Here is a 72,089-nt window from a genome sequence, read left to right as displayed (position 1 = left end):
AAAAAAAAACTAAAAAATTGGAAAAATCTAGAATTTAAATAATTTTTACATGTTAAATAGTAAACTTTTGATTTAGCACTAAAGTCTCTTGTTTTAAGGGCATAGGGGGTAAAACACTTTTTTCACAATTTGATCTCATTTTATATAGTTTTTACTAAGCTACAAGATGCTTTTTACAAATTGAAAATAGTTTTTGAAATATAGCTGGTCAAAGTCGGTGGCAACATTAGGTTCCTTATGGGAGGCTCAAACTAAAACAGCAAATAACTAGAAATCACTAAAAATCTATCTTCTCCTACATTTCTAGATATATTTATAAAATTCTGTCGGAAATAATTTAAATAAATCAAAAAATAATTATTTTATATAAAAAATAAACAAAAAAACAGTTTTTTTTTCTTTTGTAAAACTTTTATTTTTTAATAATTTAAAAATTCTTTTCGACAGAATTTCTAAATATTGCAGGAAACATCTCCTGAAAATTTGAGGTAGTTATCTCAAAAAATGAAGAAAATAGATTTTAAGTGACTCTATTGTTGCCTCTGACTTTGACCTGCTATATCTCAAAAATTATTTTGAATTTTTAAAATTTCTAAAAAGCATCTTATAGCTACAAAAACTACATAAAATATGATCAAATTGTTAAAGTGTTTTACTCCCCTATGCCCTTAATAAACAACACATGTAAAGAAAATTTTTCAACTTTGTTGTTATACTTAAAACACTTTGTATCCTTAAACTTAATTTTAATCTAAAAATAGACCCAAAAATGTGTACTTTCAAAACCCTGGAAGAAATTTCTCAACAAAAACCAATGAAAACCCAGTTAAGGCTTGAAAACAAACCAGGTGTTTTTTAGCTTGAAAGCAATTTGTGCAAAAAAATAAATTTTAATTTTTTTTAGATAAACTTTTAATTAACAGTAACACTTATTTTGAATGATCAGATCATTACGTTACATGACTAAGAATTATAGATAATATTTTAATGATGATTGGTTAGTAGATGATCTTAAAACAGATTGAAAGGAAAAAGTTCCTAACCTTTTTTTCTGTTGACCTAAGCTTTATTCCTCAACAGATCCATAAGTTCTAACTGTTTCTAATAGTAAGTATAATTTTTTCATGGCATTCAGAAAGATTTGAAAATATTATTGTCAATTTGATTTATATATTTTTTTCCTTGGTTTTTTTTTGTAAAATTTATGTGTAAATCTTGCTTAAAAACATCCTTGAGTTTTTGAAAAAAGTAATTAAATTCATTTTATTTTATAAAGTATCAAAAATTTTAAGTTTTCAAATAACCTATACCATTGTCAGGAACTTGATACCATATCTTAGAAAAATGGTAAAATAATAACCACATATGAAGGTATTTTTGTGTAGTTTATCATGTGTTAAATTATGGCGTTTTTTGCTAAGTTTTTATCTGGAAAAAGGACCTAAATTTCTAAAATACTTTGAACAGACATAAAAAGAAAGCTGTTGTGGAAACAAAAATCCAAGTGTTATTCATCAATTTCAATTTTTTTTATTGTCAGTTGTATAGTTTATTGAACAAACAAAAAAAAAAAACAAAAAATTGCTTAAAACTTTGTGGTTCAAGGACCTGGAAACACAAAAAGGCCTCTTGATCATCATGGTATCTGTCAATACATTGTGCATAGAATTCATAATTTTAAAACTCTACATCCTGTAGTAACTATCCTAGTGACTTATTGTCTTTTTCAAATACCGTAATATTTAAACAAAGCTTGTAATTAAGGTAATAAGTAGAACAACTCAATTTGCACCAAAACTAGTCACAAGTAATACAGTGAATTAGTACATACAATATTTAAAGCATTTTTATACTTAGTAAAATGAGTAATAATTTCAAACATATAAATGTTTATCTATTGTAGTTGATAACTAATTTAATCTTAGTGCAAATTAAACCACAAGTTAGTTTTTATTTGTTTTAGTACAACCAGTCTGGTAACTAGCTGTACAGTTTATCCTGTTCTCTGTGTCTTAATTATATGTGAGATACTTTTTGGCTGTTTTATAATACTAACATGTATTTGATAAATATTATTTGTTTTTTATATTTAAAATTAAAGAGGTTAGTTTAACTTAATTTGATGATCTTGAGTGTTGCATCAAACTTACTGAGTATAAGGCAAAAAGTAAGGTTCAAGACATCATCTATCAAAAAAAAACATTGTCTATTATACAAAATAATTAGAATGTGAACTTATAATAGTTTTAAAAAAGTTCTAAATTTTTAATTTTTTATTTTTAATTTAAAAAAAGTTTTCTACACAAAAGAATAGACTATAAACTTTTTTTTATGAATTAAAAAGAAAAAAAAATATATATTTCCTATTAATTTTTAGATCAAAACATCATGTTTTTAGTAAATAACCTTAAAACATGATTGCCATTTAAACTAGAATAACTAGAAACTAAAACATTTAGGAAAAAAAAACAGGAAAGCTTAGAAATCTTTAAAAAACCAGGATAAAATCCAGCTTTGAGTAGTTTTACATGTAAAATAATAAATTTTAGATTAGATAAGAAGTACACAAAAACAAAAAGCTAAGAACTTAATATTTATAAAACACATACGAAGTAGGCTTGAATTATCTTGCTTTGCAGTATCTTTTTTGTAATAAGATAATTTAATTTTCTACTAAAATTAAAAAAAACTAGAAAAATTGTACTTTCAAACAAAGACTTTAAAGAGAATCAGAAAGCATAGAATAAATTAAAAAAACCAGCAGTCATTCTGCTATTTCAGTTTCAAATTTTCAAAACTTTGTATTTAAATTAAATATAAATATAAAAACAAATTGTACAGTAATCTTCCTTTATTGTACCAACTTATGTTTCTGTGTGTTAACGAATCAACACACTTCAACTGGGTTGTTAATGGAAAGAATAACTAGTTACATATGTTGATACAATAAAGGAAGATTACTGTACAATTTGTTTTTATTTATAATCCACTGAAGTTATTTCACTAGGATCTTTTGTTAGCAAACGATTAAACCTATATTTTGAACAGTTAAATATAAATATATAATTTTTGGATCTAAAACTTTCAAAAAAAAAAATTAAAAAAAAAAAATTAAAAAAAAAAGATTAATTTAAAGAAAAGCATAAAACAGTGTAAATTTTAATTAAGTTTGTTAAAAAATGTAGAATTTGTTTAGAGATTAGACAGTCTTAATTTAAATATTTTAGTTTGTTCTTTCATACAAAAGCTATTGAACATAGTAATTTTGATGACCTATATTTCACAAATTTTTTTTTTGAACTTAGTTAAATTGTATAATGTACCTGGTAGCTGAGATAAAAGTGTGCAAAATAGTAAATAAGTAATAAAATTGTAAAAAGAAAGTACAACTTCACTATGGCTATAATAAACTTTTAAATATACTTCAAGATTTAAAAACTTCATAATGTATGCCAATACTAGTAGTCTTTCCATAAAAAACTATCAGGTTTTAACGTTTTCTTACATTATTTTTAGTTTTTACTTTAAAATTTACAGACATAAATCTAATTTAAGGATGATGTTATTATTGCTTCAACTTAAAACATGACCAGTATTTATTCAAACTTAGATCATAAAGACTTAAAAAAATTCTATTTAACAATAGTTTTTCAAACATATTTTTTTAAGATCACAACATAAATTGTTACTTAAAAATGTTCTTTAAATAGTTCAATTATGTTGACAGTTTTGGCAATAAAAAAAAAATTAAAACTTTTTTTCAGAATACAGCTTAAATTGTCATACAAAGTTGAAAATGGGTCAAAGCGCGGGCAAGCTAATGAAGAAGGGATACGATTACATGAGCAGCAGAAGCAACACAAGCACGTCTGCAGCTACTTCATCCACTAGTTTGCAGAACTCCAAGTTCAAACTGGCCGGTACTCCTTTTGTACTGACTAGAAGCAGGTTATTTTAGTTTATTACAAGGAATTTATTATAACATCAAATATGTTTAAATATTTATTAAAATGAAACTTTTTAATTCAAACTGGCCAACTTTTGTACTGACTAGAAGCAGGTTTGTTAATTTTATTATAATTTTTTTTGTAATAACAAGTATTGTTTAAAAAGTTCATAAAAAATATATGTTTTTATTCAAATTGGCCAGAACACCATTTTATTAGCCAGAAGCAGGTATCTCAAGTTTATTATATAAAACTTATTATAGTATAAAAAATAGAAAATTTAAAAACAATGTAACTAAGGTATGATTATTTAATAAACAATAATAACTTGATATTTTTTTTAGTTGGCAGTTAAAACTACTTTTGAAAGCTTTTGTACTATTTTGTTTTGATTAGAATCAGGTTTATTATAAGAATATTTTATAATAGTTTTTTATGAGAAACCTACTTGAAGATACTTTACTGAAATTGTATAACTTGATAAAACTTTTAGTTTAAATTCAACCTATTTTAAAAAAACTGAATAACACAACAATAACTTTCAACTGTCATAAGATTCTTTAAATTGTTGTATAAGTAGATAACAAAATATAATAAACTATTCAACTTCACAAATTATAATTGAAAAAAATCAATAGTTTTTTATGACATAATTTTGTATATGTGAAGACATTTCAGTACAAAAATCTTAACTCTTTTAAAAAATGAATCAATCTTTCAAAGTTTCAGCAATGTACCGTAAAAAAGCTATGAAGTTACAACTGTTAAACATATTTTTAATATCAAAAACAGTTCTAAATGGTAAAGATTGTGAATGTAAATGATTGATTAAACAGCGTAGAGCTGGTGATAAAAATGTTGTATGTAGGCTCTCACAACTTTTTACCAAATTTTATTTTTTCATTTTATCATGGTTTGAGCATTTTATTTAAAAACTTTACAGTAAATATCTTCTTTGTATCTGCAACTTAATTTATTTATTTGTATTTTCCATCACAGTGTTGTGAATTTTTCTTTGTTCTTTATTTCTACCTGCAGTTTCTAATAATCCTTTTTATTCTTCCATTTTATTTTGAACAATTTATTAAAGCCTTTTGTTAAAATTAAGTTTATTTTTAAAATCTGTTAAGTAATGAATGTATATTATGATTAACTTCTGCTATATAAAAGTTTTCAAGTGCTTAAACTTTTAATTTACTGAAATTATAGATTTACTTGTAGGGTATAAAAATAAAAAATAAAATAATAACTTCTTTTATATTTATAATAATTAGTCTGCAAATCAAAAGTCTATCGTAATATATGAAAAATAAAAAAACATTTAAAAAAGTTTTGTGAACTATATAGGTACTCAAACAGATTTTTTCATCAAATAAATCTTAATTTTTTGATGTAAATTAAAATTTATTTCCTAATAGATATTTTTTTGAAGATAACTTGTAGAACAAGGTTTCTTACAGTTGTCACCAAAGTTCATCGATTTTAAAACAAATGTTAAGTAGTTTCATTTCGTAAGTAATATCTATTAGGAACAGGGTTGCCACTTTACTTGGAAACCTGGAAAAACCTTGAAAAACCTGGAATTTGACAATTTAGGCAAAAATAACCTGGAAAAACCTGGAAGTTAAGAAATTTTGAGAAAATCTGGAATTTTCATCAAAAAACCTGGAAAAACCTTGAATTTTTTTTAATTTTAACATTTTCAGTAGTAAAATTTCGATTTAACACAAAAAATCTGTCATTTGATTAATATTTTTTGTCATCATAAAAAAAATTTTTATTAAAAAACACATTTAAAGTAACTTTTCAGTATCTTTTTGATATTTCTATACTATATAACACAGTTTCTTATATAATTATTAACTTAAAACTAAAAATAGACCCAAAAATGTATACTTTTAAAAACCTGGAAGAAATTTCAAAAACCTGGACAAAATTTGTAAAAAACGAGTGGCAACCCTGTAGGAAATAAATTTAAATTTACATAAAAAAATTAAGATTTATTTGATCAAAAAAATCTGTTTGAGTACCTATATAGTTCACAAAACGTTTTTAAATGTTTTTATATTTTTCATATCATCGATTTCAAAACAAATGTGAAGTAGTTTCATCTCGTACATGCTTACTTTTCCATGCTTTGTTGTTGAAGTAGACATCTTTGTATACCATTTTAAAACAAACAGCTTTATATTTATTTTCAGCTCGTTATACTTTGACGAGGACGGAGATTTGGCTCACGAGTTTTACAGGGAAACTTTGAGCAAAAATTCAAAAAGCAAATACGTCCTCAAGAGAATCAGGAAAGGGTTGAGGCATCAGGTATTTGTTATTAGATAAAAACAAAACATTTTAACATAAAAATTTAAATATTTTTAATGTTTGGGTTGAAAAAAAATGTTAAGGAGATAGTAATATAGTTATTTTAAGTTTTAAAAATACTATAGTAATATTTCAACTGTTTTACCAAAAAAATTCAATAGTTTGATAATTTAACAATTTGTAAGTGTTTATATTTTTATACTTATGTGGTTTAATTTCTTAAATTTTTAAAAAGTTGATAAAATTGGTTTTATTTGTACTACTTTTAATTATAAGTTTCTTTCTTAACAAATAAGAGTAGAAAATAAAGTTTAATACAATTTTTAAAAACTCACTTTTTTATACTTTAATAAAAGCAAATTAATAACTTTTTAAACTTTTAAAGTGTACTTTCTTAAACTACTCTTATGACTTACTGATATGTGATGTAGATAATTTTCACAATTAATTATTGAATTCTCATTTAGATAATATTCTTTGGTTAATAAAAACTGTACACAATACTTTTTAAATTTTTTATAATACTATTATTTTCTAATTTTTTTAAGAAGTTTGTTTGTACTTTAAACTTTAGTTATTATTGTTTTGGTATTTATATACTTGTTTTCTTTACAAAACAAATATTTGTTAGATAGATAATTCTTAAAATTATCAGAGTATAAGAATTTCAAAGTATTTTTTTCTTGTTTGACCTAAAAATTAAACTTATTAAATTTATCGAGTTTATTAATTTATTATATCATTGATAGAAACAAACTTAAATATTATCGTTAATTATTGTCAAAAATGTATAATTAGTGATTCAATTTAACATAAAAAAACTTTTAACACTAAATTTTAAGCAAACTCCTTTTTTTTGTCAATTTTTTAATTTAAACTTTGTTTTAAGCATACAGTAAGAATATTTTAGTTTTAAGTGTCTCAAATCTTTCCTTGGTTTTGTGTTGTTCTTCGTAATTTTTTTGTCTTTATCAAAATCGTTTGAAATAAAAAAGTTTTTTTTATTTAACAAAAAATCTACGAATTTATTAGTATTCGTTAAATTGCCTAAAGTACTTTCAAATTCTTCTTCAGTAGGTAATTAGAACTGATCAATTCAAAATTTTCTTGCATATAAAAGTTAAAAAAAAAGGATATTATGACGTAACTATAAATCAAGTTTTAAGGTAAACTTTGTTTTAAAAGCCTGTTTTTTAAAAGTTTTTCAAATAGTAAATCTTATTAGTATCTCTAGTTTAAACTCGCAAAAACTAAATGAAATAAAATAAAAAATAATAAATTATTAATAAATAGTTTTTTGATTATACATTTCTAAATATCTTAACAAGTTAAGGTAATACGCACTACTACTTTTATCGACTTATTTATTATGATTATTTACTCTATTTATTTTTGATCTTTTAACTTCAACCAAAATAAGCTCAATTACTATTTTTATTACTATTTTTATTATGATTTTACATTTTAAAATATTATAAAACATTAAATCAAACACATCAAAGTTTAACAATTTAATTTCATTTAGTCCTTTGTCTTTGATTTTATTTTATTTCGTATTTTTTATTTTATTTCACTTAGTTTTTGCGAGTTTAAACTAGTGATACTAATAAGATTTACTATTTGAAAAACTTTTAAAAGACAGGCTTTTAAAACAAAGTTTACCTTAAAACTTGTTTTATAGTTACATCATAATATCCTTTTTTTTAAACTTTTATATGCAAGAAAATTTTGAATTAATCAGTTCTAATTGCCTACTGAAGAAGAATTTGAAAGTACTTCAGGCAATATAACGAATACTAATAAATTTGTAGATTTTTTTGTTAAATAAAAAAAACTTTTTTATTTTAAGCATACTTAAGCTATATTAACTATGTCAATTTCTATTCAAGGTTAGTGAAAAAAACTAGGATTTTTTAGTTTTACGCCTCTAGTTTTTAAATGTCATAATTTTGTTTAAACTATGTAGATTACCCATGCCTTAAATTGATTTTCTTAAAGTTGCGCTGGTTGCAGAAAGTAAGTTAAGAAAAGTTTAAAACCGTTGAAAGTTGCTTACAAACAAAAAAGGAAGCAGGTCAGACACAAATGAGATATTTTTGTTTAAAAGTTCACACATGCGTTTTCACTTGTTTCAAAACAGTTCTGCTAGCAATTTTTTACGCCCTCGCGAATGTTTGATACTTGTATTTTAAATTTTATATATTCACCAAATCTTTTAACAATACCACATTCTAGTATACCAAAATAGTTATTACGAATAGTTTGGGATATTTATTTATACAAAAATAGATGAATTATAAGTTTAAAATAAGTGTTAAAAAGTTACCACTAACATAAACCTTCTTTTTTGTTTTTCAGGGTGAAGTAAAATTGGAAATACCCCGGATAAACAACAATTTTCCAGTTGTTTTGTACGAGGGTTGAAAATAAAACAACAAATGCATGTTACATGAAATAAAAGTACGGGGGCAGAGGTTGAAGATTATTTATTGTGATTTAAAAAATATTTATTGTTGTAAGTTTTATAACTATGAAGTAAACTTCTTTTTCGTTTGATAAAACTTTAGTATTTTTTTCTACTAATTAAGAATTGGACCTGTTAAATCTCACTATTTATTTGACTTGTTCATTTTATCTACTGTATATTTATAGCATTATGTTTTATTTGGTCAGAAATTAAATTTAAAAATCTAAATGAAGATTAGTATTGGTTTTGAATCTCACATCAACTGGATTTTAAAAATATGATGTTTTACAAAATAAGCTGTACGTCACATTTTATTTTTAGTTGCTGATTATTGATTTTAGTATTAAGCTGAGTTGAAATTATACTTTTACGTCAAATTTTTTTTTTAATATTAGTTTTAAGAACAAATTCCTATTTAAATTGTGCGAATGAACATTTAATAAAAAAAAGTTCAAATGTAATTAATGCATTATTACTGCTTATTATAAGTTCCAATCTACAATATAATTTGATGTAGTTAAAAATTAGTGTAGTTAAAAACATGTTTTATTAAGGACTTTAAAATGATGTTTTGTATAACTTTTTTAGTTCAAAATTAAATTTTATGCATTCTGATATTCACTTTAAATTTTTTTTTTTCATAATGGCTTTTACTTTTTAAGTATAAATCTTTTTCATTGTATAATGACGAAAATTTATAAATATTTTTTTTTAAGTTACTTGTGCTTTATATCATCATAACTGTTAGAATTTTTTTGATTTTTAAGACAAGTATATTATTTGCTTGAAGATATAATACATTATTGAAAAGTTAATATACAAATTAAAAACTTTTTTTAATCTTAATTATAAAAAGTAACTACTTTTATATTTAAAAAGATTTGTAATAATTAAGTGTAAAGTTTAACATTGAATAAAAATTGTAAAAATTATTATAAACTTCGGAATTAAACTATTTTTGTCTTATAGTAGGCTTCCAATCTGTAATTGACTTTTTTGGTGACTAGAAGAACAACTTATAGTTATGAAATGTTGTAGAAAGAAGGGTTTCTTTTTTTCAAAACTTTTTTCTGCTCTAATTAAAATATTATGTTAGTTTTAATGCGACCATTTTTTTATGTACAAAACTTACTCGAATACTTCTTAATTTACGTCCTAATTAAAGCTTGCAACAATAACACAAAAACACTTGTTATATGTCAATCCTTTTTATCTTATTTCTCCAATATGGTGTACTTTCAATTGATAATATCATAAGTTATTGAAAAATTCAAAAATTTGTTTTATACTTATAAAATTGCCATTTACTTACGAAGGAAAAAAGAAAACAGAAATATTGATTTAAAGGCTCAACATTTAAAAAAAAATGTTTTTGTAAGCAGTATTTTGAATAATATAAAGCATTAATTATTAATTTGTTTTAGACACTATACCATACGGAAGAAAAGTGATCAAGAATTAGATATAGATAAGGATTTTAAGTATTTATTTGAATTTTTCCAAGATTTTTTTTTACAAAAGAGTATTTGGTAAATTTTGAACAGACGAATAGCAAAATATTTTTGCACAACTTCTGAAATAATTGAACAACAGAGTAAACCAGTTTTGAAAACATGAAATTTGGTTCTACCCAGCAACAAAGAATAAAACTTTGTTTTCAATTTCTGTTCAGCTAAATAGTTTTCTTATATTAAATACCGCTTGACCCACCCAACACAGTTAAAAATTTAAAATTGAGTCAACTCTGGTAAATTTTAATGGCATACTTACAAGTGCGCTCAATTCCCACTAAATATATTTTTATTTATTTACATTATCACTGTTGCCCCTTGGTTGGTAAGCGACTCTCGGATTTGATTGGGTGGCAACTGATTGGGTGGCAACTGATCGGGGGTAGGAACTGAGCGGTTCCCATTTCAACTTACTTTAAGTAAAACTTAAACTTTAAAAAAACTTCAGTTTTATTAAAACTTCAGTTTTGATAACTTCCTTGTAAACATACAACGACAACTCTAAAATAAAGAAAAGTTTGAGAATTTTTTTATTAATTTCAACACGTAACTGTTATTTATTTAATTTTTTAAAGTGTATTTATAGCTTAACTATTTAGTTCAAATTGTTAATTTTTTACTTATTTAAGATTTATTCGATTGGTGCTGGAGCCCTTAGAAAAAGGGAAAGTTTTGACTTATTTTTGATTTAAGATGTCTCAAAAACAACATACATTTTACTACTTAGTTTTTAAAATATTCGTGTGTTGATAAACTTAATATCTATATTAGTTAATGTTCTAGTTTTTATAGAAAGTTAAAATTTTTGAAATTTTTTCATCTTTTAGTTTTCCAGTTTTGATTAGTTTTGGTTTTCCAGATAAGCCCTTTTTGCAGGGTCAAAAATATTTTAAGAACATTCAAAAACTTTAAACAATTTAGAATTTTTATTAAGTATATTATGATGGATAGAACGACATAGTTAATATTTTTTGACATATGGTACCACAATTTTAAAATGCCTTATGTAAAAGTGTAGCTTTTCTTTTTGATTAGTAACGCAAATAAAGTTTTATACAGGTTTATGGCAAGTTTTTACAATTTAAATATAAAAAATAAAATAAAAATGTTTATTCAAACCCGTTGTAGCAATATGTAATAAAAATTAGCCTGAACATTGAGAAAATAAAATCACTGCTATTTTTCAGTTAAAATAAACCAAAACTGATTTTTTTTAAGTTGTACGATATTAAACAGTAGAAGTGTTTGACCATTAAAACTTATATACTTTTATAACATTTCTTATCAGAAACATTTATAATTAAAAAAATATTTTGAAAATAAAGTATTGCAAGTACTTTTAATTAAAGCAAGAAACATTGATACAAAATACACTACTTGGGTATAGTATACCAACATTTGAGTGCTAACAGTGAATATATATTAATACCTTAGTGAAAAGTAAACCAAACAGTTTATACTTTTAATTTGTTCGTGTTTATTCTTTATAATTTTATAAATATATTTATCTTGTTCAAGTATTTTTAATTATTTATATTTGTTTAAACACTTTTCTAAACATATACAAACGTTACCTCTATGCTACTTAAACTTTTTATTGATGAATTTTAAAAGTACTGTAAAGTGTCAAATGTAACAAATAAAAGTTAAACTCAGGCTTTGCAACTTTTTAGATAAAATATTTGATTATGTCTCTATCTTAATGTATTGTATTAAATAGTACTCTACTTACTAAATACTTGAGTTGCTATTTAAAAATTTTATACCAAAAGTACATAAAATTTTTTTTTTTTCACGCTAGACGTAAAAAACAATGTAAATAAAGTTAAAAAAACCCGCTTTACAAAACAGTATACTTTAATTTTAACCAAATAAACGGTATGCAAAATTATTTTTTTTCTAAAACCACAAAAGCACGATACTAACATAAAGCTTCTAAAGTAAAATTATTAGGATGGTAAAACTAAAACGTTACAAGTTTAATCTGTGAAGATTAAAAACGACTATTGAACCAGTAAAAAAAAAAACTCTAGGAAAACCATCAGCAGTTTGTCTCTACCTAATCCCAACTTTCGCAGAAGAAAACGTCGGGGCGCTCAGGAGTGGAAACCCAAAGCAGGCCGATTCTTTCGTGGTGTTTGTGCGGGTACGCCCTGACCCTCATGTAGTCATGATTATGCGGGTGACCGGGCCACCACTTGAAGTCCAACGGCGGGTCGATGGCCGACCCGTCGACGCGAAACCACGCCCCGGAGACCCTTTTAAATCCGACCGAGTAATCACTCTGCAAGTCGTGGTCCAAAGCCAGTTTTCTTCTGGCCGCGAAAGTCTCCAGCCCGTGGTTGGCCAGGCTGCCGTTGTACTTTTCGCGGCAGTACTCGTGCGCCCTGGGCCAGGACATGCTTTCGGCCACGTGGTGGTAGGTCGGCGCCTTGCACACGTCATCGAGGTTGACGTCACCGTTTTCGCACGTGACGCTCGATTTCACAAAGTAGCCAGCGTCGCACGTGACCACCGCTGCTTCCCCGTGGCTCAGAGGCAGGTTCAATGAGCCCTTGAAGTTTTCGTTTTCAACAGAAGTGCAGTCCTTGTAGCAAACGAGAGGTTCTTCTTCGAACGGGGGTGTGAATTCGCTGCCGTTGCAAGTTCTTTCGAGCTGATCGCTGGTGGTGTACCCTGCATCGCACGAGTAAGCAACCGGGCTGCCAGATTTCACGTGGGTTCCGTGGGCAGCGCTCGAAGATGCGTGGTTGATCCTCGTTACCAGGCAACCTGGTTGGCATGAAAACGGGTAGAGGGCGAACGAAGGTATCAAGTTGCCCATCACACACTTTTTAGTACTTACGTTTTCGGAAAAATAACCGCTGTCGCATTTATACCTCACATATTCGTTATGACGTATAAAAGAAGAAGAATTATGACGCGCGTTCTTTATCTCTTCTATGATGCAGCTCGAAAGTTGTTGGAAAAGTTTTTCAAACTCTTTCGCTTTCGCCAGACAGTCCTCGACCATTAAATTCGTCCCCGGTTCCCCTTTCTGTCCAGGCTCGCCCTTTGGTCCCTTTTTCCCGACGCTGACTGGCTTGTTTTCAATTCTTACGGGGTCCTGGTTTCCATGACAACGAAGCTCGGTGGTGGTATGGAGCTGACATTGGTTTTCTGATTGAAGTGTTGTGGATTTGGCAGTGCTGAAGAAAATAGAGGCCAGAAAAATTAAATTGAACTTGATATTACTTGACATTATTAAAATTTTATCTGCAAATGTTTTGTATGAGATTAATTACAAATAAAATTTACATACCAGTTAAATTGAAGATTTTTAGTTAGTCCGACACTGTAAAGCCTGTTGTATTGTATCAAAAACAAAGAAATTTTCGTACTGCAAATAAGTTGAAACTTTATAGTTCATAAACACCAAATCAGTTTACATTATTTTTAACGAATTAAAAAAAATACTAAAAACAAACGAGACTAGTATGAATGCTAATCTAAATTAAAGATATTTAATACACGCAAAATTTGCATTAGAAAATTACTTTGTTTGAAAGTTTAAACAAAAGTAAAACAAAAGTTCGTAGAAAAATCTTACACAATCTTGCTTATCTAAAGCTCATTCAAAAATAATTTATATATATCGGAAACAATTAGACTTTACAAGGGTAATTTTGTTTGAAAACTAATATTACTTTTATAATAAACTTCTTCGTAGTGTTTAGAGTCTTATCTAATAAATCATAGCTGGTTTATTATTTATATATTATTAGTTATATAATAGTACAATGAAAAAATGTCTGATAAAAGTATTCTTAAAGACAAAAGGAATATAGTTAGCTTATTTATAAGTATCTTTAGAAATATTATAAATAAAACTTTAAAAAAAGTAAGTTACAGTTGCTAACCACATGTAAGACAACTTGCAGTTTTTTTTTTACCGTTTTTGATTATTAGTACCTTTAAAGATCTAACAGCTAATGATATTCACAAAACTTTTTAGTTATTTTGAATATTGTTGAATCTAGTTTATAAACAGCTTGTGTTACAAAAAAAAGTTATGAACCTTTATTGGTTTTTTTTTTTAATTTCTCGAGCAGAAATGACAACCTTACTATACTAGAAGACCATTTTTTAGATCTTTAGAAAACTAAATAACAACTTATTAAACTTCTTTTGAAGATTAACTTTATAATAATACTACTTCTGGCTAACTGGATTTAATAAAAAAAAATTAAATGCGTTTTAATCTAACTTAAACTAACTAAATAACTTTTCTGTCAAATTTTCTAAACAGTCACTATCAAACTGTTTCGATATTTTTTCTTTTCTCTTTTTAAACTTGTTTCTAAAAAGTGAGTAAGCTATTGACAGATATTATTTACTAAACTTACTGTTTAAGTACTTGTACTCACAATACCTTTTCAATGGTGGAAATAGTTATTTTTTTCTAATGAAAATAAACAAAATAGCTTTTATCTTAATTACTAACTTTAAATGTTGTATTTAATTTTCAAGTAAGTAAACTAATTATTCAAATCAGAAAACTTTCAACAGTTGAGAACACACAAGACACTACTTATTTCATCAAAAACTTATTATTTTTAGTTTATAAAATGAGCAAAAGTTTTTAGACGTAAAAATTAAAAGATATTATGAAAAAGTATTTTCAAATTAACTTCAAAATGTACGTTTACTTAACTTCGAACCAAAACAGTTAAAAGCAAAAAAAATATTAAAAGAAATTATAATTTAACAAGTTTATCTAGCTTTAAAGTACATTAAAGTTTTATCATATTTTTAAGATCTTTACTTTACATAAAATAAATCTTAAAAAAGTGAGTTTTGATTCTGACTTTTACTAGAACCAATAACCAGAAACTAAAAATCTGATTTGACTTATAATCTATTCCGTAAAACATTTAATTTTTAAGATCCAGTTTACGTAGCATTTAAATTTAAAAGCATTATTAGTTTAATATCTTAAATTTCGATTTAAAAATACCAAGGTAATACATTTTACGCTAAAAATGAAATACAGTTGTTTATAGCAAAAAACATTTAGGCTTAAACATAAAAATTTATAAAGTTATTAAGCCTAATAAGAAAGAAACTATTGTCTCGGATACTGTTGTTGATGGTGGTGTGGTAAAGTTTATTATTTGTTAAATTAATTAAGTAGTCTATTTTTACGCAACTTAAAATAATTTTAAAACAATAAAAACTCAATGCTACAACTGATTGTTTCGGCTCTCTGATTTGAAAAATGCTTACGTACAAAATAAACTCCGTCTTTTTTGTTATATTCATTGTTGCATTGAAAAAAGCATTTATTACGACTTAAACAAAAACCAGCTTTTTTTACAAAAGTTTTACAAACATTAAAGCTTAATAAAAAAGATTATTTCGCAATTAACTAACTTGATTTAAAAAAATCTTACTACAATGAAGTAACTTTTCCCATGAACAAAGTTTGTTTTTTGTACCATGAACACAAATGGAATTAAACTCTAAAATGACGTGGCTTGTATTTAAAGTTAGACAAAGCATATTCTACTTTCTTTTCTTCAGCAGCTTCAGTTCCTTCTCCACTTGCCTCACCGAAAGCTTTTAAAACTACTTCCGACACATGAAGCCTACCATCTGGTTGCAAAGCATCTTTAGACATTGCGCTGAAATCTGCGTTTTCTTCTTCTAAAGCGTCTTTTGTCCCCAACGAACGTAAAATGTCTTTCAAGTTCACTTGGTATTCAATTCTGAGTTTCGGCATCTTTAAAACACATTCTTCTTCAAAATTCGTCTTTCAGATACATATTGAGTTGTGACGTCATCCAAGCCGTACCTGTCATTGGCCAGTATTATCAGCAGGCGAAAGTCTCGTTGCTCGAAAGGCACCACCCAGCATTCAGCAACAATGGCCTGGTGCGAGCAAGTGTTCATTGAGTCATCATTTCAACCGTGCAAGTTTTTTCTTTGTAATAAAACATAAAACGAACCTTCGTAAGTGTGTGAGGATTGAACTTTTCGCGCCAATAACCTTTCAAGAAGATGCAGCTGAGTAGAAGACATGCTGATTCAGGGTTCAAAGTGGTTAATAAATCTTTAATTTTCCCGCCTGTGGAACTTTCAAACAAATTGTTAATAGTCATTTTGGACTTTTCTGTTTCTTTCTTATAATTTAAACTTTAGCTAATAGACTTAAAAGGTCTTTTTATGAAACTTTTGAAAGTATTTTTGAAAGCGGTTGATGGAAAGATTAAACTGGTAGTTTTTAAAACTTCAGTTACCTAATTTAAAAAATCATTCAGTGCTTTCAGCTTCCCAACAAAATCTTCATCTTTAACTCTTTTATTTTCTCTGTAAGCTGCTGTTTGTTGTTCCATTACAACATACAAGTAGCATAGAAAGAGCAAGCGAAATGCTCAGTGGTGAAAAGAAAATATTTTTATTTTCGTCAGTGCTTTCACAAAACGTCTTGAAGAGGTTTACATCAAATGTGAATATATAAAACATTCTTCTTCCTGAAACAACTATTTTTTAGAATATACATCACTAAAAAATGTGTTTTTGTTAATTATAACAACCTTAACATTACTTTAATAAAAACTTAATCTTAATGTGAGCAGCTGAAAAAAGTAACAATTAGTTCAAACTTTAGTTATATTTTAGTAATAAGAAACAGACAAACTTATTAAAAGTACAAAAGTTTATTTCGTTTTCTTCAAAACTTAAAATAATAATTAAAAAAAGCAATACTGGTATGATTAAAAACATTTTAATCAAGATAAATACGTTTAAAACACGCCTGTTAAATGCTTAAAATTGCTTTCAAAAATTCTCGCTAATCGTATTTTTGAAAAAAATTTAAGATAAACTGTTTAGAAAATGTATGCAAGTGTGGACTGTGAGCACTTTATAAACACTTTAAAAACCCTATAATATACACAAAATGTCTAACAATTCACTCGATATTTATATCTAAGTTGTAGTAAAAATTAAGTGAACGTAAAAGTATTGATTTATACATTTTAAAAATAACCTAATAAAATTTTTTACTAAAAAAACTGTTATTAGTTTTAAAGTTTAAAAAACACGACATTTGATTCAACTTAACATAATCTAAAATTTTTCTAGTAGTTTTTTTATAAAACAAAAGTTTTACATTACACATAATGTGGTTTAAATATACACAAAATAAAATAAAAAGTATAAAAATACACGCGTGTATATTAAAAGATTAAGTAAGTATAAAGTGTCAAAAATTGTTTAATTAACTTATACTTTTGGGAAAATATAATTTAACATTAAAAAAAAGATTAAATTTATAAACTCAATGTAACATACAATTTTTGGTAAAGCTTTAGCAACAATTAAAATTTCAAAAAATAAAATTTTAGCAATTAAAATTAAAAAAAAAATTAAGCAATTAAAACTTCAACAAGTAAAACTTCAGCAATTAAAACTTCAGCAATTAAAATTTCAACGATTAGAATTTTACCAATTAAAATTTCAACAATTACAATTTCACCAATTAAATTTTCAACAATTAAAATTTTAGCAATTAAAACTTCAATAATTAAAACTTCAACAATAAAAATTTCAACAACTAAAACTTCAGCAGGTCCAAAAGTTCTTTCTCCTCCTGACTAAAGTTCCTGCTTCGTTCCAGTTGAAATATTTTCTGCACGTCCTCCTCGTACCTGTCCAGCACCTTGTCCTGGGGATTCCCCTTCTCTTCACGGGGGTTCCCTTCCTGATGATCCTTCTTCATGTCGGTGATGATCAGGTTGACCAGTCCCGCCAGCTGCTCCTCCAAGTCCTCGTCCTGGGGATTTCCCTTCTCTTCATGGTCTTCCTCCTCGTCCCCGTGCTCCTGAGTTTGATCTTCAACGTTTGACGGTTCCGTCGTTCCTGCTCCAGTTTCTCGTGATCGGGTGGTGTGCTCCGTCGCAACAGAAGTTTTGTTACCACTGACAAGATCTGTTTGAGCTTCAAGCAAACTGTTAACTGTTGCCACCTCGAAGCTTGATTCGTTCCTCGGATATTCTGAGCTGCCTGCCAACGACGTGTTCGTAACACTTCCCATGGTGTAAGACTCCGTCGTCGGGTAAGCTTGTAAACCATCAGCAGTACTGGTATACCGGCTTTGTGGTTTTGTTGGTTCAGAAGCAATCGTAGAAACATCAGAGTGTTCTTTTTCATCAGCCTTTTCAACTTTATCAGAACTAACTTCCGAGATTACGGCGTAATCATTATTGCTTCCTTGGTCTGAAATGTCCGAGCACTCTTCATTTGTTTTTTCAGTTAAGCTCAAGCTAGAACTGAAGATTGTTTGAAGTTTTTCCAAAGCTTTCTGCGTCACGTGACAAAACTGGTTCCACGAATTTTGTTGTTCCAAACTCAGAGTATTAAGCTTTAGAGCATTTTCTGTAAAAGTAAAAGTTTTGAATTTTGTTTCAGTTATGGTTTTTAACACTATTTTACTAAGCTGAGATAGGGAAAATTGTAAGAAATTTGTGGTAAATATCAAGAAACGTTTCACAAAATAAATTAACAGCTTATATTTATTAAAAATAGATACAGAGCTTTTCATAAAATTAGATTCAACTAAAAATATGATATAGTTCAAGGTTTACGAAACAAAACTATAAGTAATTTCTAAAATGAAAAGTTATAGCTACAAGATTAAGTTGAAAATTATTTCTTATGGTACAAGAAACATGTTAAAAAGTTCTAACTTAGCTTTATTTTATTTAAACTGCAACATAATGTTTGTTTAAATTTTATTCTTACAAACTGTTTGTTTCCTGCAATAACTTTGAATTGTTTATTTTGATCCAACAGAAATACAGTGGAATTAAATTGCTCATATCACAAAAATGTTACAATATTTTAACTTAAATTCATCCATACTAACCGTTCATGCTTATTGAGTTTGGTAAAATCATGGAAAATTGACTTAGATCTAGAACCGATTCATTCAAGAACACAATATTTTGCCCGACTACCTTACTAACTTCTTCGGTACTGATTTCACCGTTTTTGTTAAGGTCCACCACGGTGAACAAGAAACTATCAGCAAACTGCTCATTTTCTCCAAGAACTCTATAAGTTTAAAATGATTAGCTTCTTATTCAGTGTATTAGTTGTTGTTTATTTGATTGTGTAAAAACTTTAAAAACTATATTGAGTAAAATTCAACTTTCAGTGATGAGTTGAATGATATGTAATTAAATTTACTGAATCACAACTTCGAATTGAAATACCGTATTAAGCTCTTAAAAAAAGAAATTATGAATAGGAATCTTTTTTAAGTAAAAAACAAGAAGCTACAAACTTATTCACCTTTCTCTTAGACTATCATATTCATCTTGACAATTTTTGTTTTGAATAAAACTTTCGACTAAGTTTTGAACAACTGTAGAAAGAATTCTTGTGAAAACTCCGAAGCTTTTTAACATTTCATTGCTTTTTAAGCTCATTATTGAAGATTCTAAATCTGTTAATTTTTAAATTTGTTCCTTCACCATTTTTGTTTGTATTGAAGAAAACTCTACTTATTTCAATTTTTAACCTGATACTAGCAATTTTTTTATCCCACCGTAAAATTCCTTTTCATCTAAAACTTCGTTAGCACCATCGTTGAAATACTTGAACAAACTTGGGATATCCTGCTTAAATGATTCTGCATTCTGTTGAATGTACAAGTAAGAGTCAAATACTTAAGCTGTAGTTTACTTAAATCATTGTAACAGTTCTAAAACCTACATTCACTATAAAAGCATTTTAAAAACTAAAGTTTTTTTATTTCTTTTTTAGGAATAAAAGTTTCCTCAACAAAGTTGCTCTTGACTTAGAAATTTGAGCTTAATAATTTTCAAGATGCTTAAAAAAAAATGTCCTTAACTCTAGAATTTTAGGTACACTGCGAAAATTACAACAATTTTAACATTAAGCGTAAAAAATAAGGTAATAAACTTTCTCAAACTCCGAATTGTTTCCAAACAGCATTAAAAGTTCAGACTCTTCAAACTTTCCATTGCTGTTTTTATCAAGTGTCGAAAACATTGCTTTCATTAAGTCTTTTACGTTGTCTTTCCTGTAAAAGTCTAAAAAAAAAATTTTTAGTAAAATAATCACAGATAAATTTAATAATTTTCAACACACCTTGTTTCAGTAGAGACTGAAGACTGTTTTTGATCGATGAGACACCGCTTGATACGTCTGTGTTTTTTAAATTAAGTTTTTAAAGTTATGAATAATATATTGTAAAACTATTTAGATAAAGTCAAACGTTTTTGTATTGTTTTATCTGTAGTGTTACTAGAGTTTTAACAGCAATTATTATCCCATTCAACAAAGATGTTAATAAAGTAACATTAATGTAAAAAGTTCAAAAATTCTTTACTTTATCTTATGTTTTATTTTAACAATATTTTTTTTATTATAAAGTTAGCTTTTTATTTTTTAAGCTTTATATATATATATACTATACTTTACATAATATATATACTCTTATAGATTTTTTAAACACATACTATTATTAGTATTGAACACGATAAAATATAAACGCTCAAGTATTTTGGTCAAAAGACCTGGTGTATACAAAGACCTTTCGGTCATTGAGCTACACACCTAAATAATATAGTCAATTTCTTGTATAAACAGAAATAACTTTGTTGGTTGTTACTAAACTAATTTTAATAAACTATTAAGTTGCTCTCTAATTATGTTTTAAACGAGTTCAAAATAAAATAAGCTTTTCAACGCACCCTTTATATTTTCTGAAAAACTTTCCAGCTTGGACAATGACAACTCACACAAGAAAAAACTTAGAGCCTTATCTTCGTTAAAGTCATCTGTAAATTAAGATTTGTTTGCTAATTTAGTATAAATTATTTATACTAAACATATTTCAAGCATTTTTTAACAAATCGACTGAACTTACTGTTGCTGAGCAAACTCTTGAAGAATTTTGTGAAACTATCAAAGTCCATTTCACTTTCGTCTGAGTTAATTAGTTGCAGCAGTTTATCGTAAATATTAATTGAATTTAGTGAGGCCCAATCTGAAAAAATACTTTTGAAACAATTTAGTGGAATAAAACATAAAAAGAGGTTATAATAAAAACATATATAAATATACATTTTTAGAAACTTAAGATATTTAAAATGTTTTGTTTTATATCAACACATTTTTCAATTTGAACAGTTCATAAATTGGTTTTATTTTAAGCTGATAAATTGCAGCACACTTTTATGAACATCTTTTTAATTTTTTCAATAAAGCTACAATTTGTTTATATAATAAATTATATTTCGAACGAAAGTACAAACTATTATTTTAAATTATAATTTTAGCTGTTTCCGTATGTTTACAAATAAAATAAGTTTGAAAGTTACAAATTCATTTTAATGTAATCTGATGTATAACACATACCGTGAAAATTTTCATCTTTTTCCAAACAAACAATAATCTCAGCAGCTGCTACAAATCCATCATGGTTTAGATCGAAATCATAAAATATATAATTCCACAAGGTGTTCACTATATCAGTACTTTCTTCTGCTATATATATATTTAATTTTGTTTTATTAACTTTTGTAACTTATGTAACTGAAATATATTATTCTAAAAATTGTTTAATATATCAGTACTTGCTTCTGCTGTATACACATTTGATATAATATGATATAACTATACATATAAAACTTTTTTTGATTAAAATGTTTATTTAAATAATTTAATATTTCAACAACTTACACACTAAAAATCCTATTGAGCTAGAGAATTTGTTTTTACACTGATTGTAGTCTTCTGATTCTGTAAAAGTACACTAGAATGTTACATAACTAACCATGGGTATCATAAATAAATAAGTTATATTTATATACACAAAGTTGTACACAGAAAATGTTTTTGGCTAATTTCTTATACGAATTCGTACTTTGATCAGTTCTTGCGTGTTTTAGTTTTTAAATTATTTCATACAACTCATATTTCACACCAATTGTTTACATAAAAAACATTTTAAGTTTTATTTTTAGCTCTTTTTTGTCGAAATATTTCTTTTGAAATCTTAAAAAACAGTATTAGGCAAAACTTTGAAAATTTTCTTACTGTTGTTTTCTGTTGGTAGAGACGAAACTTGGAAGAAAATGCTAACCGCACATATGAATATTGCAATGTGTTTCATTTTGGAATGAGAAGATAAAATGTTTTAAAATATATCTGTTTAAATTGTCAAACTATTTTTAAAATTTCTGACTACTGACTAAAATAAAAATCAAGATGTATAAAATGTTTACTGAATTAGTTTTTGAAGGACAAAGATAATTTTAGATTAAAATCTTACAAACATTTTGTTATTAACTTTTTTATTTTTGTTGTGGTAGCAATGTGCTTAAAATAAAAATAAAAATCTAATCACTATACAACTTGTGTTTTCATTACAAAATATGTTTGTTGTAACACAAGACAAAAAAATATTTCTAACAAAAAAACTTACAAACAAAGTTGCATAAATAAGTTAACTACTTGTAGTAAAATTCGTTCACGTGTTTCTGTGCTTTTTTAAGACTAAAAAATAAAAATAAAGTGATGAAAAGTAAAAAAAATGATACAAATTAAGGTTAAATTCCATAACTTATATCTTAACAAAATCAAAGTTATCTTTGCTCAATTTTAGTGTGAATTAAACTGTATTTCTTTATTCTTTTAACAACTGAACGAACTTTTTGCAACATTATAAAACTTAAAGTAAAGTTAAACGGCCAGAGGCTATTTGCACTCATTTGTATTAAGATAAATCGAGTGCAAAATAAGCATATTAGAATTTAAAACTAGATAATTCTCATATTCAATTTCGCTTAGTTAAAATTTCAATTTTGTTAGTATAAAACATTTCTTAATGCGTTGAAAAACTTAAAAATTAATAATGTAAATAATGATAACTTGAACTTTTTTTGTTACAAATTGTCAAACAAATCGAACGTTTTGTGATTTTTTTAGCAGAAAATAGTACAAAAAATAAATAAGATAAAAGTATTGTTTAACTTTTTAAGTAGGTTTATTTAGTTTTATTTGTTTTTATTGTCTATTTTTATCTAAAATGCCTCAATCAAGTGTTGCTTATATTAATGTTAAATGTTTAATATTTAACTTTTAACTTTCTTAAACTTTTACATATAACAAAGTAAGTAAATCTAAAAATTAAAAGATTAACGAATGATGTTTTTAGTATATAAATATCATATTTTAAATGAATTTAAACACGCTGTTTTACTGTGAGCTTTTAAAATTCTACCAAGAATGAGAGTTGGCATGTTTTTTCTTAAAAAAATATTATATTAAACAAAACAAAGCTTCAAATACTGCAAATAATAATTTATTGAGAATTTAAGTTTACTAGCTGTTTAAATATAAAGAACTATTTTAAAGCTAATAAAACAACAGTTTTTTTATTATTTAATACATAGTACTTTAATAGTTATCTCTATCATGTCGAAAATAGCGCCAAAAATATACGAAGAAACTAAAGTGAGCACTGAAGTAACTAGCAATTTTTAACACAAAGCTTTTACTTTATGGTTATGAACTATTTTAATTGTTCATATATAAGTTTTGATTATTTATAAACTAATAAATTTAAATTAAAAGTAGTTTTTCTAAAATTTGACATTAGAAAAACATATTAATCGTACCTTTGTTTAAACTATACATTTGAGCATACTAAATACTTAAGCATTAAAGTGTTATAATGCAAACAGAGCTTCAATAAAGTAGTTTATTGTTTAAAGGATTTTTTTTTTTTTTTCTAAACTGTTAGGTAGGTACTAAATAAACATATTGAATACAATTGTTTTAAGTTCAAAACATCCTTAGATTGTTCAACTAAAATGTTGATTTCCATTTAGTTGTACAATCAAATAACGTTTTGAGTATTATTGTAAACAATTTCAGGGTTAAAAGTTAGAACTGACCGACTTCTTTATAAACTTAGACAGTACTAACTTTAACTTTGTTTGATATCAATCTCTTCAACAAACTTTGCAAAAGATCTGATAGAAGCAGAAATATTTTTATTTCACCACTGAGCATTTCGCTTGCTCTTTCGATGATACTGTTAGGTTTTGATGAAACAACCAAAGAAAAACTCAAAATTCAAAAGGTATTATGTATTTTAAAAGATGATAATATTCTTGGCAAGTTTACAATACTTAATCAATTAAATGTACTTAATCAGAAATTTAAAAACTAATCTTAAATTTTTTTTTCTTAACTTTTAAGATGGTTGAAAAGTACAGAAGTGACATTAATTCTGCTTTTAAATGTCAAATGCAGTCTTTAAACTACATGAACAATTTAGATCAATCTAAAACAAAAGTTAATGATTGGCAAAAAAGTACCTGTTCAGTAAATTGAATCCAGATACTGCATGTTTTTTTGTTAGTTGTATCTGCTTCAAAGGTTATTGGCGTGAAGATTTTGATAACAGACTCGTAATAATACGTTTCAATTAAATGAACAAAAACATCTTCGACATTTGAAATGATGGCTGTGAAAATCAGTTATTTAAAAGTACTTTATACGAATTCCAATTATAAAATGTTGATTATAATGATAAGGTTTAGATAATGTGTAAAACAGTTGGCCGCCGAAACCAACAAAAACCTGAAATATTTTGAATGAAAAACACATTGTTGTTAGTTCCTATAAACTAACAAAAAACATGTGTCTAAAAATTAAATTTTTATTTGGTGTTATGTAAAAACTTAGTAATATCAATATTTAAATTGTTTATTTAACGACAAAAAAAAGGCGCTCAAAATGTTTGGCCCTGGGACCTGGTGCAAGAGTTCGGTCATCGAGTCGCACACAACAGGATACCTTTTGACCTCTTGTTCAGGACACGATATAATCGTACGAAATAGATTAATGAAAAAATAGTTTGACACATAATGAGAAAACAAAATAAGACAATAAAAAAGTTGTAGTAAAAACATAATTTTACACGTTATATATCTAGTTCAAAACTATAAACAGTTTTGTACAGCTAGATTCATCATGCAAACTGTAGCACTTAATACTTTTTTATACAACTAACTAATTAAATTCAGTATATTTACTAGTGAGTACATAAAATAATAAAATAAAAAGTATTTTAGTTTTCAATGTTTAACTAACTTGTTTTAATTATAAATCAACGTTGTTTACTTAATTTTAGCTAGAAAGTAGAACATTAACGAACATTTTACATATATTTTAAAACTTTACAAGCACAGTTCACGCTATACTTAGTTAACGTAAGTTAAAAATAAATTATAACTAATCCTTAACATAGTTATATTATAACGAACTACATGGTAACTTTTTAACTTCAAGTATATAATTTATAGTTAATGAGGAAATCCTTATGCAATAATTAAGCGCTATTCCCTTATGTTCAGCATATAAAAACAAACTAACTTGATGTTTTACACAACAGTTTTTAGAGCTTGATTTATAAATACTTTCAAAACTTTCAGCTGAAAAACAAAATATGGTATTGGTTTAGTAAGTATAGATTTTGTTCATACCTAATTTAGTATTAAACTACTTTAATGTTTTTTTTTATAACTTTATTTACAATATGTATACGTTTTTAAGGTTTATATATATATTTTTGATAAGAAAAAATAGTCAGACTTGTCATGGCGTACTAAAGTTTTGGTTAGAAATTATTTTATTTGTATATAAGTATTAGTTCATGGATTGTTATTACTTATATATGTATATGGATATATACTAATAGTTTTTGAAAAAGTTCTGGTCGATAGTTCTCGAAAAATTGAATTGGAGCTAAATATTTGTTTGATTATATAAAAAAACAATAGTTTTATACGACCGTTTCGTATATGAGATATATTACCTCATATACTCATTAGTAAAGCTAAAGTTTGTTTACAATGTTTAACAGAAACTTTGAGCTTAAAAATTTTATAATTATTATGACGTAGGGTAATAAAGGTTTTTGTACAGTAAGTAATACGCTGATCTTGTTAGTTTGAGAATTTATGCATTTTGAAAAGTTTGGAAAGGCTGTATTAGAAAAATGCTTTAAACTATTCGTGGTCGCCAATTACAAAGATACTTTAAAATACGATAAGACCACTCTATCAAAAAAAAAAAAAGACAAAGAGATATAATATTTTAACCCACCGTTTAGTCTAAAACAATCAAACAATTATTAAATCTGATTACCACATTATTTGATGAAAACCATCCATATGATAAAATATCTAACCGCCAGACAATTAAAATATCATACAGTTGTAAAAGTAATTTTAGAAGCAAAATAATAGTACACAACTAAAAAACATTAAAAAAAAACTATATAAATAATAAAAGCAACACAAAAGATAAACTTTGCAACTGCTGCAAAGAACCTTGCCCTTTAAACAATCAATGTCTAGTTTCAAACATAATATATAGAGCAGGGGTTCCCAAAGTGGGCGGTACCGCCCCCCTGGGGGCGATTTTAGTAAGTTGGGGGCAATAATTAGTAAAAGGGCAAAGGGGGGGGGGGAATTTTAAAATTTTGAAACTTATATTAGATATTATTGAGTTGCAGATGAAGAGCAAAAAAAAAAGTTCTTAGGTGTTTTAAATGGTAGTGTTGTTGGAAGAGGCAATAGCCTTTTTAATTTCTTTAAAGAGGGCAATTTAAAAAAAAAGTTTTGGAAACCTGATATAGAGCAACAATAACATCAAATAAAACAACCAAGCAGTACTTAGGATCTACAGGAAATACTTTCAAACAAAGATATAGAAATCACAAATCTTCATACAACAACATTAACAAAAGACATACAACAGAACTGGCAAACTACATTTGGAATTCAAAAGATAACAATACAGACTAAAAAATTAAATGGGAAATACTAAACAGGACAAAATCAAAATTCAATACTAAATTCGGCTGCAAACTTTGCAAATTAAAAAAAAAAAAAAATTGATAAATCAGACAAGAACATAACACTAAACAAGAAAAGTGTAAGACAAAATATATGCATTCATTACCGAAAATACTTTTTTAGCAAAATTAAAACAACATTAACCTCTCGCATCTTTGCGCACTCGTGACGTTACGCATTTTAGAATTCTAGAATATTTAAAAAATAAAAACTTTAAATTTTTAAAATATTTCACAAAATAGGTTTATTGTATATTTTTAATTTAAAATATGTTTTTAAATGCTAACTCACCTCTCTATATCTTTAAACTTTGTAAACTTATGTTCCTTGACTAATTGATAAATATTTAGTTATAACTCAGTATATCAGAATTTTTTTTAACAATAAGAGGTTGAATTAAAATTCTGAAAGAAATATGACTGTCTGAAAGTCATATGTGTGTAGAAATCCATTACAGCACTAAATGCATACATTTGTAAAAGGCTATAGAAACAAATTTCAATATAGACACCACAAGTTTTTATCTTTTGAAAAAGTTATTGTACAGGTGCTTTACCAAAGTAAAAACTATTGAAGATTACTAAGGAATGCTACTAGAATAAAACTACAATGAAATTTTTACAAATCCAAGTAGGATAAGATTTAAGAACAGAAGGAACAATTTCAATTTATAAGAAGAGATAGAACTTTAAATTAAATTTAGATAGTTTTTTAGAATAAGTTAAAATGTTTTATTTATAGTGTAGGCAAGGAAAAACTAAACTTTCTTTGTTTTTAAATTATATATTTTTAAAATTTGGAAATTGTGTTGTCTCATGGTGTAGAAATCTAATGAAGGCTTTAAAAACTCTTTGAGTTAAAAGTTGCAAGTTCAGAACCCAGTGGTTGACACATATACAAAAAAACAGCTTAAACTGTAATACAAATTTAGTTTTCTTTATATTGTTTTTAAACATATAAATTTTACACAAAAATTATGAAATTATAGTTTTTAATTAAAAAAATAAGTACCTTATTTAAAATTTGGAGTATAAGAAACAAATTCTGCACATTTTTTTTTGTTTTTTTTGTATATGTGTTAATCACCAGTTTTTGATCTTGTAATTTTCTCCTTAAAAGTTATAAAAGCCATTGTTAGGACCCTTTTGGCATTAAACCATTGTTTTGGATTTAAAACTCTGATGAGAAATAAACTAGAGCTTTTTTAGAATAAGTAATAGCTTATATATTATTTCAAACGTGCTTGTTTTCAGTTGTAATTTATTCCTTTAATAGTAGTTTCAGTTTTTTTTTAATTATTCTGTATAATCTTTTAACCTGGACAAGACGTTAAATATATCCAATTGGTATGCATTTTGATGAACAGAATGGTGTTTTTGTGCACCAGGTCCTTGGAAAAAACATTTTTATTCCTTTTTTTGTTGTGGTTTAATAAACAATAGTACTAATTAGGGCGCAGGAGGGTTTTACAAGTCATCCTTGCTTTTTGATGGTTAATCTTGATTTGTACAGCTTCTTTAAAACTTTAAACCACTAAAAAAAATTCAAAGCAACTTTTCATATAAAAAGGACCAAAACTGGTTAGCATTAGATAATGGAAGGTGAATAAAAAAATAAAAAAATGCTAATTTATATCTTCTCCTACAGTTTTTGAGCTCTTGTTTCAAACTTTCCAAGTATATAATTTTAATCTGTTAAAGAGAAGTTTTTTAATTTGAATAGAAAGTATTTTTTTGTACTCAAAAAAAAATAAAAAAAGTGAATTTTATTTCATAGCATTTTTACTTTTTTATGAAAACAATTGATTTTAATAGGTTTTTCTAAATATTTTAAGAAGCAATTATTAAAATATTGAATTAAACAGCTCAAAAATAAAAAAGAAGATAGGTTTTAGTTAGTTTTTATATTTCTAAAAAAAATATTTATGAAAAAGTTAAAACCCATTGGTTTGTATTGAAAACTTTTTATAAAAATGGTTATTTATCAAGGGTAAGTTAAAGGTTTTTCATTTTTTTAAAACTGGCACACAGAAACATGAGTTTTATACTAAGGTTTTAGCTAAAAACTTATTTATTTGATTAATTAGATAAATTTAACTTGATTTTTTTAAATTTAACTCTACTGTTAGCAAAATGTAATTTAATTTCTATTAGCTTTTTTCTTTATTTTGTTTGTTAATTTGGTTTATAATGTTTGAAAGAACTTTTTTTACAGTTGTTTAAATTATAAACTTAAACATTAAACCTAATAGTTTGTAGGAAACTTAAAAAATATTTTTAATTGTCAATTATATTTTAGTTTGCTGTAAATTGTATAACAAACTACAGATAATGCTTATAATAAAAGTTTATTAAAAAAAGTGCAGAAGGCACTTCCAATTCAATGATGGAACAAAAATATAGTAAGTATTTTTTTTGTTTTAATAGAAGTAAAATTGAATGCATTTTTCCTAAAGTCTTAATAAACTTTAAATTAGACAATTAAAAATAATTTAGAGTATAAATTATATTTACTTATATAGTTTTAAAAACTTGTTAATTATACATATCATCATACAGTTAAAACATATTTAATTTTTTTTTTTAATTCAAGATGAATCAGCAGAGTATGGGTTACTAACAACCAAAGCAAAAAGAGGCGTATTTTCTGTGTTTAAAAAGAAGCAAAAAACTATTGAAAAAGTTCAAGAAGAAAATGAAGGTTATAAATTATCAACAGCATAGTTTTAAATTATTCCATTTGAAAAAAAAAAATCATTCATTTAGTAATAATTAAAAAAAACAAAAATTTTAATATTAAATATATTTTTTTAATTACTTTATGAAACTACAGCCTATTTTTAAAGCTAAATACTAAGGAACAACATTTAAACCAAAATAATTATAAATGTAAAATGATATAACAATTATTATTTTTTATTCATGTTTTCACCGTCTAAAAATATTTTGTAAACTTTATGTAAATTTTTTTTAATGCTTTTTGTTCTAGATATGATAGTTTGTATAACACACTTATTTTGTTTTTTAATAGCTTAGCTTTTAATTTAAATATTTTTGACTTAAATGGTTTAATATTATTTATGATGTAAGTCTTGTTAGTTTTTTTTTTGTTTAATAGACCATAAAATTTTATACACCATAAAATGGAATATTTGGTTTTTTTACAAAATAAAAAATATATTTCTCCTAATTTTGGCGATATATTTTAAGTTGTTAAGAAATTTACACGAAAAATATAAATGACCTGAACTTAGCTGTTTTTAATCTTTTAAAAGCAAGCTAGTTTCTGGTTTAATTTATGTAGCATGTCAGTTATATAATATTTATGTACTTAAATGATCTTTTAATCATTATTAGTTTTTTCTAAGAATACTTATTATTATTAAATTTTTGTTTAATTGAAATTATTTTTAATGTGACTGATTTCTTTCAGTTTGTATTCTTTACAGTTGTTATTAATAATGTCTTTAAACTTATTTAATTTTATTGTTTTATTGAGTTATTTTTCATTTACTTTGATTATGTTTTAATACAACAGTTTGTTCAAATACTTAAAATGTTTTATGTTATAGTGATTTTTTTATTATAAAAAAGTTTTTTATTTTTACTGTTTGTTTTTGTTAATTTTATAAGTTTTTGTTACTCATATTTTCAGTATGTCTTAAAATAAAGTTCCTTTGTAAAATAATTTGGTTCTATAAACATCATAATTTTTTAGTTTTACATTTTCTTGCTTAAATAATAATAATATTTTTAAAGTTCTACCTCGTAATTTTTTAATTGTATCTATTTAAAAACAAATGTTTTGAATGACTTTGTTGAAATCATCATTAAGTTTTTTATAATAAATTCATGAGCAGTTTTACTTATGAAAATTTCATATGTCTAAACTGACTTTAATCCAATTTTGTATAACAAAAAAAAAGTAAAATGTAATTACAATGAAGTTTATATATTTTAGTTAAAGTTTTTTCTGTGTAAGATTGCAGCATCTTATAAAAAACTCATACTTTTTAAAAGCAATGACTTTTAATTTATTATAAAAATAAATGCCATGTACACCCTGTACTCAAGAACTAGCTGTTCGAGGAGAAACAGTCGGCCCAGCAAAAGAAGAGAAAAAGGTTTTGTGTCGTCACTGTCAAAATGTCATTTAAATTCTTAAACTAAAAAAAAATCTTTTGAATCATGCCATCATTGTTCTTTTGTTTTCAAAAAGTGTTCCAAAAATATAATTTTAAAGAAATTGCCAACTTTTTGAATTTTTAGTGTTTTGTAACCAGATCATGAACTTTGTTTATAAATAAACATGCCATGAAGGTTTCAATTAATGTATAATACTTTTGTAATATTACTTATTGAATGCCAGTCAATTTTCTGTTCACACATGTGTTACTATTCATTATTTATACATTTTTCAAGTGTTTGTTACCATATTCTCAGATAAAAATTATAACATATCTTTTTTTGTAAAACAGAATTTCTATAATTTTTAGCTTTTGTTTGATATTGATACTTTGCTACGTGTTATTTTTATATTTTACACAACAAACAGTGATAGTTTTAAACTAATTAAAGTTTGTTGATCATAAAACGTTGTATAAAATGAGTCAGTAATTTTTGTTTTAAAGTTATCAAAAGTTTTTCCTTTGCATCATATGTTCGTTGGTGTAAACTATTGTTGTGCGCTTAATAAAAAAATATTCATCATAAAAACTTATTATGAAAAATACAAAAAAACATGTATTATTTACTATTTATAGGAAGATGCGCATCTCTTGAGAGCGGAATTACAGATTTCACTGTCGTAAAACAACAGGTTTCTTTATTACAATAGTAATATTTTAAATGTTTTTATTGTTTTTTTTCAATATTATTTTTTCTATAACTTAAGTGTAGAGCGTTTTAAGTTAGTCTGTAGTTGTTTTTAATAACGATATGATATAATTTTTTTTTTTTGTTTAATTAGGTTGTATACATTTTAACTTACTTAATTTAACTGATATTCTATTGTTTACAGATTAGTATGTCGGAAACCTCGTTATTTCGCCAACAAAAACTGACTTCTAAAAAAAGAAGTTTTTACAGACGTGAGCTTTTTTCATGATATTAACAAAATAAGTAAACTAAAATTAAATTTATTTTAATACTCACAAAACTCATATTTTGTTGGCTAAAATCGTTTGAATCGTTTAAAAGATATAATCGTTTAAATCGTTTAAAAGTTTATTGTTTAAAGTTTAAAAGTTTAAAGTTTAAAGTTTTAAAGTTTTAAGTTTAAAATCGTTTAAAGGATATAATAAATCGAGTTAAGTTAATAAAACTCGACAAAATATTAGTTTTAGTAGTTTAATTAGAGTTTGTATTAGTTTTTTATATAACAAAGATAAATTTTGTAAACTAACTTAAATATTTTTATGATCACTATCGATTCTAACCTTTAAGATGTTTACTCATAAAATGAAATTTTCAGCCGTTAGTCATGTTTTGATAGCTCTGATAACAGTAAATATTTTTAATAATATTGTAACTTGTTTTAAAACAGTAAATATTTTTGAAAACTAGTGACAAGCGACCTAGTTTACCAGCAAACTAGTGCTTTCAAAATAGTAAAACTTTGAATGAAGTTAATTGAAACAAGCAAACTAAATGTGGAATGAGTTTTAAAGAAAAAATGGTTCAAATTGAAAAAATGTTTTAAATATAAAACTTAGTTTAGTCGTTTGATAAGTGTCAATATATATAGTGTTTTATTTAATCTTTTTACATTATACTTCTTTCAATAAGTAGTAGTTCTAAATAATTATGTTTTAAATTGATATTTTTTTCTTATGTGTGTTTAACTTTTTTAGTAAATAACACGGAGCTAGGATATTTTTAATTAAAGTAGAAAATCATTTAAAATGGTTGTAGTAATTTATTTGACAGTAAATCTAGTAGTGTAGTAAACAACAGTGTTTTTAAATAATTAAAACAAATATAAATAAATTTTAAGCTTTCTTTATTTAAACTATAAACACATACACTGCTCTTTGTAAACTTACCCGTCTAGATTATTAACTCACTTTCTAAAAGCATGTTACTATTTATTTTCAAAACCGGATATGACATCATAAAACTAATATTTATGACTAAAGTTTGATTATTCTACGTAAATACTTGTTTTTTATGTATTTTTTACATCAAATTAAAGTTTTTTTGTTTATAAAAAAAAGTATATATGTGTCATTTTTTTATCTACTTAACGGAAGATTGAGTATGCGTTAAAAAATTATTTAATTTATGTTTTAATTTTCAGCATACAAGTAGCCTTTGTGCAAATAGATTTTTAAAATTTATTAGACTTGTATTTTCAAAATAATTAAAGTTGTTATTTACTTGCATAAATTTATGTAAAAGTTTACTCTAACATCTGAAATAATAAATAAAAATATCTAAATGTTTATTATATATAAAATAAAGGTTTTAGTCAATTTCTTAATACTTTACATTATAAAGTATCTAATTCTTTGTAATAAAATAGTACTATAATTCTAAACGTTCTATTGTACAACAATAGCTGTATCAATATGTGTAACTTACTTAAATGAGGCTACTATTTTTTGTCTAATAAAGTTGAAGTAAACTAAAAACAAAACTTTTAGTTTAAGTGTTTCAACTTAAGTTATAATTTAGTTTTTTAGTTCAATTTTTACTGTCATGACTACTGACAAGTAAAAAGAAAGGTCTTTTGTAGCCATTACTAAACTAATCGTGACATTAAACTTACTCCTATTAAAAAGATTTGAGACAATTGAAATGTATTTTTAAATAGAAACAATGCATTAGTTGTTCGTTTAAGTATACATTTTTCTAATTGAGCTTTTAGTTAGTGGTTTTCTTTATTTTTATTAATGCTCAGCTTAAGTTGGTTTACTGTGTTTTAAAATGCAAGATTTAAAAGGTATGTGTTATTTTATGTAAATAAATGCTTTTCAGTAGATCAAATGTAAGTTTTAAGTTGTTAAAATTTTTTAGTAAACACTAAATGTTTTAGTAACAACAAAAATTGATTTTTTTATGATTAGTAGAACTAAAAGTATTTGTTATTAGTAATTACTACATTAGAAGAAACAAGTGAATTTTAGTATTAAAACCTTCTACCAGTGTTTTAGACAGATTGAAAACATTTGATTCTATTAATTTTGAATATTATCAAAAGTGTATGAAAACAGTTGAGTTGATAGAAGCTAAAAACGACCATAAAAACCTTCTGCAAAGCTACTTTTAACTGCAAGTACTTTTATACCTAAAAGTTTGTCTCACTAGATGTTGTAATTTACTATTAAGATTTTATAAAAGAAAATTTTCAGTACAGTTTTACTGCTATAGTTTTTGTTTTGAAACAATCGGTGGTATAAACTATGACTACTATTAAGTATCATAGTATGTTTTTATTATAGTGCATAATAGTTAATTATTAACTTGAATTTGTACCAATTTTATTTTTGGATTAATATTTTTTCAGTTAATTAAACTTATTATATGAGAGCAGCGTTAAGAAGCAAAGGTTATAGAAGTATGTTGATGAATTGATTTCAGATACTTTAATAAATTATAGTAATTATAAGTGTGGTCCAATACTCCGTTTTATTTTATCTAGGGTTTTATATCTCCTACAGTTTGTATTTTAACTTGTTTAACAATTTCTTATTTCAATTTTAAACCCTTTCTTTATTGTATATATATTTTTTTTAATATATATGCTTTTTAAAATAGTTTATCAAATGTTCAATAAACCTTTTTTTTTTTGGTTAGCTAAATATTTAAAGTTACTTAGTTGTCATAATAAAAAGAAAAAAGTGAATTTCTTAAAAATTTATACTAAAAAATACATAAATGGAGTTTTTAAGAATTTATATATCAAAAGCATGAATCTCTATAAACATAACTTATAATTACCATAATAAATAAGTTTATGTAATTATTAAGTTCTCTGTTCTTTGTTCATATGTTTTAAATATATCTGGACATTAGGTTTTTTTCTAGAGAAAAGATTTAAACTTGAATGTTCTGAAATTCGTTACTGTTTTACTATTAGCATTTTAATGTAAATAAAACAACCAAGAAGCCATAAAAAACTGATTTTTGCTTAAAATAAGCATGTTTTTTTTAACAAAAAAATAGGGTAGCTTGAAAAACCTGCAATTAAGTTGTCAATTTTTTTTTCTGTTTTTACATATTTTTATTAATCTATACCCTTATTCCTAACCCACCTTACCCAAACGTATAACAAATAGATTAAAGCAAGAGTTTTAATAACTTAAATTGAAAGTAACAACAAAAAAATATTAAAAACAATTTGCTGACTCAGCAAATGTGCAAAATAGTTGCAAGTTTTCCAAGCTATCCAAAAAATTAGCCTATTAAAACCGTACTACTAAAAAAATTCCAAACTTAGTATCGCTATAAACTCTTGAAGTTATTGTGATCGAACAGTTACATAAAGTTTGTACTCACAATGTTGTGTAATACAACTAAATGTCCATTGTAACACATGTTATAATGAAAAAGTAGTTTTTTACAACAAAAGTTTAACAATAAGAGTCAATGTGACAGGTTGCTTCAACGCTTATAAATTGTAACTGTAATTTTTCAACGAACATTTTGTTGTTAATATAAATATTAACCTAATATTTTACAGCCAAGGCAGCAAAGAGAAAACATGGCCTCCGAAAGCTACAAGTGAGTTTACATTATTTTGATAGACTAACACTGACTTTAAACCCAGTTGAAAAGTTATTATTGATTCTACATCTAGTTGACAAGTTTACATTGATTCTTCATTTGATTTGATAAACTTACATTGATTCCACATTGGGTTGATGAGTTTGCATTGATTTTACATTTAAATTGATAAGTTTGCATTGACTTCAAATCCAGTTGAAAAGATTTGCATTGATTTCACATCGCTTAGTTCATGTGACACAAAATTTAATCAATAAACTTTTCTTGTTCGTGATTGTCATAAAATTCACCGTAAATTTAACATTTGTGACAAATTTACTACTTTTATCAAGAACGACCTGATCGATTTGTACCAAAGTCATCAGATTTGTTTGTACTTCTTACATACTGGTCGATATGCTTACATTTATTTTACTTTTGGCTGGTCTGTATAAACCAAAAATTTTGACTGGACCATGTAGTTGGTTGGAATAAGCTTAACAAAAAATTAAAATGTAAATAATATCTTGCTTAGTGTTAATTGAGAATGATAAATTTACATTTGTTTTTTATTCACTTATTGTGCTGACACGGTTGATTGGTTTAAAAATTTCATTACAAAAAAAAAAGATTTGCTAAAACCTTGTTACCAGTCTTGTTAGACCATTGATTTTAATTATAATTATTAATTTTGCATACAGTTGTGTCACAAAGTTTGATTGGTTTACTCCTTGAAACTAGTAACATGCATAAACTGTTTTGGAATAAAGTGAATTAAACCTTAACAAACAAAGCTTTTTTTTGGTTATACTGAGCTCTTTGTTAATAATTTTTAGTTTAAAATGAAAAGTTAGTTTAATACAAGCTTTAAAATGTCAATAATCATTTTCAAAAGTTATACTATTAGGTTAACTTTAGATGCATCCTTCGATTATTATGACGTAAAAGGTAATCGATTTATTTCTCGAAACCATGTGCTTAGTCATAAGTCGTCGGGAAATTAAACGTTTAACCCAACAGCATTTTATTACTTGTAAACTGTTTTTTTGGTATCTCTTGGGTTCACAATTATTTATGTTGATCATACGTCCTTTAAAATTGAATTAAATAAATAATTTATTTATATAAACCGTACTTCAATGCTTTTAAATATGCTTTAAACTTCTAGTAAATTTCTATTTTAATATAAGATTTGTTTTTTAAAAGCTCAATAATTTAATTCGTAGTTGACTTGATTCTCAAAATTCAATTAGCATAAACTTTTGAGCTCAATAATAATAATTTGATTAAGTTCCATTTTTTTATTTACGTAAATAAAAATAAATTTCCATATGAAGATGTTTGTTACTTTCCTTATTAGCTTTTTTTTTGAAAACACTGCCCTCAGCTAGCAAATTACTTTTGTTTTTCTTTTTAATTTTAAAAACCTGATAAAGGAAAGAACTTGTTGGCGACGAAAAAATAACTACTTTACACATTAAGAATGGTTGTACTGACTACTTGATATTAAGCTAGGTACTTAAAGCTCATAAGTTAACGACTCTCTATTTTTTACCGATTTATTTTTCAAAACCACGTTGTTATAGATATACTTAATAATCTTTTGATTGCCCTCTTTGTGACATCACACGCAGCAGGTTAGCAGAAGCCATTAAAAATTTATAAAACGCTTCCACAAAGATCAAAACTTTCTCCTTTGTCGCAATGAAACTTGCTCTCTTGTTTTAAAGTTTTCCCGCAAACATTTTGCATATCTTCCAACCTGTAAATTGCACCGAACTTGTTCAACTTCCTTTTTCTTTTTTTTCCACCGACGACCTTTTTGTTTTTGAATTTTTCCTGCATTATTTTGTGTTTATCAGCGAAACAATGCGCTGTTCGAGAAGCATGAAAAGTTTTTAGTTTCAAAGTTTTTCAGCTTGTTTTATTTTTTTTTTGCCTGGTGTGGTTTATGTTTTTATTTTTAATTTGTTACGATGAGTTGCACGCGCAAAAAATCAAAGAAAAAGTTTAAATATTCGAAACGAGCCCAGTCTGTGGCCGAAATAGGAGTTGTTGTCAAGGAAAATTTCGAAAAAGAAATTTTAAAAACTAAGGTTGTTTTTGTTTTTATGGCTTAGGACTATTTTACGTTGTTTTTATAATTGAAAGGTAAGTTAGTACTACATGGTTGTTTGAACTTTGTTTTATTAGTCTGTCATTAAAAAACTTAAAAAAAAGTTACAAAAATTATAAATAAGAGCTAAAGTGTACGTTTTGTTCGTTTTTCCTGTTTACAATCCAGCTACTTTTGTATTGCTTCTTATGACTAAAATTACACATTTAGATAGTAAAAAATCTAAGATGTTATTTAGTTTAATTATATTTAGTTGCTATTTGAAATTACAAATAAAAAATGCTATTTGTTAATTATCTACTGTTGGTATTAATAAACTTTTTTTTTCACTAGACTTGAATGTTTTAGTTGTTGAAAGTTATGATTAAGTTTTTCGAAAAATGAATCAAATTTTAAAAATATGAAAAATATTTACTTTTTCTGTTACTTCTAAAGGTTGACTTTGAAATGCGCTCTTTCGAAACTTCTGTTGTTTTTTAGTGTTTCAAAATGCATTCAAGTTTAAAAATAAAGTTTCAAATGAATTATTAATGATTGCAATTTATCTTAATTTTGAACAAACATGCTTGCATCATAAGTTTTACTTTTGTTATTTTTATAAATTTCTCTCAATTTTCTTATGGTTTTGAATTTATGTTCCAAAATGTTTTAAATTAATCATCAAAGTTTATAGAGCAAAAAAATATTTGAAAAATTCACCCAAAATTTTGAATTTGCTTGAATAAATAATTAATCAGCTAGAGAAAGTTGTAACCTTTTAAAATTTTTGTGCTTGTTTTTGAAACGCATTTCTAACAAAAGTAATAAGATTTTATTAAAATTGAATAAAAATTATAAAATATTGTAGTAATTAATTTTAATACAAATATTATAAAGAAGTATAATTTCAAACAGCCGTAGAAAGTTGCGACCTCACTTATATTTTAAGTTTTTTTTAAACATATTTTCATGTTAATCATCACACTTTATTACACAAAAACTTTTGTAAATGTAACAATTATTTTCTAATTAATATAACAACCAAACAGCCGGCGGAAGGCGACACCCACCAACTCGAAATCACGCTGACGAGCGGACACGAACTTATTGCCTGCGACTCCAATGGTTAGATTTATTTTATTAAAAAATTACAACATTTACCGATTCAAATTAGTGTAGACTCAAATGGTCAAATTTATTTTTATGTTTAAAATTTTAATACAATACAGTCTTTACTGTTCAGTTTAGTATTTTTATAATCTTTTAAAACTTAACAATCTCTTATGATTTTTTAAAGTTTTTTTTAACAGCACCCCCGATATTCAAAGTCATAAAACACTGCTATGACGTCACAAACAGTAATACGGAAATGATATCAAAAATATAATTTATATCGATTTAGTTCAACAAAATAATAACTTCGTTCTCGCTTAACCAAAAACGAAACTTAATCGATACTCGACCACATTGTGACGTAACATCACAGTATGACGTCACACAGGCGCCTCGGACCCGTACGTGAAGTTCAAGCTGAACGACGAGACGGTGTACAAGTCCCGTTGCCACCCCAACACGCTGCAGCCCCGGTGGGACGAGAAGTTCACCCTGATGCTGAGCCGGGCCGCCAAACTGTCCGTCCACGTGTTCGACCGCGACCGGGGCAGTTTCAGGTTGGGGGGTTTTTGTTTTCATTGTTTTTAGATTTTTCAACACGAAAATGTATTTTGCTGTTTTGTTTCTAACATTCACTTTCTTGTTATTCAAGATTCGGAATTTTTTTCACGAGGTTTTGGCAGCTTCAAAAACCCTAAACTAATTTGAATATTTGCAACTAAAATGTATTTTTTAAAAATTTTGTAATTTTTTTTCTACACCCTTGTCCCTAGCCCACCTCACCCAAACATGTAACTAAAACAAAATTAAAACTAAGAATAATGTGAAAAGAAGTCTATAAAATATAAATCTCAGTTGCAGGTTTTTGAAGCTACCTGTTGTTATTTTTTTTTTATGATAACGTTTTATAACTGAAAAAATGTTACTAGTATGATTTTGTTTTGAATATTTACATTCTCGGGTGTTATTTGAAAATTGGGTATGATGTGTTGTGACCGAAAAATGTTAATTGACAATGAAAAAACAATTTATTTTTGGTTTTCGATCAGCCTAGTGGTTCTCATAGCTTTTAAAATCAGTTAAAAACTAATTATAAAAACTTGTGACGTAAATTGTGACCTTATATCAGAAATAAGTTGATTAATTAAATAATTTGTAAATCTTTACCATGCAACACACTTCAAATAGTTTATATTTTAGGGACGACTTTATGGGTTGTGCAAATATAAGTTTGCATGAATTTGAAGAAAATGGTGCAGAAAAATCCCAACAATTATTTCTTACTGGTTTGGTTGTTTATTATGTTTCCTTATTTTTAAACTCTAGTTAAATTTATTAAGTAATTGATTTTACTAATTTATATAAATTTGCAATAGCTTGTACAAATTTATTATACTTTAATATTAAGATTATGTTAAAACTTAATTTTAGGTAAAACAACAAATAAAAATTAAAGTGTATTAACTTTTTTAAAGATTATGATTTTTTCTAAAATGCTTATCTGTTATTTGATTGAACTAGTTTTATTTGGTAGTTAATATTTATTAATAGAATTTATTTTCAAATTAAATAGAAATAAATATGAAGAATTTTTGGTAGTTGAAAGTTTGTAGAGTGTGCAGACTTCACTGCAAATAGAAAATGTATTGTATAAATATTATAAGCAAAACTTGAGCTATCTTGAAAGTAAAGTTTTGAATTGAACTTACTTATTGCAAACTTAATAAAGTTTTAAGCAACAAAATAATACAAAAACATTAAATGATTAAGGTTTTTTAGTCAAACTCAAAAACTTTAAAATACTTGTTTTGTTCCAAAAACTAAACAAATTAATATTTGCACTATTAGGGGATATATTTTTTTGTTCTATAAAGACAACATCTTTAAAATTGGACGTTAAAAGCATATACTTTTTTTGTCAGTTTATTTACAAAGTTTAAGATTTTTAAAACGACTAAGATAAAGCAGCATCGTTCCTTTCACTAAACACTTTCAAAATATTTTTTGTATACAAATATTTTGAAAGTGTTTAGTTATAAAAGTTTGTAAAACCATTATCAAGTTTCTTATTACACAAACGTTTAAAACTTTTTAAATTTAATAAAAAGTAATCAATTATTAATGTTCTTTCGTTTCGGCTAACTGTTTTTCTTGTAAAACTTATAAATAATTTGTGTGTAAAACGGCAAACTTTTTTTTCATCTCAATTTTATATAAGTAACGTGATGCAATAATATGGGCAATTTATTTCCATTTCTAAACTTGAACTTTATGTTTGAACTTTATAAAACAAGTTGACTTTGATACGCACAACTAAAATTATTTTAAATTTAGTTGTACTAGTGTTCTATTTAACTTTTAAACTTTGTTTATATTTAAATTTCTAAAATATATATAGTTGTTTATTGAGAAATTAAAGTTTTTATTTTTGCGTAAAGTATTAATTTTGACTTCTAGTAAAATTTTTTGTAACTATTGTTTTTAAGTATACGAACTTTTCAGCTTACCACGTAACAAAAGTTGAATTTAATGCTTTTAAAAGGTTTTCCAAATACACGTTTAAGTGCTTATGTAAAACCATCTGAATGAGTTTTAAAAGAGAAAAGTTAATCCTGCAAATCCGTTTATTGAAATATACAAACTTACCAAAATTTAAAACATTTATGTTCCTCGTCTTTTACTTGTTGCGTATTAGAAAAAACTACTTTGTGCCAACCTTATTTTTACTACTCTTTTCATAGTTTTGAATAGAAAAAACCTATCCTTGTATATTTTTAACGAAATACCTAACTCAATTTTTAAACCAAATTAAAAACTAAATAAATAGCACTTATTTAATGTTATTATTATTTTCAAACAACTTAGTTGCTTACGCAGTTTTAAAATTCTGAATGAATTTGTTGGTTTAAATAGCAGTAAAATTTGGAAAAATTACTCTTAAAAATTATTTGAATTTACAGAGCGCCGTGAGCAAAAAAAAAATTTTTTTTCTAAAATAAAATCAGATATTGAATTATTTTGACTTAAAGTTACATTCTACGATTTTATGTTTATTATTTTTTAATAAGTTTTTAGCACCATTTTTTTACATAAGTAATGTTTGAAAAATTACCTAAATTTGCATAAAACAAAGTTTAAAATGTACATAATTCGTTATTTAAACTTTAAGTTCACAAAACATACAAAGTTTTACCTAAAAATTCTTTTTGTTGCTATCATGTTTATTCGACTACACAAATGTAAAGGATTTATTTTATTATATTTGTATTCAATTTTTAATAAAAAAACTAACTTTAAAAAAAAGGTACTAATGGTGGCAAAAATAGTGATTAAAATATTTTTAATTAATTTATATGTTTTTACAGACATTAAGAGATTGTAGCATTTATAACTAAATTATTTATTTTAGAAAAGTTTAAATAAATTATAAAAAATGATAACTTTATTTTAAAAAAATTAAAAAACAAACTACTTTTCATAGTTGTGTTTCTGTGACAAATTTAGGGAAGAATAATATTTTTTTCATTAATTATTAATATTCTGTTCAAAATAGACGTGAAGGGGTTGTCAGCCCAACATGGCAACCATGACGACCTGGGCTACCTGGCCCTCAACTTTCGCATGACCCCGTTGCCCGATGACGTAATCACCATGACGTCACGCATGTGCAGGAAGGCCACCGGAAGCACGACGTCGTTGAACATAACTCCATCTATATTGGAGGTTTTTTAAATAAATTTAATTTTATGTAAAATGTTAGATTTTTAATTATTAAAATTAATAAAATAGTAAAAGTTGCATGGTAATTCAAATAAGTTGAAAAGATTATTTTTATAATTTAAAAGCATCATCCGTTCCATATTAAAGGTGTTTTAATTTAATATATAAAACATTTAATAATAAAATAGTAAATGATACCAAAACAATTTTTATTACTTTCTTTAGTTTTTTTTAAACATATAATCAATTTTGAGCTGTTACGATATTTAAATTAGATCTCAAAGGATTTTATAATTTATTTTGTTTTTAGCAACCCAGTTTTAACCTTTTTATTTTATGATAAGAATCAGTTTAAAAAATAATACAGACTAAGATTTATATTTTAAAAACACATGAATAAAAAAAATATGAAATTTCACCTTTAATATCTTGCGTAACCTTAGAAAAACTTTTTTTTAAAGATTTTAAACTAGTTAGTTTCAAAGATTTTAAACTAGTTGTTCGAAGTTGTTTTTATTCTTCATAAATAATAAAACTAATTCAAAATAGTAAAACTAACTCGGGAAAATGCAACTCTACGAACAATGACAACTGAATTTTTAAAACACTCAGGAATCACACGAGTTCCGGATGAGCGAGGTCGACAGGTCGTCGGTTGTGACGCAACAGTCGGTCATGACGTCACACTCGAGAATGACGCGGCAGCCGTCCACCAGTTCCCTCCCCCACAACCACCAGGTGGCCCAGCTGTCGCACGAGTCGAGCAAAAAGTCCACCCCGCACTTTGGGAGGAGGAGAACTGAGAAGAAGCAAAGTTGGTTTATTTTTATTAATCACAATATTAATTTGAAAAATATTTAATATTTGATATTTTTATATAATAATTATAATGTTGTTTTATCTTAAACTAAGTTTGTAAAAAAAATTGCACAGTTATCATTTAATTTATTAAAAAGTGTTAAATGCAAAAACAAAAATGGTTGTTCGTTAGAAAAGAGTTTTTAGTTGTTAGTAAAGTTCATAGTGTTTTTTAAATGTTAGGTTAGTTTTTTATGTACAATATAATTCTTAAATCTGTCCACATTACAGTTTTTGTTTCGAAAAAGGTTTTACTTTTATTTCATTGTATCACTAAAAAACGAGAAATTCGCAACGAGTAGTTTTTATTTAGATAGAACTTTTGTTTTTATTTTTTGTATTTTGTTTGCGAAATGTTTTTCATTTTCGTTTTATTGGTTATAGTATCATATTAAAACCAATAGTTAACACAATATAGATTTTAAAAAAGAAAGTTTTTATTTCAAGGTTTGTTACGGAATTCTTATTTTACTTCTAATCTTTTACCTTTTTACAAATTTATCATAAACATTTTGAACAACTGTCATAATATATGTTTTCCTTAATTTTAACTTACTTGCAAAAGTATGTTTTAGTTTTTAAAAATAAGTTTGCTTTTACTAAAATGTTATTGAGAATAAGAGTAAAACTCTCAAAAGTACTATGAGTTTTAATGTGCAAAACATATTTGTAGAAATTTTGAATACAATTATTTGATTGTTTATTTAAAAGTTTATATATATATATATAACTTCAAAAATTAAAAAAAAAAATAGGTCAGACTTACATACAATTTTCAAAAGTTTTTTTTTTGTAAAGTAAATTAATGTAGACTAATTTTAATAAATTACAGGTTCTGGGTTTAAAAAAGACTTTATTTTTTATTGAATAATGTATTTTTAAAGAGAGAGTTTAATAAGCCCAGTTAAAAAAACTTAAATAGAAAACTTGTGAGTAGTTAGCTAGTTCTATAAAATTTAAAATATATACTAAAACTAAAACAACATAAAACGTATTTATTCAGCCAAACTATAATAAGCAAAGTAAGAATTTTTAACAGTTTAACAAAAAGTATTAAGTTTATTTCAGTAACAAAAAACAATGTTAAAATTTTAGTAAATTAAGTAAAGTTTTTTAATTTATGCTGTTTTTTATAAACTTTTTGTTACGAAAAGATGTTCAACTTTTTTTGATTATCTTAAACAAAAACTGTATTGATAAAAAAGGTTTTCTAAAACTTTTTAATATTAAAGTTTATCTACCTTATTTTATATATTACAGTTTTAGTTGTAAAAGTTAGTCAACAATTAACATTAAGCTACACTGTAAGTTAGTGTTTAAGATGTTTTTTAATATAAATAAATCTTTAAAGTGGTTACCTTTAAAACAAAATTGTACATAAAATCAAACTTTCAAGCTATAGTAAACTTATAATAAAAACAGCTTTTATATATATATGTTAATACTTAAGTATAAAACTACTAAACAAAGCTGTTTGCAATAAAACAGCCATAAAGTTTTATTTTTTGCTTATATAAAAGATAAATTTCTAATTCATATGAAAAAACATAAATGTTAAAGCATTCTAGAATTACATGCATATTTATTGGTTATAACAAAATAAATAAAATTAGTTACACTATCACACAGTATAAAGTGTAAATCGATCATTTTAAGTCATATAAAGACTAAATATTTTTTAATTTAGCTTTTGAAATTTCAATAAATGTACTAGCTAACTAAAAAAATCTTAATGTTTAATTCCAGAATATTTTATTTAAAATTTTAATTATGTCTGTGGAAACAAAAGTATGAATAAACATAAAGCAAGAGTCAAATTTAAATAATTTACTGAAAGAAAACTTTAGAAAAAAGAGTAAAAGCTTAAATAGATTAGGGAAAATTGTAAATTTATTTTTATTCGTTTTAAACGGAACGAATTAATTAGATAATCTGATTTAACTTACCAGCAGACAGACCTTTAATAAAGTTTACAAAAGTTCATGAACTATTTCTCTTCCATTGCTTTTGTTTTATAAAATATTCTCTAATCAATTATTTATTATTAGTTATAAGTTGGTTTTATTTGAATTAAAACTTTGCTAAATTTAATCCAAAATATATTTTTATTTTTGATTTCGAAGTTCAACAATAATTGAATTGAACAAAAGACTAATGACAATGAAAACATCTTGAGACATTCTTAAGGAAACTTGAAATTGCATTGTTGTGAGTATTCGCTCGACTTTTTAATATTCATCTACCATTATTTGAGTAAAACTTTGAAAAACAAGTTATGACCATTACTATCCAACAATTCAATCGATTAGTTCAAATATTTAACTAAGGATAGTTCTTTAGTACTCGCTAAAACTTGCACTTCAAATATTTCGCTCATTTATTTTTTCACTTCTTTTCAATTACTTTTATGAAAAATGTTATGAAAAAGCTTTTAAAATCAAAATAAGTTCATTTTAGATTCTTTCAAAAAAGCAATATACAACTATTTTTTAAAAAGTTTAATCAAAAATTAATATCGAAATCAATTAATTCAGATCTCAATGACAAAAGAAAATTACGAATTAATGTCTTTTCAATTTTCATTTAAAGCATAGTTAATTATGCAAAATATTTTTATAACGCTTATTTCAGTCATCTATTACAACTTATGTAGAAAGATTCAACTGACTATGTGCTCACTGCAAAATGTCATTCAACAATGCATTATTACGTAACTATTGTTTGCACATTCAATACTGTGACCTAGTTATCATAAACAAACAGAAATATTTTGCCAACTTACTCCAAATATATACATATATACAACCCTTTATCATACACAAACAAACAATATATTCACAACTGAAGCTATATCCTTGATGAAGTGTTATTACGAAACGCCCGGTCAACTTTTTAAATGTTTTCACGCTGTTCCTTTTATTTTTTCTAAAGTTTTTTCATCTGTAGGTGTTTGCATTCAGCTGTTTGAATAATTAATGCGTTTTTCAGCGCGAATGTTGCCGACTAAAGTGTAAACTTTGTTGGAAACTTTTTTTTATAGCGAAATGGCTCGCAATGTAAATTGGTTTGCCGCTCTTAACCCAAATTGCTTTAATCTATTTAAGTGGACGATTTTAGGTCTTTCTTAACCAAATTAAAAATTAAGTTTTGACAGTTTTTTAAGCTTTTAAAGTTTTCTTTTTTTGTTTAAATTTTATCCGTTTTAGGTCAAGCAATTATGGAAATTGGGTTGTTTTCGTTGAAATTAAAAAGAATTCTAAAGTATTTTTCATAAAATGCTACAGATGAAAAAATAAAAAGTTAAAGTTGTGAAAGTTAAAAAAAAAAAAAAAGATTATAAAGTTTGAATATTCTGTAGTAATTTCCAGTTCTTATAGTGAAAAAAATATTGTAGTAAAAGTAGTTATTTATACATTATTTTTTCTTGTCTTCAATGTAAGTTGCATTTTAAAACTAAGTTTTGAAAAAAAAAAACATAAAAGATTAATAATTTATAATGTTCACAAAAAACTGTAAACATAACTTTAATTGATTAATATTTTATATTGCAAAGTCACTTGATAGTGCAGTTTCTGTTAAAAATTATTAAATATTTGCAAAATTAATCACGTTTTTATTGTTAATTTTTCGAAAAACGTTTGGCACAGTTATTTGTGTGCGACAAAATATTTAACTTGTATTTTAAAATAACTTATGAATTTAATAGATTTCAATCTTATTGTTAGATTTAATTTGATGCTTATGAAAAGTGCCTTGTAGGTGGTGTATACTTATTTATTGTGTATAAAATAATTTATAATCGGTGGAAATATTTTCAAAACAAACACATTTGACAAGTAATTTCAAAGAAAAACTGTTTTTTTAAGTTTATAACAAGATAAAAATATTTTATACTGTTAAATTTAGCTAAGTGTTCAACTGTTAGTGAAAATAGTCTGAATGAAGTTTACTTACTAATCTGTAGTTTTAGACAAGTTTAAAAACTAAGCCTAGCGCATTTTAAACAAACTTGGCAACCAAATTTTACTCTTACCAATATGTCTAGATACTTTGTTAAATTTTTTTTTAGCTAATTTAAAACTTTTACAACTTTTTAAGATTTTAACTGTTTATTTTCAATTAATATCTGTTTTGTTTAAAACATTGGAAAAAAAGTTTAAAACATATTATTTTTGTTTTTTTTTGATAATTAAAATAAACTATTTAAAAATTTAACCTTTATTTTTAAAAATAAAGTTTGTACGCATATGAAATGTATTTAATAAAAAGTTTAACAAATAACTTTGTGTTGTATTTGTTGTTATTTAAAAGTTTAACCTTTATTTTTTTTAGATAAAACTTGTACGCATATGAAATGTATTTAACAAATATTTAAAACTAATTACATTAAGTTATTTTTTTACACTGAATTCATAAAAATTCGTTCAACATTGTAACAGTAATACTATTAATACTAACTATGAGGAGAAACGCTATATGCGATTGATAAGTTTAATTTGAGTGATGAAATTCTAATAATTTTAAAAATTGATTTACTTCGTTTAATTGATTAACTACATAACTTAGTACTGCTAAGTCATTTTACATGTAAGTTTCTTTTGTAATTTATTATTAACATTTGCAAAAAAAGTATCACGACTATTTTGTTAAAGTTCATTAAACTGTTCAAGGTGTGTCGTGATATTTAACTTGTGATTTACCAATAATTCATAAATAAAATATTTTTTTTTAATATCGTGTTAAAGATAACATCTGATTGTTAATGTTTCAACTCAATGCTTTTTTAAAAGTGCGCATAAATTATAGGCTATTTTCACTGCGAACGAAAACTTTGCGACTAAAGAGAATTTTGTTTTAAATCGACTTATGTTCTTTTATTATTCTTTAGAATTTTACAAAATGGTAATTTATGCATGTTTCATGTTAGTAGAAACTATTAAATAGTATATTATAATAAGTTAGACAATAATAAGGTTAATTTCCACTAAATACAGTTTGCATTTAATAAACATGTTTATTATTGAAATTTAGAAATATTATTTCATCCTATGCACTAGAAATAAATTACCTTAATATCAAAAATACACTTTTTTGAAAGCATAAAAAAGTAAGTTTTCCCTTCTATAGTTTTTATTTTGAAATCTTTTTTAACCAAATTAAAATATGTTTAGGTAATACTTTATTTGAGACTAAAGCGAAGGTATCAATGATTTTATTTGTAGTGGAAAAAAAAAATTATAGCAATACAACTTGAACCTATATATGTGTTCACTGGTTAAAACTTTGTAAATAAAAAGCTAACGATTTTTAGGTTTTTAGCAAAACTTTTAATTTAATGATATAAAGTTTAAAATATTTCAACATTTGCGTTTAAAAAATTATTTGTTGTCATACTAGTTGTTGAGGAGAAATTCATCCTGAGTAGAATATAGTTTTTTATACCTTGTCAATCCTAATTTTATATTTGTTTTACGTTGTCAATAATATTTATTATTACTTTTTAGTCTACTGTGCACACTTCACAAAACTTGTATCAATTCAGGCAAAATTGTTGTTGAGGTAATAGCAATGACATTTCACACAAAAATTTTCAGCTTTTACTTAATAAGTTTCGAACGATTGTTCGCTCATAAACAAGTAAACCATGAATGTTTTATTTTTACTTAATTTACAGGCAATAGCGTTATTAAAACATAGATACTAAGATGCTAGTATAAAAATACTCGTTAATTAGAATAGATACTAAGATCTTTGTTTGTTTGATCAAAAGTTTAACATTTTAGACTAACTTGTTACCTCTACAGGTAAGAGCGTTATTGAAGCGGTGGCGAAAATATCATTGGTTTCAGGAACCGACCTGCCAGCCAGGGATTCCAACGGGTTTTCGGATCCCTACGTGAAATTCCACCTCAACAAAGTTAAACGCAAGTCCAAGGTTTCAACATTATACTTATAAATAGTTTGTTTATAAGTCGATTCAAGTTTTTTATTTTGAGTTTTTAAAAATAATGTTGTATTTTTATTTTCAAAGCTTAAAATTTTTCATTTTAAGTTGTTATATCTTTTAAGTTAAGTATTTTTTATAACAATTATTACAAAACGGTTTTGAATTTTTAATAACAGTATAAATCAAAGAGTTTGTTTTATTGATTTTTCTGACAGAAATTGTTATGAACAGTACCTTTTGAAGTATAAATTTTACCAGTTCCAATAATTCAACATATTTACAGACATGTTTCAAAACACTGAACCCTGTTTGGAAGCAAGACTTCGAATTTGAACTTTGCGGACCGGAAACCTCCAAATTACTGGTCCAAGTTTGGGATAAGGATGCACTTAGCAGCGACTTTATTGGACAGTTGGTTTTGATTGTTTTCAAATGTTTAATTAATTGTATATAGAAAATGTAAATAGAAAAAAATAATAGTATTGTTTTTCATTTTAATTTTTTAATCCATTAAGTTGGGAGTTCGTGTTCATTTAGTTTTAGCTTACTTTAAAAAAATTTCTTTTAAAACGATGTGGTTTTTTACTCTATATTTCTTGTATATTTTTCTAAGGCTATCGTTTAAAATAGTTTTCTATACTCCAGTTACGTAAACATTAAACTAGATTTAAAATAAAAACAATGATTATAACTAAATCGTATAAGATACTAACGTATTTTTTCCCAACAAAACAGGTTAGAACTGGACTTGTGGTCGCTGGAACGAGAAAAGACGCACAAACTGACACCCAACTTGGTGGACAGTAGTGGCAGCCTGTGCTTGCTGGTTACTGTGAACGACCACGAACCTTGCAACCTCAATAACTGCGACTACGAACAACTCAGGGAGAGATATGTTTGTTTCATAATTGTTTGATAGTAGTTAACATTTTGGTACTTTATATAAGTGTTTTTTAACAACAAAACAAAACAGAGCATCAAATCCACGTTCTCATCCATCAGGGACGTCGGGTTCGCCGAAATAAACATTTTGTCCGCTAGCGGGCTGAAGGCGGCGGATATTGGCGGGAAGTCGGATCCGTTCTGCATCGTGAAGCTGTGCAACGCGCATGCGCAGACGCACACTTGCAAGAAGACGCTCGACCCTGTGTGGAACAGAAGCTTCACTTTGTCAGTGTTTAATGAATTTTTAAACTTTTACATGTTTTGAAAATATTAACAAAAAAAAAAAGAGACTGTTCATACAAATAATGGTGCTTTTATGCTCAGATTTATTATCAATTATTGCTTAAACTAAGATGAGTAAATATTACGTACAAATCTTTTGATTTCAACCATCAGAAATAAGTGCACCTTCAGAAGAATAACATCAACTAAAGTAGAACTTGTTGTATAACTTTTTTCAAATAAATCCTTCTAAAATACTTCTAATTACACAGTGCTGTTTTGGATATTCACCGCGTTTTTAAAATGAACGATTTTAAATAATAATTAACAATGAAAAGTTAGATAAAATAATCAACATGCTACTGTTAATTATACATTAAAAATAAATAGAATAATAAACAGTCCAATCTTGGACATACACGAAATTGTTACGTGTAAATTATATTAAAATAAAACAACAAACAGCCCGATCTTGGACATACACGACGTGTTCGAACTGTACGTGTACGATGCTGACGACGGTGACCAGAAGGACTTCCTGGGGAGGTATCCGAATTATTAATTGTTAAACCGTTCATGCATCTCAAGTATAAAATTTTCAGGGTGTCCATCCCGATCCTGTCGTGCGAGAACGGGAAGACGGAGACTTACGAGCTGAAGGACGTCAAGTTGAACAAGAAGGAGAAGGGGTCCGTCACGGTGAAGATCAACTACATTTACAATGTGGTGAGTTTTATGACGTAAACATTTACTTTAGTGTTTTTTTTTTTCACACTAAGTTTGAATCAACTACGTTAACAATGTGGCTCGTAGAAACGTACTCAAATAAAGTAATTAAAATAAAATTGTCGTAAATTTCATTAAAAATTCATAAATGTTGATTTGATTTGTTGATTTGAATCTTAGTCTCAAATACAAATAGTTCGTTTTGATTTATACTTCTACAGGTGATAATTTGTAGTACATCACGCTAAATGTAGGTTTAAGTTATTTCTCTGTAATAAATCCGTTATTTATGTAAGCCTGGTTTTTTTGAAAACTAAAAGTTATTTTTGAGTTGTTTTAAACTTTGATTTTATTAATTTAATATTTTTTTAGTTCCGAGCAGCGTTAAGAACATTTAATCCCAGAGAGGAGAATTTGATGTTAGAGGAGAGAAAGTTCAAAAAATCAGAACTCACCGGCAACTTCAGCAGGTTAGAATTAATTGTTAAATTTACTTTAATGATCAGTTTTTAATGTTTTTCTTTTAAACTTGTACAAATTTGCATTCAACTAAAGCAAAATAAAATGTACAAGTATTTAAATTATCTATACGGACTTCATATCGAAGTGAAAAATTCAACAAATTTAAAACAATGTTTACACAGTCATGTTTAATACATGATATTTATAATCAATACTTGTACAATGTGCTTGCTTGAAAAAATGTTGGTTGAAAAAATGCTAATCTTTTTTCTTAAAATACTATGAACTCTTTTTTACATTTTTGAATATTATTGAAACATATCATAGAGCAAATATCAATACCTGCTTAATTAATCTTTGAACTCTATTTACTTAACAGTTCTAAGAAAAATTAAGAAAAATATTTTTAATGTTATTAACACAACAGAGCTTGGAGAGTACTTCAGAGCATCATAGCTTTCTTTGCATTCATAAAAACTCTGTTCACTTGGGAGGACCCTAAAAGGAGCTTCATCGCTTTCTTTGTTTGTTTATTTTAAATGTTTTATTATTTAGTTTCTGTTTTTATTTGAGTTTAATAAAAACACTAAAATCTTTCCCGTTAAGTATATAATAAGATAATATGATAATTTACAAGTTAAGTTCATTGCAATATTTGTTTTATACATTTTTTTGGTGTGCTATAAATAAAAATCAATTAATGTAAACAAATATCAAAAATACTTTTGTTTGCTTTAATGCTTTCATAACTAAAGGTAGATGATTGTTTGTTTGTGTTTTACTGCTATAATTTTTAAAATTAAAATTTACTAATAACTTTTTTTGCAAAACGTCAAAGTTTAAATCAAGTTATTTTGAAAGGTAAGTTTCTCTTAACTTTTTTACTAAAACTAGTCATGGCATATTATCAATATTTTATACTTTGTAAATAAGATAAAGTTCGATTTTTTTAAAGAACTTGATTGAACCGTTAATATAAAAACAAACTTATTTTCTAGGAGAGTCTTGTTTGTACCTTAAAACAAATGACAAGTTTATTTACTAACAGAGTCTTATTTATACTTAAAATCAGAAACTTGTATGAACCTTTTCAAGTAAGGAAAAAAAATTCAAGTCTAAAAAATTATTGTACTTAAATACATGAATGATTTAATTAATCATAATTTGAATAATTATAATGATAGTCAGGAATTTTAAACTGCGCATTAAGTTTATATTAAAACACTTGAAAACTAATTTAGCCTAAAGTTTTTGCTTGAAACATTTAATTGTTACATTGAACCGTATACACGTATTTTCATTTTTTAGTTTTTATTGAATAGCTCAATTGTTTTATTTAATGCAGGTTTACGTTATGACAGTGTGGAAATTTTAGTCGTACATACTTACTTTAAATTGATTTTTTATTCATAATTATAAAAACTGAAGCTAAAATTGCTTGAAAATAATCTTTGTACTTTTTTTAATATACTTTTCCAAACTTTTACTTTTTCAACAGTATTTATTAAAATATCTGATAGGGTGTGAAACTTGTTTACTAAACAACACTACAAGGTGTTGTAAACCACAAGGATTTTAAATAGTATAAATTATTGCAGGCGTACGTCATGATAGTATGGAACTTCGAGTTGTACATGCTCCCAATAAGTTTGATACTCTTGTTCATGAAGAACTACACTGACATATACGTGAGGAAGATAAGGCCCACCCCAATGGAGCTCGCACAGAGGAAACCCTACTGTGGGTCGGTTCTTTTCTTGGATTAGTTATGAGTTACTTGCAAAAAAATTATAGTGTAGTACATTTTAAATATAACTAACTGTGGGTTGGTTCATTTGTTATTTAAGAGTTTTACTAATAAATAGTTATTAAAAGGTTGTAAGTTTTACATAAACTATCCAGATACCATTTGGTTATATATTAATGAAAAGCAAGCTTTATTGTGGGTTGGTCTATTTATTTTTTAATAAAAAGTATTAGTAACAAAAAAAAAATTAATAACGTTGGTAAATAGAACTTACTGCGGTTTTTTTTACATTGGAAAAAGAAGAGGTTATATAAGTTTGTTTTCAGTTTTACTATGAAAGTCTTACAAAGACTCGCAAAAAAATGATTTATTTTTAAGCGCAACAATAAAACAAATCAGCTTTTGTTGTTTCGAGAAAAAGAAATTACTGTACAAAATAAAAAATGCTTATTGTATTGGAAGTATTATATAAAACATTTAAAAAAGTATATCGCGGTTAAATTTACCACAAGTTTTAACAGTTTTATTTTATATATAGTCATTGTATATTTTACATGTCAATTTTAATTTGTATATTGCGTATAAAGTGAAATATTTTGAAAGTTAAGAATAGCAAAAGTTTTTGTGCTGGACTAAACAAATCATTTATTTGTTTAAGTACATCAACATAAACTATTTTTGAAATTAAACAATTTAAAAACTAATATAGTTATATAAATATTTTCAACAATTTAACTACACATAATCATAGTTTTTTTTTTTAAAGTTCGGGATTTTTATTCGCTTCTTATCTTGATTATTGATTTGTTTTCTTAACTTGCTAGAATTTATCGATTTACTAATAACAATCAAAAAAACTTTTCTTTGCTTATATTGATTAGCTTTTTTTTAAGTTTCACGTTTTATTGACTATGTATATATATAGTATTTAGATAGTATTCTTAGTTTATATATTTTTAAAACTTATTCAAACGATCATTCCATTTAATTATGCATACTTAAACAAAAATTAAAATATCCGAGCCAACCAAAAAATTACGAGCTATTTTGTCATCTCATAAAGTTTTTAAAATATAAAAATAACTTAACTTTATAAATATAAGTTCTTAGATTAATTATAAAATAAAAATAATTATTTTTAAAGAACAAGTGACGATGACGACGATGATGACAAGCAAAGTTTTTTACAAAAAATAGATCAGGTAAATTATATTAATTTGATTTAATATAATACATAGTAAATAAATTGAATTTCGCAGGTCAAAGATGTTCTTTTGAAAGTTCAAACAATTCTGGATTACATTGCATCGTTTGGTGAAAGATGCCATCAGTTAGTTTTTGTGTAAAACTTATCGTGAGTTAATTTTAAAAATATCCTTAATATAAATTAGATTTTGTAAAAAGTTTTGACTTATTAAACAAAACTTTTTAGTAAGTTGAAAATGATTGTTGTATAAATAATAGGTTCGATTTTTTATTGTAGCCCGATTAATTAAAAAAAAAATTTTTTTAATCTTAAGAAACCATAAACGTTGATAATAAAGTGATCCAATAAAAAATCAATAAAATAAAAAAATTAATTTATTTCCTGGCACATTATACTTTTGATTTTTTTTATGTAGTAGACTTTATGATAGCCTTGAATCAGACAATACACTTGGAAATTTAAGATACACATTTTTAAATAAATAAAAATTCAAAACAGTTGTCAGTAAGCGCAAAATTGCTTTTTGTCCGACAAAATGTTCAAATCGATTTCCAAACAAATTCAGCGTAAACCTTTTTTCTGGGAGGCATTTCACAAATGTTAAGTAAATCAAATGTGTTTACTCAAAAAAAACTCATGTCAAATGCTCCCGTTTGTTTGCATTTATACAAATAAGTAGCTTGTGTTCAAAATACGTCTCTGTTTGGTTTTGGAAACAATAATTGAAAGCTCTACGGTCGTTTTTACTCGTTTTTTTATGTAAAGTTATTAAAGTTTTTTTTTCACTAATTTTTTAAACGTGTTAAAAAAATAAAAATATTTTGAATTTTAATATTAAGCTTAGTAGTTTGTTATGATGTTTTTGGTTTTAAACATCCATTTACTAATATTTTAACTATCTCACAATGTAATTATTCTTCCAATTTAATGAGTTTCGTTTTTCTTGGGATCTTAAAATACAAAAGGAGTCCAAATTTATCTATTGCGGTCCAGGACAGTATTTATTTGGTTCAAAAATTTAGTGCAGAGTATTTTATTCCCTTATTAACTTATTTTTATGTATTAAATATACAACTTAAAATGTCATAACAGATTTAAAAGTATCAACTTTGTTTTAGTTAAGTATTTTAAATTAACATTTCTAAAACTAAATATAAAAATTCTAAACAGTTAAAGTTGTTAATGATGAAATAAGTAATTAAAATAAGATTTGTTTTTTTTTTTGAACTAAACTCTTCAAAGTAGTATACTTAAGTGTCTTCTGTTGAATGAAGTATATTCATTTACCTCATTAGCCTTAAACTTCAAACCTTTACAAAGTTTTTGGTTTTTGTTTGTATTGTTCATAGTGTATTCAGTTTCAAAATATAATAGTTAACAAATGTTTTTTTGTCTTTACCATCTATGTTAATTATGAGGTTGGTTTTAAACTTTCTTATTATATGTTCTGACCTCTAGTTTTATAATTGAATAATTAAATAGTAAAGGTTTTCAAAATTTTATGTTTTTTTATTTATTTGATGATTTTTGGTTTTGATAACCTATTGTTTGTTTTTAATAAAAGTTTTTTGCTATTAAAATTTAAAACGTTTAGGTTAAACAAACATTTCATTCAACTATGAAAAGTTGAAAAATTGTTGTTTTAGAACTTCAAACGAGATACTAGCTTTTAAAATAATATTTTTGTGGTGCTTTTTATAATTTTAATAACAAAACTACCTAATTTAATTCTAAAATTTCGAATATAATAGGAGCTTTGCTGTAAATTTTAAAAATTGCAGTGTATTTATATTACATATGTACTTGGAAATAAGCTTTACTTTCATTTTATAAAGATTAAAACAGAATTCATTTAATAAATAGCTTAAACGAAGTTTTACTTATCTACTAAGTATGTAAACTAATAGCTTAGAAATTAACACTTTTTTTCCTCGCTATGATTTACTTAAATTAAAACTTAAATGTTACTTTTTGCGTTATGTTCTTTTACCGTGCTTATCTTAAAAACTTATAACTGTTACTTGAAATTTTAACCCGTATGTAATAAGCTTAAAGCTTTTAAAATATTATATTTAGTTTTAAACATGTTTTAGAGTTTTTCTGAATTATGTTTAAGCTTTTTCAATACAGTGGCACTTAGGCAGACAACTCTTATATCCCTGAAGATTTAAGTAAATTTTATAAACTATATTCAAATAAATTTTCTTACATACATTACACAAGTTTTATAAACTGTTATGGTTAATATTATATTTGGTATTATTCAGATGCACTATTAAACTTAATTTTTATAGTAGTTTTTACATTAATCTCCACAATTTATCTCGTCTACCCAGTTAATTACCTGTTAAATTAAAAAAAAATCTTTTTGAACAACTTGTAAGATTACTAGAATTTAAAATGATATATTGTGCATGCAAAAGAAATATATTGATAAAAATAAATCACTAACTGACATAACTTAACTTCCTCCAAAACCATCAACATTTTATCCGCTATGCAGCGCTGTAACGTGGAGCGTGCCGTACCTGGGATGGTTAGCGATGGTTGTCATAGCAATCGCGTCCCTCCTCCTATACTTCGTGCCCCTCCGGGTGATCTTGCTGTTGTGGGGTGTGAACAAGTTCACCAAGAGGCTGAGGAACCCCAACTACATCGACAACAACGAGCTATTGGATTACCTCTCGCGAGTGCCATCCAGTGTCGAGCTGGTCAGTATTTTGTTTGTACACGATAATATAAAAAATAATTGTACCCTTATCCCTAACCAACCGTACCCATAAACATTATGAATAAGTCAAAAAAAAGTTTAAATAGTTAAAATTAAATATAACATGAAGAAGTATTTTTAAAAAGACTCTACAAATATGCAAATTAATTGCTGGTATTTGAAGCAGCCCTGTTTTATTAATTTAAACTTTAATAGTAATAATGAGGCGATAAAATTTAAAAAATAACTTCAGTATGAGAAGAAAAATAAAAAATAAGTTGACTCAGATTTGCTATAGATAACTTTATTATAAAAAAATCAAATGTTACAATGGCTATATCGTTTTTACTAGTGTAAAATATATAAATACATAGTATATTATCATCAATACTTATATAAATTTGTTATCTAAAAACTAATACAAATACAACTGGTCCAACAACAAAAACAGTTTTTGTAAAGTAATAATGTTTTAAAACTTAAGCTTTGTTTGTTGTTTCTTTTCCCTTTCCAAACTTAATAAAGTTTTTATACGAAGGGCAATCAGGAACAAAATGGATTTAAATTAAATTATTGATTTTTTTAAACTTCTTTCAACTTTTGCAAACAATTAGTGGAAGACTAAAATTTAAATAAATTATTTATAGTTTTATTTAACTTACTTTACATTCGTGTATAAAAGTTACAAGTTATTAAGTTTCTCAAATTTAGTAAAACCGTTTCTTAGTATTAAATAAAATTTAAAGGACTCAGTTAAAATAATATTATTCATTGTAAGAAAAAGAATTTATTTTAAAAATAACTTTATGCGAAGTTAAATTAGTATAAGGATTTGTTGTTTTAATTTCCCAAAATGATTCTTATGTTTTGTAACGAAGATATATTTCCAAAGTTAATTATATTTTTTTAAACCCTAGTGAAAAAATATTTCCTTTATATTCGTTTATATTAACTTCAACAAAGTAATTTTTTTTTTTTTTTTTGTTGAAGTTAAAACAGATTTTTAAATTATATTTGATTTAGTTATTACAGTTTTTCTTTATACATTTAAATTTCAAAAGTCTTTTTTTATATAGACTTCAGTTAAATAAGTTTACTTTATCAAAAAAGGTTGTAAAGATTTTTCCTTTTACTTTTGTAACTAGGTTTTAAAAAATTTGAATGCTTTAAAAAAACTATTTGAAATCAAACTTCTTAAGTTCAAGGCTATAAAATGTTTGCTCCGAAAAGAAAGCAAATAAACTAATACAGTTAAAAATTAACCTAACCCTTTAAGCTTGTTTATTTAAACTTTAAATAAGCTTCGTATAATTTTTTCTTCTTAGTTTAAATAATCAATTTAATCGATGAAACTTTATTTGTTCTGTCTAAGCTTTTGAAAGACTCAGATTTAGGTTGTTTTTTTTCAGACTAAATTAAAAACTACTGATTTCAGTTAAACATAAAACCACTAAAAGTTTATATTTATAAAAATGAAAGCCACTACTAAGTAAAATATAGTTTTTATTTTTATTAAAAAACATTATTTGCAATATGTTTAATTTTGAAACTAAAAACAAATTAATCAACTTTTATACCAAAGCAATGTAGTAAGACATTGAATTTATGATTTTATCCTGTTTGCAATTTAAATTTCATTAATTAATTTTTTTATTCCACTTTTATAGCTGAAAACAAACATTTCAGTTTTTTATGTAAGTACAATTTGAATTTTTTTTTCATTAGCATCAAATCACAAAAAGTATTCTTTTTGAATAAAACACAAATTTGGAAATAAAATGTATTTTTTGTTAATAAATTTAATATAATAAATTTCAGCACCACTTCAAAGAGTTGCCGCGCGAAACCAAGTTACCGTCTCCGACGCATTCCAAAAAGAAGAAGAACTAAATTGAAACTAAAGTACAAAAACATTCAATCATAAATCAAGTAATGACGTCATCAAGTGATTGCGGCATCGAGGAAGTGACGTCAGCGGTTGTGACGTAATCAAGTGTGGACTTCCTTTTCTCTTCAATCCGATAAAACATTCTCAACTTTTTTTTCTAATTAGGTCTTTTTTTTGCGCTGACAATTATCTAATTTATGACAATTTTACTTTAAATGCAATGATTTTGTTTCATACGTTTTAATTCAGTTTTCCAATGAATCAAAAGGTGCTATTTTAATTAACTGTATTTTTGTTGCTTTGTTTTATTAATAAACTATATTGTGATAGTAACAACGTATATTCTTTTGCTGTACAAAAATATCATTTTTGTTTTAAAATAAAGTCAGTTTTACTTTTTCATATAACGAAATGGTTGAAGTTCATACATTCAAGTAGCAAGTTTATTTATCAACAAATCATTGTTTACATTACTTGAAGTTATAAGGGAGGATTTTTTTCACGTAAAAACAACATAAATACTCATTTGATAAAAAAGTATATTAGTTGTATACCACAATTATATAATAGTAAAATTCGAAAAAAATTAACTAGATAAGTTTGCACAGCTTTTGATAAGGACTGTTGAAGTAAATGAAGTTGAAGACCACTGGTGTAAACTTTTCTGAAGTGAACTAAAGGTTATTTGATTAAAACCATTTTATCTCATAATCATTTAAAGCTAAACAGTTTAAGTCATTGAATAAATTCTTTTTTGCAACAAATTACTGTTTACTTTCCACAACAAACTTCGCGTATATTTTTGAATTTCCACCAGTTTGTGAAGTATTAGTAAACTTGTTTTATGTGCATGTTGATGAAGTTTATTCAAGATGCAATACCATAAAAAGTTGTACAAAACTGTATAAGTATTACGCATAGAAAGAGAAAACTGTTACACAAAAAACTAACGTCTAATTGACGAAGCAAGGAACTTTATCGTTGAAAACTGTCAAAATTCAAAAATGGTTATTGTATCTATCAAATTTGGGTTTCTCAATACAACTCTAAGGATTTACTTATCTTTTTTGTATACAGTAAGACTCCCGAACAACTTAATCATGTAAAATTGGCTCATACTAATAAAATGATACGTTTTCCAAGTTTAAGAGTCGTTTAACCTTAAAGTTTAACGCTTTACCTTGTTAAGTCGTAAACTAAATGTACTTTTACTTTGAAATAAACTTGACGAAAAATCAACTTTTTTCTAGGGATAAAAACCTGTTGGTAGAGCTAAACTTAAACGGACAATTAATAATAAAACTTAAATTGCAATGCGTGTACTCTGGACAAATAATGTGCAAATTATGAAAGCATAAGATTTAAGCAGGGTTATTGGCAACTAATTTTAAAACAGAGTAAAGGCCAAATTTCATGTTGTGCCCATTAAGTTGCTCAACAAAGTTTAATTTTTGTTAAGGGTACACACGTTTGTACTGAAAAATACTCACAAAATAACTCAAGAGCGGAGTAAATGAATTTTTTATCTTTCAGCATCGTTATTTTGGTAAAATAAAACTGTATATAGTTTTTAAAACAACTCTAAATTTTTTAACTTTGGATAAGATTGTCTGTAATACGTAAGAAGTCTGTTTCGTAATTAATAGATTAAAATAAAAATACTTAAGTTTTACTATTTAACAATACAAAACAGTAAGAAAAGGTCGTTTAACTCGTGGCTGTAAGAAAACTTATAACTGGACTCTCAATTTAAACAATGAATTTCACTATATGACCGACAACACTGTTGTCACAACAACATCCGAGACAACCTACGATCGGTTTCGTCCTGAAGTAAGACAATGCGAGTAAAAAGTGACAATATATTGCTAGTTTGCTTTAAAACTATAATCACATTATCTAATTCAGTCAGAAAACTTGAACTATACTGATATGCACAAAACATAAAAGCAAGCAAATAATTCTTGAACTATTATTAGTCCGTTCCTATAATAAACCATTTACTTATGAAGAATAACTTGCAAGTAATAATTCGGAGTTAAGTTTTTCGCGATTTGTGTGATCCACAGTTCCTAAACCCATTTTTATAATCGGTAATTCAACCTTTACTGGATAATCAACCATTTCTATTTTGATAACTAATTTTTTGCCCTTTAGAGGATTGATATTTTCCATTTTGAGAAACCCAACTATATAGGTTTTTTTATTTTTGATGTATAGCATGTATAAGTTGAAGTAGCTCAAATGAAAATTAGAAAGGAGTAGCTGTAATGCTACTAAAGCTAAATCAAATTGAAAAAAAAAACAGCTTAGTTTTAAATATGCTAAAAACGGAAATTAAAAGGTTTTTCCTACGTGAATCTGAAAATTTAAAATAAGATATATATTGAATAAAACTATATTTCTAACTAGGTTTTAAATTATGGGTGGGAAAATTTTTTCATCAGGGCCGTACTTACCAGAAGAAAGCTAGTCCTGGAAAGCGGTTACATGAAAACTATTTAAGAAAAAAAAAAACATTTTAAACTGGTAATTTATAATTTTTTAACCAACACTACTGCACACTTGAAATAAAAAGCTCATTTCGCATTATTTGTTTAAAATGTATATGTTTTTAAGTAAAAAATACGTCGCGGGCCATAAGCTTCTACTGCTCCCTTGGATCAGGTCTGCACGATATCAAGCTCTTACTTAAAATGTAAGGAAAAATCTTTGAAATTGTCTTTAGTTTGTATGGTGTGGTGCAGGAATATTTAAAATTTTGCTAATTCAAAAAAACTACTAGTTATCCCCAATATAGTTATAATAAACACTAAAAACAAACATGTTTAAACGTCATAAATTTACTAAATATTAAATAAGGTTTTTTATTTTCCCGAAATTTAACTATTTCTAGAAGAATGGCTAACATATACGTAAAATTAAAAATATACAGTGATCATTAATTATCTATTACCAAGAAATTTTCTATACCATTATAATCGTGTTTTTTAACCTACAAGATTTTTTTTTGTACTACTTTTTGAGATGTAGCCTTAAAGACATTATGTTAAGAATTTGAATTTCTAAAGATTAACTTAATAATGTAACCAATTTGCCCCACCCAATCTAAAGATCATACTGATGATAACGCTTAGATTAATTAAAAACTTTTTAATTTAGCGTATGAAGTTTCAAGTAATTGATGTATATATTAAGTCCTTAATTTAAACTACTTTAGCAGAACTTACCTGAGAAAAACTTTCAAGCACAACATACAAAACATCAAAACAAAAAAGGAGCGATGTAAAACAATAACAGTTTAAAAACAGTTTTTACATCAAGAAGCCATCAACTACATTTTAATTAACTAATAGTTTTTAAAAACTTTTGTTTTTTTTTTTCTACAGCCTCTTAAAATTGCTAATATCTAGGTATTTCCTATCTGTAATTAAGCAATTCAAGGTTTGGATTAAAACGGTTTTATAAAAGATTTCTTTAAAAATGTAATAAATCTGGCCAATTATTCATTTTAGTTCAACATATTAAAAAAAAAAATATTTTAGAAGAAAACTATTTATTATGTAATTTGAATCAAATACCTTACACCTCTTAGCATTAATTTACTACAATTATTTAAACATTTTCTAGCTGCATTTAAAGATAGCTAATAGTTGGTAGCAATAAACATTACTAAATTAAGAGTTATTACAGTCATAATCAAATTTATATTTTTTAAGTGTAGATTATAAATTATAAAAACAATTACAAACATGATATCACTCTGTTTGGAAACAGTTGTCTAATAATTATTTAGATTTATATTCAACTTCGAAGAAGGCTCAAAAATTTAGTTTTTATACTTAAACATCACATCTGGCAACTGTTTACAGATTTTTCTTCAGAATTTTTAATTTTAATGAAGTTTTCTAATAATTCAAACAATAAAATTTATACGCCTAAAGTATTGATGACATGATAAAAAAGAACTTTAAATAATAATAATCAAATTTATAGATAGGAAGGTTTTGGAAATCTAAAATACTTCTACAGTTTATTTTAACCAAGTATAATTAACCCATTACCGCAAGACTGGAAATAACCTAGAATTTTCAGATCATTCAGTTTAAAATTAGTAAAACCACTTTACTCATGGTTTTCAATAATAAACAGAATTGGATATCTTAACTTACAAAATATACACACAAACAATTTTAGAGGCTGTGTAAAAATAATCTCAGATACATAAAATATATCCTTCAATATGTACTTATAATCAAAATACATAAATTAAAATAATGTTTATGCATTTATCAGACTTCTTACTATATAAACGTTAAAACACACTAAGTATATGCTGCATACTAAAGTTTCATTGTTCGTTTAAGGCTCCCGTTGAGTCTCCAACTCCTTTGTTTTTTTTTTTATTTCCTGCTGGGCGTTTCAACTTGAATTTCGTAGGAAGAAGCTGTTTTCATCTATAGATTCCTCCTTTTTTCCGTTTTGTTTCCCATTCGAGTTTAACTGTTTTAAAAACAAATTTTCAAGGTAAATTATGAGTAAAAATTTGGCAAATTAAAAGTGAATAGGTATAGGATTTTTTTTGATACAAAAACAGAACTAGACAGAGTTATCAATCCTTGGTGGGAGATATGAATTATATAAACTTATTGTTAAACTTTTATTGCGTTACGCCGTTTCCCTGCAGAGCAGTTCATCAGACGCTAAAAAAAGCTGAAAACAAAAGTATACAGGGCGATGAATTGGAAAATAAAAATACACACATAAATGAAAATAATATTTACATTTGAAATATGAGTTTTAAATAATATGTGGTTTACAAAAGTTAAATTTTAAAGTTAAGTTAAATTAAAATGAAATATAGGTAAGTTTAGTTTAAATAATTTATTAACTATAGATTTTATATATTTAGAAAATTTATTTATTTACTAAGCATTTAATATATTAGGATTTTGAAAAAATGTAAATACTAAGATTTGTAGGGGATTTTTAGAAAACAGAAATGGTCTTTTTACGGGAATGTTGTAACTTTAAAACAAAATCTTTACACAATACAAACATAAATACAAAGTAACAATATAATTAAATAGAATGAAATAAACTAAATAAACTAAGTTAATGCGATAAAAAATAAACTAAAAGTATTCCTTAGGGTAATGAGGGCATTGCGTGACTAGTTCATTTCTTTTATTAAGTATTTTTCTCTGGTTAGCATTTGCTATAAACAGTCTTTCAAGGTTACATATCGAGCACATGAAGTTTGGTTTAAATCTGCTTTTTGTCTGTCGGAGAATTTTCCATTCAATAGTGGGTTTCTCGCCTTTTTCATATAATTTCCACATGTAGTTGGCGAGTTGTGTACAGTTGGCGGGTTTCTTCTTGTTTGGTTTTGGAAATGATACTCTATGTTCGTACAATCTGTTTTTGAATGCTCTTCGGGTGGATCCAATATATGACATTCTCTTATTTTTCTCAGATGAGACGATTGCTTCGTATATTACATTTTCTAATTTACATTTATTCATTACTGGACATTGCTCTCTGTTTCTGCAGTTGCATAGCTTCGGTTCTATTTGTGGTTTTTCTAGCAGTTTCTTATTATGTCCACTTATTAGTGCTTTAATGTTTGGGGAACAGCAGTATGATATCTTGGTGGAACTTCTATTGAAGATTTTGTGTAATTCTGTTGATTGTGGGAAGTGCTTGTCAAGCAGTTTTAAAAAGAGGTTTCCGAATTTGGTTTTCACTGATTCACAGAAAGGTGGGTTGTAAAATATACATTTTCTTTTTCTGTTTTTTGCTTTGTTGTTATTAATTGTCGGGTTATATTCGAGCTTATGATGGAAGTTGCTTTTGCTTAAAGCGTTTTGGTAGATTTGTTTCGCGTTATCAAATGATTCTTTGCTTTTTGTTAGTTTTGAAATTCTATTTTCGATCATTTTTGGTATATTTTTCTTAATTGTTCTAGGATGGTTAGAATCTTTGTCAATATAGATGGTCTTTGCGTTTGGCTTTACATATGGGCAATAATCATCAGTTAGGAGGTTTAAATGTATGTCTAAGAAGTTGGTGGAGGTTTCACCTGCACTAATTGTAATGTCGAATCCTATGTCTGCTAGTTTTTTTGTAATTTTGTTTTTTATTTTGCAAATATTACTCTTATTTGTTTGATTGATAACGGCAAGTCCATCATCTCTGTAGAGTCCAATTGACTCAATGTTTATAATCGTAGACAGATGGTGTAATAGGTATAAACCTACAAGGTCACATATTTCGGCGCCGTGAAATGATCCCATAGGTACGTCGAAGTTGTCATTGTTTTCTAAAAATCCCCTACAAATCTTAGTATTTACATTTTTTCAAAATCCTAATATATTAAATGCTTAGTAAATAAATAAATTTTCTAAATATATAAAATCTATAGTTAATAAATTATTTAAACTAAACTTACCTATATTTCATTTTAATTTAACTTAACTTTAAAATTTAACTTTTGTAAACCACATATTATTTAAAACTCATATTTCAAATGTAAATATTATTTTCATTTATGTGTGTATTTTTATTTTCCAATTCATCGCCCTGTATACTTTTGTTTTCAGCTTTTTTTAGCGTCTGATGAACTGCTCTGCAGGGAAACGGCGTAACGCAATAAAAGTTTAACAATAAGTTTATATATAAGGTATAGGATTAACCTAAAAAAGTAGTTATCAGTTTGTTGTTTAAAAAGTAAAAAGTTAATAAATGTTACTAAATTTATTAAAAAAAATGTTTGAATAAATTAATTATTAAAACTAATCAAATTTAAAACAACCATTTTAAGTAAAGTAGTAACTTAAAACTGTTAAAAAAATGTTTATCATAATTGTCAACAGACAAAAAATTTCAATTTTAAACTTTTTATTTAAATAAAAAAATAAATAAATAAATGAACTAAACAAATGACCTAATAAAATAATAAAAACTTTTTAATTTAAGTTCTAAAAAATAAAAAAAGTTATACACTTAATTTTCCAAGTTTATAATTAATATAAGCGAAAAAGTTTTATTAAAATTATGTTGAGAAATTACATCTTTTATGTCATCAAATAATTTTTTGAATAATAAGCCCTAAAGTATTGTAATGCCATATGAATATTTAAAAACATCCTAACTAAATTTCAAAAGCTCTTAAAAAAACTAGTTTTTGAACAAAATTAGTTAAAAATCATCAAAACATTGAAACTGTAATAACTTAATTCATTTAAGATTTAGAAAGAACAAGAATGAGATTTTTTTAATTTTAACAGTTATTCTCAACTTTTATAAAACATACAAACTGGCCTGAGTCATTTTAAGTGTGTGGCAACTCTGGATTTACTGAATATAGAGCATAGTTGATAACATATAAAATCAATAAGTAGTGTCATAAGGTTTGATGCTTATAAATTGTTTTATGGCAAAAATGTCCTTTTAAAAACAGAAAATACAAATTTAACAATTAGCTGTAAAAATAAATTTAGGATTTAACACAATGAAATGAATACTTCATTACTAGTTGGGAGCATGTATGAACAAAAAATAAATTCTACTAAAAACACAGCTTTACTTTTTGCAATATTGAAAAACCTGAAAATTTGAAACTAAACCCAAATTTAGATTTATTAGGAAAAGAAGTTTATGGATTCGTTAACTTTTTATTAACTGAGTGATGAACTAACCTCCTTAAGAGGATAGGAAAACAGCTCTACAAGAAAAAAAAGAGTTTTTAATATAAATATATACATGTTCGAGTATATCTACTAAGCAAACTCTTAAAGTTTTTAAATAATTAGTTTCCAAGAACATTTAAAATATGAGTTCAATGAGTAAATGTGCTTATAACATTCTATTAATATTGTAGATTTTAATAGTCAATTAGAAAAAAAATCATTTTGTAATCTTCTTGCAGTTTTTAAATTTGGTCTATTACAAGTATATAAATGTTTTAATGTAGATTTCTCTTTGAATATTGTTTTTATATACTCTTTTACACTTATTTATTTTCACTAAAACTTTATTTTTAATATTAAAAAAAAACTCTCACATTTTAAACTATTTATGGAATTACTTCCTGATAATTTTAGGTCAATTGCTTTAAAATAAATAAGCAGATTTTAGAGAATATTATAATGTCTGCAAACTTAAGTATGAAAAACTGTGTTTTTACATTAAAAAAAATACTTTACCAAAGTGTAAAATTACTTTTTTTCAGTTTCTACAATAACTGAGTTATACATTATGTTTTGAGCATTTATCATACAATACCCAACATAATTTTTACAAAAAAAAACCTATTGTCATAATATTAGGCACACAATGAAAATTTATTTAGTAGTTTTTATCCACAAATGAAATACACTATGTATATCTATACAATTTAAGTATATTTAGGAAAAATATTTGGAGAAAAATCAATTAACTGTACAAATTTAAACATAACTTTTATTTGACTAATTAACTTACATTTTTAAACCATTATAACTTGATAGGGAAAAACACTGTGTAAAAATCATCAGTTACTTCATTTCATCTAACTTTATAATGTACTTCAAACATTTAATTAATGTTAAAAGAACAAGGTCCTATAGCTTTAATATTTTTGTTTGTTTAAGTTTAATAACTATAAAGTTAAGACTCAAAAAGTTTTAAAAACAATAATTCTTTGTTGTTAGCCATGTACAAAATGAAAAATCTTATACTTGATAAAAGTTAATTAATGTAGACTTTGAAAACAAGCAAAGAGTTGAGATTAAGTCAAAAAATACATTTGTAGGTCAATTATTATTATAAACATTAGAATTTTTTATCTTTATAACTTATTAAGTTAGTAAGTTCATTCCTAAAAGTTTAAATGTTAAAGTATATTTCAGCTATTATCACCAGCTACTAGTTTTAATGGGAAGTAAAGCAAGCATAAATGTAGAATATTATATAATAAGTAACTAACCTTTTCTGTACTGATTTTTAATATATGGGCAAATTGAACACAATGACAGACATTAGCAAAAAGAACTAAGTGAGTAACAATGCTCAAAACTCTGCCTGATTGGTTTTTCGCTTTTTTTGAAACTTAAAATTTGAGTTCCAAAGTGACTTTTTTAAATAAAAAAACGCTTTACCAGAACTACGAATTGTACTTTGCAATACTAGTTGTTTAACTTTTGGTTAAAGACGTTTTTACTGAAAGTTTAAAAACATAAATTTTACAGCTTTAAATTAAAATGCATTTTTAGTACTATTGAAAATATATTTTGCATTTGTACTTCATTATCGCTGAAAAAAAAAATAAATTTTATTAAAAGCTCCAACTATTATATTTTTGTGTCGTATATTTTTTAAGTACAAGAAATGCAATTTACGAAAGTAATATAAATAAGAAATAAAAATGATGTTTTTAAATAAAATTCAAACTGTATTTGTTTTGTTAAATTTCTTAAATATACATAAACTAAAGTAAAAATAGTTTTTTTTTTAATTAATAAAAACGTTTTAAAACTTTTTACACCAAACTTTTTTTGTTAAAATTATACACTTAAATTTTCTCTGATCTAAATCGTTTTTTGGTAATCTGTTTTTAATAACTTTAGAAATATAGTTTAGAAATATATAGTTTAATATATAAATGTAGAGAAATATATTTTAGAAATATTTTAGAAATAATTTTAGAAATATATAGAAATAATAACGATGTTAAAATTTCTTGAACAGACAAAAGCAATAATTTTCTTGTAACGTTTATTGTCATAGTACTTTAAAGTTAGTACTGCGTTTAGATTGGTTTCCTCGTTCCTGTGCGACGCCTAAAAAAGTTTTAAAAGTCCACTAAAAAACTTTATATAGCCATAAATTTTACATATTTCCTGGGCATGACGTTAAACTGTTCTGGTGTACAGCTCGGTAACCGAAAGGTTTTTTGTACACCAGGTCCTCAGGCCAAACCTTTTGAGCGTTTTTTTTTCGTTTAATAAACAATGTTAAAAGTTTGCTTTTTTTAAATTTATAAATAATAAACTACAAGCTCACAACGTGTGATGTGGACATTATAACTCATTAAATTCATATTCTGCTTGTACGACACTAGCAATCAATAGTTTTTAATAATATATTTTGGTAGAGCCCATTGGCACGAGAAAACTTTATTTTACATTCATCAAGTGTTTCAATGAAAATTCCCAGCATAAATAAATAAATAACGTGTAGGCACTGTTATTGAATTTATTTTTAATCAAATAGCAATAGAAGGTGTATTAATTTTTAAGGAGAATCCCGCATGTATAAAACCCATTAGCAATATAAGTGCACTACAAAAATGTGTCCAAAGAAAAAACTATTTTTATGACCAATTAAAATACATTAATAGTCAAAATAGATAACTAAATGAGCAAAAAATATTCAGAGTGATGTTTTTGAAAGATAATTTATGAAACTACGTTATACTAGAACCAAGAAATATGTTCAAACAAAGGATAGGAACAATCACAGAGGATAACAATTCTGTTGTTTTAGAAAACACCTCATTACACTTTATAATGATGAAGGCGAAAAACTGAATAAAGCACTCATGGTAAGACGTTGTATTGATGATATAATAGTGATATCAGAGAATAATACAGTATCAACAGAAATAATTGAAAACCTCAAAATTTTAAAGAACACAATCTAAATTAAATATCAACAATAACGTTAACAGAAAATAGAATAAGTGTATTATCTTCCTAGATGTTGAACATGTACTTACTAAAGAAAAGGGAAAAAGTTATTTTTTACATAAGAAAGTTCACCGAAGCTACAGCAATAAATTGCACATTTTTAAATGGCAAATCATTTCCATCGATACTTTTAAATAAAAATTTACAAGAGAAGATAAAAGGATGAAAATATTAAATGAAAGAAAAGAAGATTACTATGAAAGTTCAAAAAAAACTGAAAACCAAATGTATTGCATCCAATTTCAACCTAAAGTTAACAGAAGACCAGTTTGAGAAAATTCATAAGCAAGAAAAAAAAAGAGAAAGTACCAAATAAAGAAAAAACTAAAAACAAAAACATTTGTTGGTGTTCTCTGATCAAGAAGATCTTGGAAACTTTTCATTAGGTAAAATTTTATTTACAAAATCAGCAAACTTAAGACAGCTTCTGAACAACTACAGTCAAATTGTCAAACAACAACAAACAAAGACTATTTTTAGCAAAAAAATCATATATGTGGAAGTTATGGTCAATATAAAAGTATGAAATAAGTCCACAAGTCCTGGACAAGACTTTAAAAGGTATCCGTGGTGTGCGACTCGATAAACGAAAGGTTCTTTGTGCACCAGGTCCTAGGACCGAATATTTTTAGCGTCTTTTTTATCGTTCAATAAACTATAATAATGTTAGATAATCAATTTTCAACCATTCATAGTTAAAACAGTAAAACTAAGACCAAATCTGAACTGTAAGAGTTTTGGTGTTTACGCAGCAGTATGCACAAATTTTGATACTAATTTCGTATGACAAACAAAAAACAGTTTGAGCAATAGATGGAAAGCTCATAGAGCTAATTGGAATAAATCAAAAAACTACCCAGAAGGTATCTCAGATGAATTGGCATTACATTCTGTTCAAATACAGATACTAACATTTTAATCATAAGAAAAATCTGGAGAATCTTAACATTAATGACGCATGCAAAGTTGCATTTCTGGACGACCAAGTTTTAAGCATCTAGACTATAGAGTACATTTTTCGATGAATAAGCTAAAATCAAGCATAAACTTAGCTAAACCACATACAGTTGTTTGTAGAGAGGTATAGTAGTAGAAGTAAATTTTAGTAAGTTGATGCATTTTTACTAATTTTTCATATGTATAAATTTTATTGTATGTACATTTCTACTTTTTATAAGATTATACTTTTGATTTTGTCGAAAATAGAATTTAGATTTATTTGAAGTATTAATTGATATATTTGTTTACTTCAGAAAAAAACTTTTTGTTTGTTCAGACTAGTAAAGTTCAATTTATTTACTGTTTGAATTCTTAACAGTTTTAAACTAGATCTATTTTAAAGAATCATGTTCAGCACATACAATTGTAGAACATAGACGAAATGCAACATTTGAGAATAATACATTTCTAGTAAATCTAAAAAAGTTTTTTGTTCCAAAGTTTTAAGTTAATTTAAACTAATTAGTTTTGTAACGACCTAACTAATTTATATTATACATTATAGAAAGTTTTATAAAATTTAAGTATATTGAAATCTTTAAATTGTCCTTTATAGAATGTTAGAAACATTGGTGTTAATTATTCATTAGATTTATTTCAAAAATATGTTTCATTTCAATAAAATTTTCTTTCAAATCAAAAATTTAGCATGGTTATTATATTTAGATATAAATAACCTCCAAGTGACCTGTATTTTCTATAAAGTAAGAGCAAGGGTTTCTTTATAATACAGTTGACTCTAACTTAACAAGTTTACTTTTAAGAATGCTACTTATGTCAAGTACAAAATGTTAATTGGTAACGTAAATATTAAATAAAAGTAAC

At 25.6% G+C, this 72,089-nt stretch overlaps 3 protein-coding genes across 4 annotated transcripts; 2 read left to right on the top strand and 1 right to left on the bottom strand.

The window, feature by feature from the left end:
* The first annotated feature begins 3,770 nt into the window (after positions 1-3,770).
* Positions 3,771-9,098, top strand: LOC145838282 (tumor suppressor candidate 2-like). Its single transcript, XM_082945851.1, has 3 exons — positions 3,771-3,948; positions 6,149-6,266; positions 8,625-9,098. The coding sequence occupies exons 1-3, from the start codon at positions 3,797-3,799 to the stop codon at positions 8,688-8,690; spliced, it is 336 nt and encodes a 111-aa protein (XP_082801977.1). The 5' UTR covers positions 3,771-3,796; the 3' UTR covers positions 8,691-9,098.
* Positions 9,099-17,509: 8,411 nt separating this feature from the next.
* On the bottom strand, positions 17,510-22,468 carry LOC145838145 (uncharacterized). The gene is made up of 11 exons (XM_082945693.1): positions 22,356-22,468; positions 21,999-22,058; positions 21,675-21,803; positions 21,184-21,303; positions 21,008-21,094; positions 20,403-20,459; positions 20,214-20,344; positions 19,810-19,927; positions 19,581-19,734; positions 19,153-19,340; positions 17,510-18,662 (listed from the first exon to the last, which is right to left on the bottom strand). The coding sequence occupies exons 1-11, from the start codon at positions 22,429-22,431 to the stop codon at positions 17,842-17,844; spliced, it is 1,941 nt and encodes a 646-aa protein (XP_082801819.1). The 5' UTR covers positions 22,432-22,468; the 3' UTR covers positions 17,510-17,841.
* Positions 22,469-29,515: 7,047 nt separating this feature from the next.
* LOC145839428 (multiple C2 and transmembrane domain-containing protein 1-like) lies at positions 29,516-59,862 on the top strand. Of its 2 annotated transcripts, XM_082947000.1 has the most exons (23): positions 29,516-29,591; positions 29,783-29,890; positions 31,953-32,008; positions 32,210-32,279; positions 35,873-35,913; positions 39,040-39,115; positions 39,492-39,660; positions 40,304-40,389; positions 42,657-42,826; positions 43,436-43,637; positions 49,486-49,616; positions 49,912-50,039; positions 50,364-50,523; positions 50,602-50,798; positions 51,261-51,341; positions 51,398-51,521; positions 51,894-51,991; positions 52,411-52,507; positions 53,582-53,727; positions 54,875-54,932; positions 54,990-55,060; positions 57,441-57,648; positions 59,466-59,862. In XM_082947000.1, the coding sequence occupies exons 1-23, from the start codon at positions 29,573-29,575 to the stop codon at positions 59,535-59,537; spliced, it is 2,568 nt and encodes an 855-aa protein (XP_082803126.1). In that variant the 5' UTR covers positions 29,516-29,572; the 3' UTR covers positions 59,538-59,862. The 2 variants fall into 2 exon arrangements, with proteins under 2 accessions (XP_082803126.1, XP_082803127.1); XM_082947001.1 differs by lacking the exons at positions 29,516-29,591; positions 29,783-29,890; positions 31,953-32,008; positions 32,210-32,279; positions 35,873-35,913 and adding an exon at positions 37,762-37,991.
* Positions 59,863-72,089: the final 12,227 nt, after the last annotated feature.

Source organism: Thalia democratica, chromosome 6 (assembly GCF_965202585.1).
Source record: "Thalia democratica chromosome 6, ktThaDemo2.hap1.1, whole genome shotgun sequence".
Taxonomy (NCBI): Eukaryota; Metazoa; Chordata; class Thaliacea; order Salpida; family Salpidae; genus Thalia; species Thalia democratica.
Note: the sequence above shows the minus strand (reverse complement) of the source record. Positions and strands in the feature narration are given on the sequence as shown.

Coding starts and splice junctions, on each gene's coding strand:
- LOC145838145 (XM_082945693.1), bottom strand. CDS start 22,431: ATGAAACACATTGCAATATTCATATGTGCGGTTAGCATTTTCTTCCAA. Junction 19,735..19,809: donor AAAAAAATTGCTAGTATCAG/GTTAAAAATTGA, acceptor AAAAATTAACAG/ATTTAGAATCTTCAATAATG. Junction 18,663..19,152: donor AAACTCAATAAGCATGAACG/GTTAGTATGGAT, acceptor TTACTTTTACAG/AAAATGCTCTAAAGCTTAAT.
- LOC145839428 (XM_082947000.1), top strand. Junction 40,390..42,656: donor CCAACAATTATTTCTTACTG/GTTTGGTTGTTT, acceptor TGTTCAAAATAG/ACGTGAAGGGGTTGTCAGCC. Junction 43,638..49,485: donor GAGAACTGAGAAGAAGCAAA/GTTGGTTTATTT, acceptor TTACCTCTACAG/GTAAGAGCGTTATTGAAGCG.
- LOC145838282 (XM_082945851.1), top strand. CDS start 3,797: ATGGGTCAAAGCGCGGGCAAGCTAATGAAGAAGGGATACGATTACATG. Junction 3,949..6,148: donor TTTGTACTGACTAGAAGCAG/GTTATTTTAGTT, acceptor ATTTATTTTCAG/CTCGTTATACTTTGACGAGG. Junction 6,267..8,624: donor GGAAAGGGTTGAGGCATCAG/GTATTTGTTATT, acceptor TTTGTTTTTCAG/GGTGAAGTAAAATTGGAAAT.